Consider the following 64,019-nt stretch of genomic DNA (forward strand, 5'->3'; position numbering starts at 1 on the left):
GTTGAAAACATGAATGAAAATTGTAAAATTAATGATATAAAAAATCTTTGGGAGGAAAACAATAATTTCTTTTATTCATATAAGTGAGAATTTCATGTATTTTCGTATAAATTCCCATTAAAATCAACAAACAAAATTTTTGGAAAAAGGAATTATTTTACTATGAATTACGAATCGTGCCGTATGAACGGGTTAATTCGTGTACCTAATTCTGAGAGCGAACAACGTTGTTAGGTTTCCAATGGAAACATGCTATAAAATACCAGCTATGTTTCAAAACCTGCAGTAATCAACTAGTTTATTTCGATACTATAGAGGAAAAATCCGTTATGTGGCGTTTCCACTGCACTTGATTCGCTCTCTATTCGTTGTTTGACCCTTAACTATGAAAAAACTACCTAATTCTTCACACAAAATTTCCTGAGCGAACACTCATATTTGTACGTTGTTCAAATCAAATCACTCTCAGAACAAGAAAAAAATATGTCCCATCCCTAACAAATGAGAGAATTTATCGAAAAAATAAATTATGACATTTAAAAATTATAAAAAGAAAAATTTAATGAAATTTTAAAAATTTTTGGGAAGACTGAAAATTATGAATGAAAACTACAATGTTGAATGGCGTATGTACATTCAAACGAAAGTGAATTTTGTTTTCTCTCTCATTCGAGGTACGCATTTGGTCCACGAGTTAAAATTTCTACAGAAAACTGCAAACAAAATAATCAATATTTTCAAAATGTTTCTATCGGCAGAAAAAATGTTTGACAAGTGTCTCTCCAGCAGAATTTAAAAATGGAAAAACACAAAAATACGTTCAAAATGTCAACATTTACACAAAAAGCTGAAAACGTGAATGAAAATTGTAAAATTAATGATATAATAAATCTTTGGGAGAAAAACAATAATTTCTTATATTCATATTAGTGAGAATTTCATGTATTTTCGTATACATTCCCTTTAAAATCAACAAACAATTTTTTTGAAAAAAGGAATTATTTTACTATGAATTACGAATCGTGCCGTATGAACGGGTTTATTCGTGTACCTAATTCTGAGAGCGAACAACGTTGTTCGGTTTCCAATGGAAACATGCTATTATCGTGTTAAAAAGTTTTACATTCTTGAACCTTAATTTTATTTTAGCGCTTCGGAAATGTGGTAATTTTCTTTTTTTCACATCAGCCATGGCAAAACTATATAAGATAATCTCGTGCGAAACATATGATATACAACTTTCAAAATAAAAATTGTCTCCTTCGAAACGTACGCACAAATTGTGTTATATACTATAACAAATTTTACAATTGTACAAAAAAGATGCCAAGCGTAAATAGTTATGGAATAAATTTAAGATGTTTGTTTTTTTGTAAATGATAGATGATGAGATGAAGTTACCTTGTTAACAAACATGATGTACGCATTCGATCCAACGTGTCTGTCTAAAAGAAGATTTTTTCCGAAAAATGAGTCAAAATATTTTCCAACAGTTTCACTAAAAGTCGGTATAACATCAGGATAAAAAGAAACATTTAAAAATTAAAAGAAATCGTTGTCGTTGGAGCCGCATATTATGGCGGCTCCTTTTAATGTTCTTCCAAACATTTCCGCAAAAAAACAAATTTTAAAATTGTTCCCGGCTTTCCTACTAGTGCCATCTAGTACGCCATGTACTTATTAAAAGCACTTTTGTTTACGCTATCAACTTACAGATGACACTTTTATCGTAGGCGTCAATGCCCCACAAAAATATTCAGATATAATGCCACCCTGGAATGACAGATGGCGCGCACAACGTCGCCGAGAGGCAAAGAAATATATATCTACGCCTGAAACGTTCTAATTGGAATGGAATATTTGGTAATGAAACGTGTTTATTAGTGGGCTCAAATCGATAACTACATACATTCTAGTTCTAATTGTGTTGCAGTACCTCCAAATTATTACTAATTAATACAATTCAGTCGCTACTCAACCCTTGTTGATGCTAGACTGCGCCTTCTTATTATCGTTTTGTTTTTGCGTTGCAATAACACACATACATACAAACATAATCACAAACTAAGTTTTTGTTTTGTTTTTCGAGACATTTTGTTTTTCTTGTTTTTTTTTTCAATAAAAAGAAAATAAATCAGAAAAACTTCTAATTTTTTAAAATGGATGCCGACGGGGAACCTCCCCCAACACCTCTCTGGGACCCAATAAACGCCGGGCACATTTAATGTCAAACCAAAAGAAAATATTTATAAATAATAATGGTGAACCAATCAAAAATACAAATATTTCACAGACTTCTTCAAATGAATCTGATTTGTCAGGAAAAATTGAATACAATTATAATGCTCTACAATCGAACATTCTTTATCCACAAAATCATCCGGGCCCATTCTATGTCATTGTCACTTCGGAAACCCCAATTAGCTCCAGGAGGAAGAATTGCGAGTTGCATTTATATGCACTTTTTCAAAAGATTAACATTCCCACCACATACGTGTGTAAAAACATTGGGTACAATACCTTCCGCCTTACATTCAACAACCTTGCTATGGCAAACTCTTTCGTTCAAAACCAACAGCTAAAAGAAATTAAATTGAAAGCGGAGATTCCAGAGCGTTTTATACAAAAGTTTTACGTTATTAAAAATGTTCCAAAATCCATTGATGGTATTACAATAAAAAATTCTATCGAAGACAACAACGATATTGATGTTAGATCTGTATACAGATTTACAAGGAAAAACGAAAACAACAAAATAGAAGAGACTGAAACTGTTAAGGTAGGAATAATATGTAATGGAGTTCCTCATTCGATTTTTATGTGCGGTACTAGGGTCAAACCTGACCTATATGTACCCCCAGTACGCCTATGTAAAAACTGCGGCCGTCTTGGTCACATTGCTATACGCTGTAGATCAACTAGACTGTGGTAAATTTATAATATGTCCAAACCAATGCAAGGAACAAAAATGCAATGATTGCCTTACTAATACAAAATGTAAAGAACAATGTGACACTCCAAAATGTATTTTGTGCAACGGGAATGATCACAATGCCACAGAACAAGGAAAATGTTCAAGGTGGAAATCGGAAAAAGAGATCAAATCGCTTATGACACTGTCAAATCTAAGCAGGAAAGAAGTTATAAAGTCATACCCTGAATCCCAAAATTATTATAACATCTTAGCTGATGGAAGCTACGACTCTCATTTTCCAACAAATAACAAATCTTCTAATCAAAATATAAGAAATTTTAATGATGAAATAAACAGAAGAATTACAAAAATAAAATATAGCAAAATAGCAGCTCCTCATACTAAAATCAAACATCCAGTAGCTAGCCCCATCACTGTTGCGCCTTCAATTCCTGTTTTTGAACATCCATCTTTTGCCAAGGTATCAGATCTGGAAAAAACCATGTCAATGTTTACAAAACAAATGTCCCAGTTACTTACCTCTCTGAACTGCACGGAAGGTTTAGACATATTGGAAAACTTCAGAAAATCCCTCCTACCAGGTCCTGCAAAAAATACAAAATATAAAATTAATTCAAATGAAAATTCTCAAACTCCAAAATCAAATTCTTATACAAACAATCAAAACTAATCATCTTTTATCATGAACATTTTACAACATAACATTCAAAGCATAAACAAGAATAAGAATTATCTTGAATTTTATTTGAATAAATTCAACATCGACATCTGCATGTTAAGTGAAATTTTTAATATCGACGAATCGCAAAACAACACATCTATATCCAACTATAATATTGTTTCAAAAAAGAGAAAAGACAACTACGGTGGAGTTGCCATACTCTTTAAAAAGAATATAAAGTTCAGAAAAGTACACTTCCAAACACCATTGGACATACTCATTTGCCAAACTACAAATATTTCAAACAACATAACCATAGTATCTGTCTATTTCCCTCATTCTATCAGAGCCACTGAAATAAAACACGAACTCGATAAATTACTATCCTTTCTGGAATCACGTCCTGACGTACTGATCTGCGGCGATTTTAATGCAAGACATTCCTGCTATGGAGACACCTTTGATTCACATAGAGGCAATATTGTCAAATCCTTTTTCGATCCATCTAATTTTTATTCACTTAATGATGGAAATTTCACTTTTAAAAAAAGATCTATTGACATCACTGGTTCTGTTCTTGATCTCTCTTTTACGAATACGGCGTTAACCACTTCGTGGAAAGTACAACCATACACAATTGGAGGAAGCCATCACTACCCTATAATAATTAATATTGGTATCAGCAATATCAGAAACAAACGGTTCTTAGCTAAGAAAAAGCTATTAAAATCATTAAATAGTGCAAATATTGTTCCATGCTTTGAGAAAATTAATGAAACTTTCAAAAATGAAATTAAAAAATCCACTTATCTCTTAAAAGATAACCAATGCCCAAAAGTTTGGTGGGACTCTGTGGTAGATAAAACCCACAGACTTCAGCTAGCAGCTCAAAAAACATATAACATGTGCAATAATAACATCAATGCTTTAAAACTTATTGAGGCTAACAAAGCCTTTAACAACGCTGTAAAATTTGCCAAAAGAAAAGCTTTCAAAACAAAACTTCATGATCTTAACAACGAACCAAATTCCAAGGCACTTTTTAAATTTGTTCGGGGATGTAAAAATTCTTCGATGCCAATATATAAAACTCAATGGTCGTCTGAAAACGATAAACAATTTTTAATTCATCTTAGGGATCAAGTTCCTAATAATTCCCCAATTCAACACATGCATTTAAAGCCACAATCGTCTTCAAGTTTTTCATATGAAGAATTTGAAAATGTGCTGCAGAAAAAGAAGAAACCATCAGCAGCTGGTGCAGATGGTGTTACTTACGAAATGGTCAACCATTTGTCACATATGGCCAAGCAGAACTTACTAAGAGCTATGAATGATACTTGGAAAGATGGCAATTTCATCACAGAATGGAGAAAAATTAAGATTGTTCCCATCCCGAAGATCGGCAAAGATTTGGACATATTTACTAATTACAGACCAATCGCGTTGATATCTGTTTTTGCGAAAATTATAAACTTAATGGTAAAGGAAAGGCTTCAGACCTACCTTGATCAAAATAATATCCTCCCCCAAAACACATATGCTTATAGGAAAAATCTATCTGCATCTATGTGCATAAATGATTTGCTACATACAATAAACTACCATAAAGAGAAAGGTGATAAAGTCATAATTGTATCTTTGGATGTGGAAAAAGCATACGATTGTGTTAACATTGAACTACTCGTCAAAATTTTAATTGAGCTCTCTTGTCCCAGCGATATAACTACGTGGATTGCAAATTTTTTAAAGAAACGGATTTTAATGATGGGCAACGAAAGTTTAGAGATCTATAATGGCCTACCACAAGGAAGCTGTCTAAGTCCTACTCTGTTTAACATTTATACTCTCGGCTTACATGGTATAAATAACCAATCCATCAAAACTTTTCAGTTTGCGGACGATTTCATTATACTATCAGCAGAAAAGGATTTTGACGCTGCTAACAATATTCTTCAGAACAAGATGAATGAATTCATTAGGATATTAAAATCCCTTAATCTCTCTGCAAACACTGAAAAAACTGTAGTTATGTATGTAGCAAAAGGTGCCAGAAAAATACCACAAATCAGAATTGAAGGAATTCCAATAAACTCTGTGGACAAAATAAAATTTCTGGGAAGACACATAAAAAACAGCTTAACTATAAAAAATCATTATGATGAAGTAATTAAGACTTCCAGCTACACCCTAAATGCCTTGAAAATGGTAAATTCGCTTAAAGGTGGAATTCACCCCAATATATCTGTGAACCTTTCCCGATCGCTTCTTTTTTCAAAATTTGAGTACTCCATTTCTTCAATGGCTCACATGCCCAACTACGTCAATAAAAAACTAACAACGTGTCAAAACCAAATTCTACGAAAGAACTTGGGATTAACACCTTCAACGCCTGTTCACATAATTTACGCCTTAGCAATCGTTTTGCCTCCGGAACTAAGGTCGCAGTATCTAGCTGCGAAAGAGCTGTTAAAATTCAAAATGTTTCACTGGGACACTTATGAAAAATTCACGTCTTACCCAACTAATAAAACAAGTCTTGGATTGGTATACAACAAATTCAAACACATCTTCGACAAAACCAAAATATGTCCGTCTGAAATTCCAAGCAACAAAATTTCATACGCTATGAACATCTTTAATGCTGGAAAAAACTCAGAATCAAAAGAATTCTTTTATAGTATATATCTTGAAAAACTAAACGAGTTCAAATCTACAGGTTGCGGAGTTTGCAACATATCATCAAATCAAAACTTTCTATTCAAAATTAACGCCAAATGTTCATCACTCATGGGAGAACTCAATGCTATTAACAAGGCCGTTGACCTCATTTTAGAAGATGGTATTCAAAGGGCAGTAATCCTGACGGATAGTAAAAATGCCTGTTTGCTCCTAAGAAACAACACATCACACAACTATTTAGTCAACATAATAATCAACAAAATAAACAATTCAACTTTAAGTCACCTTACCTTCCTGTGGGTTCCATCCCACATTGGAATCCCATCTAACGAACGTGCCGACTATTTTGCCAGACAAGCCGTGGAAGCTGGCTGTGTAATTTCGTCCAATTTAGCCGTAAAGGATGCTCGTGCGGAAATATATGAAGCCCTATGGGATGAATGGGTTAGAAAATATAGACTATTGTCGTTATCAAAAGGCACATACTTCTCTAATTTCTTTCCATCTCCACCAAAAAAACACTGGCATGCCGAAATGTCTTTAGAACCTGTAGAAATTAAAATTATCAATAGACTCCTAGCGGGTCACTCATACTGCAAAACGTACCTGCATAAAATGAACCTGATAGACACTAATTTGTGTGCTGTTTGTAATCTACCTGAAACGGAAAATCATTTGATATTTGAGTGCAATAAATTTCACCACCTAAGATGTAACTTCAATATTTTCAACGATTTTACCAACTTACCTGATTTATTGAAATACCGAACAAACACCGTCCTCAAGGAACTCTGTAATTTCATTACTTCAGCCAAAATTGAATTGTAAACAAAAATGATGTCATATGTCATATTCACCATGGAACTAGTTCAATTATTTAGTTACTTAAGTATTCACTAATATGTAAGCAAAACTAGTCTTGGTATATAGGTACTACGGGTACCTATCCAACAATTACTTTCAATAAACCAAAAAAAAAATTAATACAATTTGTATCGATATCATGATGAAACAATCGGTTGTGTTCATAGAGTGTACCGTCTATTAATGCATTTTAAAAATGTATAGCAATATTCAAAAATGTCGCACAATCGCTAAAACTAATGTTCTATTCTAGAACCTGAAGAAAACAAGTAAAAAAGCTGTAAGTTCGGCCGGGCCGAACTTTAAATACCCTCCACCATTTGGTACAAATTTGGCAATTTAAAAAAAAAATAAATCCGTTAAAAATGCTGTTAAAATCTTAAAAACACCGAAAGTAGCCGTATATTAGGGTCTATACGACGACATGGACCTGCATAGGCAACAATTACAATATTCAAATGCGAAACTTAAATAAAACAATTTGGCGAATAATGTCGCTAAAATCATCAAAATACCGAATATCTGGGGTACCGTTATATGGGGGCTATACGAAGACGTGAACCTGCACAGACAATTTTCTGTCATAGGCTGTAATATTTATTACGAACTTCAAATACCAAATTTGAAATGGTTCCGGTAAATAATGTCGCTAAAATCATCAAAATACCACATATCGGGGGGTACCGTTATATGGGGGCTATACGAAGACGTAGACCTACATGGCACATTTTCTGTCTTAGGCTGTAGTATCCATTACGAAATTCAAATACCAAATTTGAAATAGTTCCGGTAAATAATGTCCCTAAAATCATCAAAATACCACATATCGGGGGGTACCGTTATATGGGGGCTATACGAAGACGTAGACCTACATGGCACATTTTCTGTCTTAGGCTGTAGTATCCATTACGAAATTCAAATACCAAATTTGAAATAGTTCCGGTAAATAATGTCGCTAAAATCATCAAAATACCACATATCGGGGAGTACCGTTATATGGGGGCTATACGATGACGTAGACCTACATGGCACATTTTCTGTCTTAAGGTGCAAGTACATAACAGGCTTGAAGTCAAGGCTAGGCATATTAATGTCAAGTTATAATGGATAATGACGGCAGGATTTTAGTGCGGCTCTGTACTCCCTTTATAAAATGTTACAAAATATGCCTAGCCATGACTTCAAGCTTCTTATGTACTTGCAGCTTTAGACTGTAGTATCCATTACGAACTTCAAATACCAAATTTGTAACAATTCCGGTAAATATTGTCGCTAAAATCATCAAAACACCGAATGTCGGGAGGTACCGTTATATGGGGGCTATACGAAGACGTGGACCTGTATGGCCCATTTTCTGTCTTAGGCTGTAGTATCCATTAGAACTTCAAATACCAAATTTGAAACAATTCCTAAAATCATCAAAATACCGAATATCGGGAGGTGCCTGGGGGCTATACCAAAACATGGACCTAGATGGCCTATTTTCAATACCAAAAGTCCTGCGGACATAACATACATTTGAGTAAAATTTTATCAATCTAGTTCAATTCGTTCGAGGTGTTACAAACGGAATGACAAACTTAATATACCCTCCATACTATGGTGGAGGGTATAAAAAGCGATTATCGCAATAGCATTCTTACATTCTTTTTCTGGAACTAAGCAAAGTTTTGCAGTGCAGTGCCAAGTAAGTGTTTAAAATATTTCTATTTGTTTAACTCAGGGGAGTGGGGGAAAGGCTTCGACAGCGGCAACAACAACGATAACTCCCCAGAGTTATTATGTGATGTGCGAATGAGGTATGCGATGTGTAGGTGAGAGGTTTGGTGCGGGTGATTCGAGCGTGTGGTGTAGGATAAAAGAAAAAAAAAAAATAACGAGAAATAAAACAAAGATAAATTAGTATTAATTCTTAATATAATTTATGTTTTATTAGGTTTCTTTCTTTTCAAACGACAGAATTACCTCTTTTCAATATGGATTGTGTTGGCGACAGTGGCCGTGATGGGTATTCGTTCAAAGACTAAAGACAAGTGAACGCAATGGTTCTGAGTGACCGCTGAGGGTCCCATGTCTGTTTACTAATACAACTACAACTACTTCCAATGAGAGCTAGGTGAGCCTACCGACAACAACCAATGCCCAGCGACGATCCGCTCACTACGGTCTCCGCCAGGGGAGTTGTAGAGGAGATGCCTGTGCGCCAATCAGCATCCGTGATTGATCGAGCATTGGAAAGTTGTGGTGGAACGTATCGAACTTATACATTCCGGCCCCCTTGCTAGAACTACGAGTCTAGCAATTAATATCACTTTATTATAAGGTAGGAGAGAACGTAAATTCAGATTCCTAAGTGAGCTATAGTTGCAGATTTTCGTATTTTCATCTAAGCGATTACTGAATTACCGATAGATTCGTTCTACAATTTCAATATTTAGCGCAAATAATTCATGTTTTCAGCAAATTTCGGTTATGATACGATTCTTTTTTTAAATTGGTCGATTTCAATTCTTGATGCAAGATTAGGTTGCAGTCGCGGGAGGTACTGAACCGGTAAGGATATACCCGAAAATAGACTTTTGGGCCAGCAAAGAATCCAAAACTATTTTTGGAGGTTCAGTTTCTAAAATTTTAGGATACAAGTCAGCGCCAAGTAGCAAATCTATTGAGCTATTATCGAAAGAATCCGCTAAATCTAAGTTAGGAATCCGAGTCTTCAAATTGCTAATAGATGGTGACGAAAACAACTTCCCCTTAACGTTTGGTAAGACTAACGCATTCGTTTCTACAGTCTTAGACGCATTTTTAGGGGAGGACAACTTCAGAGAGCAAACTTCCTTTTTAGATTTAGATTTTTCTAAAACACGAGTTGTAATGCTAAGTGCATTTTTGAGTTTCTTGCTAACAGTTGATACCTTAGAAGAGGGGTCTACTATAGCACGGGCAGTGTACGACTTACCATCATGAACAATATTTACCAGTGCAGTTCCCAAGAGCACATGATCTTCAATGGTGTTGGGGGACTGGCTGTTTGAATTATTTTCAGCAGAGGGTGGGTGCGTTTTAGAGGACTTTGGACCTCGACTTTTGACCTTCGTTAAAGCCTGAGGGGACTTTGAACCTCGGCGTTTGACTTTGGTAAAAGCCGGAGGTATTTTTTTAGAATCCGAAACTATATTTTGAGCAGAATTAGAGAACCGCAAAGATTTTGGACTTTTAATATTGGTGGAAACCAGAGATGGTTTTGAGCATAATGCTGCAACAACTCTACTAGTTTGTGGCCGGTGAAGAAGGCTGTGATGCCTTTGCTTGCAAGATTTGCAACTATTTGTGCTATGAAAATTTTTAACTCCATGGCCACGCGAAAGACAATTTATACAACACTTATTCTTTTTCACAATTAAGAATTTGTCCTCAAACGAAAGTTTTATAAACTTGGGGCAGAGTCGAAGAACATGACTCTCGATAGGACAAATGGGGCAATAAGTGTTTGGCCGAGGAGAAGGAGCAACACATTTTGACTCATGTACCAATGGCTTCTTATTGGTGGAACTAGATGTACAAGCATGCTTAGATGCTAACGAGCTAGAGGAGGAGCGATGAGGTGAAACATTTTGTGATGATAACGATTTAGGCAAGAAAGTAGGAGAAACAATGTTTGTTTGCAGATTTCTACGCATGTGTTGAATACATTGCAAAGTTTGTATTCTTTCGGTGAGGAAAGCATCTAAGTCTGGCCAGGAAGGCAACAACGACTTATTTTTGATACTTTGCTCCCACAAGGTCACAGTGGTTAAAGGCAACCGCTGCAAACAAATATGTACAATAATTGGATCCCACTGATCCGTGGCGACGTCATAGACGGCCATTGCAGCGAGACAACTATTAATTCCACGTTGGACATTTTTCAAACCAGAACAAGTTTCAATATTTAGTGGAGGAATATCAAACAAGGTTTTGATGTGGCTATTTACTAGAATGCGCTTATTATCGTACGCATCCGTCAAAGCTTTCCATGCCAATGGGAAACTGCTATTGATGAGTGAAAATCTGCAAACGATTTCTCGAGCCTCACCGGTAGTCTTCTGCTTCAGATGACAAAGACGTTCTACATTTGAAAGACGTGCATTTTTAACAAAGAAGGTGGTAAATAGATCGCGAAAGGTAGGCCAAGAAATAAAATCTCCAGCAAAGATTTCGATATCAATAGGTGGCATTACAAGAGAATGACTATGGTAGGGTAGATTGGAGCAACTATTATTGACAGAAGATGTGGAGCAAGCATTAACGGGCGGAGAAACAGACTGCACAGAAACTGGTTCGACGAGACTGGCCAAAATTTGCTCGGAAGGCGGTGTTCTATTAGAAATATCAGGCGAAGATCTGTTTTGCACACTTGAACTGGAAGCAGGTGAGGAAAGAGAAGCCACAGCAGAAGAACAATGATCATTCTTTGGAGATTTGAGGCGATCAAGGTGCTTGTTTATGGTGGTCAAACACCAATGGTAAGCAATAAACGAATTATTGTATTTATCCTCAACGACATCAATAGTTTCAACCTGTGCAGTCTCGGATGCCGTGAGGTAGTTTTTACACTCAGTATAAGTGTTCTGAACCTTTTCCCATAATTCTCGGATTTCAGAAAGACGAATTTCGAGGCTGTAAATAGTGAACTGTGTGACATCAATTTTTTCAAAATAGTCTACACTCTTCAGAACAATGTCAGCGGCTCTAGTAAAACGTGTGAGCGGAGTGATCGACATTTTGTTACTAAATGTATGACAAAAAATACAAACGGTATGCAAAGGGAAGGGAAATGAGAAATTTCCAAAACTAAAACCTCCAAATACTTCAAAAAGTTATAAATATTGTTCAATAGGAGAGAAATTAAGAAAATCTTTTCCTATGTGACAAATGTTACTAAAATTGCTCCAATATCAATAAATTAAGAAAATTAATACTTTAGTAATGCCAGCTGTGGAAGGGTTTGTACAACATATGTCCCAATTCCAAAAATCTTACAACCAACACGAGATTTTTATCAAAGTTTTAACAAGAGTCCTGCAAAATTGAGTAGTTTTACAGAATATATTATGCAAAATTTGACAAATTTTTCAAGATTATGCCGAAAGTAGGGTGTATTCTTCCAAAAAATACCAAAAACCCTACAGAGAGTCACAAATAGTGTAAACAACCGTGATTTATTTACCCAAACAATTACGAAATAGCCACAAAAACAAACATTTTCAACTAATAAATGTTTCTCGTACATGTGCAAAGAATGCCGCCTGTAGGGTGAATTTGTCCAAAAATTCAAAAAATCCTACAACCACTTGATAATATTTCAACAGTTTATCAAAAAATAGATTCTAAAATAAATTACAAAAATTCACAATTTTTACTGTTTTACCCCACTTGCCGAACCATCAACGGATATCGCACAAAGAGGAATAAAACACAAGCGACGTCGGCAGAGAAATGACTATGCGTAAGCAGCTACGCACCTACACAACAAGCGACGCCACAAACGATCCAACAGTGAGAGTTGGAGATCAAAACAATTTGTTGTTATTTTTACTGTATATCAAACCGACGCTAAAAAGGGCGCGTGGAATGATGAAGTATTTTTGTTGCAATTTTTGGCAATGCAAATTCTCAAGTGAGAATTGATCGATGGTTAGAAACAAACGAAGAATAATTGCAACAACAATAAATGCACGTTGTGACGACGACAAAGTAACCAATCGACAGAGATGTGGACTGCTATTATATGTGCGTTGTTTTTGTAAATTAGAAACAAATAATTCTCGATAAAGGGCTCAACCTTTGAAACGTGAAGGGGGATAACAACAGCGAACGTTTGGTTGGTGAGAAATTGAACAACAAATAAACCAAACGACCAAATATAAAAGAATTTGAATGTATTCTGTTATTACCTATGTGGTGATGCAAATTGTTCTTCAACTAAGGCGAAGGAGTAGGGCAACAACGAGGGGAACAATTTTTTGTCAAATGAGACTTTCTTTTCTCACAAAGTGTTCATTTGAAGTGAGAGTTAGAAAACGAAACAAATGAACGAAGCGGAACAAGAGCACCAAATATTTTTGTATGATCAACGCGACGACGGATGATCAGTACAAAGAAAGCTAATTATTTTTACAACGACAGAACTACTTGTTGTAGGGGAATGCACTTAATTAACACAAGAAGTGTTAATATAAGTCGACCAACTGACTTGTTGGATGATCAACGCGATGTTGGATGATCAGTACAACGAGTAATATTTTATGCAAAGACGAGAGTGGACTGTATATCATATGTAACACACGCGTAGAGCAATTGCGATTCGACCAAACCGAAAAAATTAAATATTCACTAAGAAACCGGGGGTAGCTCACTTCAAATGGTAATCTGAATTTACGTACCTGTTTCTTAGTGTTGATTATAGTGATGAAAGAGAATCCAGTGATTTCTTCATGCAATACAGGGAGCATCGACAAGGGGATGGCTTCTATCCGGCTCGAAGGACCAATGTTTAACTCAGGGGAGTGGGGGAAAGGCTTCGACAGCGGCAACAACAACGATAACTCCCCAGAGTTATTATGTGATGTGCGAATGAGGTATGCGATGTGTAGGTGAGAGGTTTGGTGCGGGTGATTCGAGCGTGTGGTGTAGGATAAAAGAAAAAAAAAATAACGAGAAATGAAACAAAGATAAATTAGTATTAATTCTTAATATAATTTATGCTTTATTAGGTTTCTTTCTTTTCAAACGACAGAATTACCTCTTTTCAATATGGATTGTGTTGGCGACAGTGGCCGTGATGGGTATTCGTTCAAAGACTAAAGACAAGTGAACGCAATGGTTCTGAGTGACCGCTGAGGGTCCCATGTCTGTTTACTAATACAACTACAACTACTTCCAATGAGAGCAAGGTGAGCCTACCGACAACAACCAATGCCCAGCGACGATCCGCTCACTACGGTCTCCGCCAGGGGAGTTGTAGAGGAGATGCCTGTGCGCCAATCAGCATCCGTGATTGATCGAGCATTGGAAAGTTGTGGTGGAACGTATCGAACTTATACACTATTAATATATGCTTTGTTCCAGATCCTGCAAAAATCTACTAGTTTTGAATTTTTTTCGATATCATTCGATATCCTATTAAAAAAGTTTTACACGAGAGAGGCTCTAGATCAGGAAATCTATCATGCAGATCTGAGTGGCATTTATATTGATGCAGTGGCCGATGTAGTTAACCATTACAGTGTGAATACAATCCTCCAAGTCCACCCCGTCCATTGCAGTCGAAGAACATCGGCTGCCTGGATAAACCAGGGTAGTTTTGGCTTATCTACGATCAGGATGGTGTAGCCGTCTCAATTCGTATTGGCCGCGATTGGATGCAGATGTGCGCAACGTCTGCCCAGAATGTGATACAGGCCCGCACAATACGCTGCATCCTTTTAATTATCCTGCCAAACCTACCCAACTCACTCCAAAGCATCCATGGCTGCAGCCCATACGAGTAGCTGACTTCCTAAACCTTGTCATTGCTACAAAACAACAACAACAAATCCTAAGGAGGCTGGATCAAATCTCTTGTCCAGCAAACAAATTGAAATACACAAGTTAAAAAATATCAGTCGGTTTTGCCGACAGATATATATCATATGCCAATATCTTTTTGTTGCATATATATTGACATGCGTTGTAATTATTCAAGCATTTGACAGAAGTATTTAGAAAAACCAAGTTTGAAAAGAATCACTTTGTTCACTTGTTTCACAACAGATCTTAAGTTGATATAAATATTGGAGTGTGACGAGTTTGAAAGGAATCTGATGATCATTTCTTGTTTTATTAGCTTCATGCCTATTCGTTATAGTTAGAGTTATAATTATTCCAAATTTTGACACTTTGTGGGGGTAGAAGTGTAACTGATGGAGCAAGCCGATATTGTCCATTTTCGTACCTGATCGAAGGATCCTTTCTCTTTCAATGAGGTAAATTATTTGCTTTTAAAATTTTGACCTTTAGTAGGGGAGGTACCACAAGGAGTGGACCGATGCTACCCATCTCCGAACTCGATCTAAGTTTGAAAATAATATTGCGATGTACCAAGTTTGGACTAAATCGGATACTCCCTTCGAGAGGTATCGTGCATATCAACCAGCCAGACAAACGGACACCCCTAGATCGACTCCAAATGCCTGAAACGGATTTGGTCCAAAAAGATCTAGTGTCTAAAACCATTATTTCGTTGAGGCACGTTTTAGCCATACGAAAAAATGTAAAAAATTTTAAATATTTTGAAATGTTAATTAACGTTTTAATCATTTATGTGGCGTTTCCACTGCACTTGATTCGCTCTCTATTCGTTGTTTGTCCCTTGACTATGAAAAAACTACCTAATTCTTCACACAAAATTTCCTGAGCGAACACTCATATTTGTACGTTGTTCAAATCAAATCACTCTCAGAACAACGAAAAAATATGTCCCATCCCAAACAAATGAGAGCATTTATCGAAAAAATAAATTATGACATTTAAAAATTAAAAATAGAAAAATTTGATGAAATTTTAAAAATTTTTGGGAAGACTGAAAATTATGAATGAAAACTACAATGTTGAATGGCGTATGTACATTCAAACGAAAGTAAATTTTGTTTTCTCTCTCATTCGAGGTACGCATTTTGTCCACGAGTTAAAATTTCCACAGAAAACTGCAAACAAAAGAGGCAACATTTTCAAAATGTTTCTATCGGCAGAAAAAATGTTTGACAAGTGTCTCTCCAGCAGAATTTAAAAATGGAAAAACACAAAAATGTGTTCAAAATGTAAACATTTACACAAAAAGTTGAAATCGTGAATGAAAATTATAAAATTAATGATATAATAAATTTTTGGGAGGAAAACAATAATTTCTTCTATTCATATTAGTGAGAATTTCATGTATTTTCGTATAAATTCCCATTAGAATCAACAAGCAAAATTTTTGAAAAAAGGAATTACTTTACTATGAATTACAAATCGTGCCGTATGAACGGGTTAATTCGTGTACCTAATTCTGAGAGCGAACAACGTTGTTCGGTTTCCAATGGAAACATGCTATTAGGAAATTTAGCACAGGAATTTATTTATAAGTTAAAACTTGTTATTAAAAAGCTCACACTGCACTGGAGAAGGACAACGGGTCCCAAGCATCTAAAGAGTGATTTGTTAAGAGCTTGAAAACTTTAAAAAAAAAAAACGCATAAAATTTGCAAAATCTCATCGGTTCTTTATTTGAAACGTTAGATTGGTCCATGACATTTACTTTTTGAAGATAATTTCATTTAAATGTTGACCGCGGCTGCGTCTTAGGTGGTCCATTCGGAAAGTCCAATTTTGGGCAACTTTTTCGAGCATTTCGGCCGGAATAGCCCGAATTTCTTCGGAAATGTTGTCTTCCAAAGCTGGAATAGTTGCTGGCTTATTTCTGTAGACTTTAGACTTGACGTAGCCCCACAAAAAATAGTCTAAAGGCGTCAAATCGCATGATCTTGGTGGCCAACTTACCGGTCCATTTCTTGAGATGAATTGTTCTCCGAAGTTTTCCCTCAAAATGGCCATAGAATCGCGAGCTGTGTGGCATGTAGCGCCATCTTGTTGAAACCACATGTCAACCAAGTTCAGTTCTTCCATTTTTGGCAACAAAAAGTTTGTTAGCATCGATCGATAGCGATCGCCATTCACCGTAACGTTGCGTCCAACAGCATCTTTGAAAAAATACGGTCCAATGATTCCACCAGCGTACAAACCACACCAAACAGTGCATTTTTCGGGATGCATGGACAGTTCTTGAACGGCTTCTGGTTGCTCTTAACTCCAAATGCGGCAATTTTGCTTATTTACGTAGCCATTCAACCAGAAATGAGCCTCATCGCTGAACAAAATTTGTCGATAAAAAAGCGGATTTTCTGCCAACTTTTCTAGGGCCCATTCACTGAAAATTCGACGTTGTGGCAGATCGTTCGGCTTCAGTTCTTGCACGAGCTGTATTTTATACGGTTTTACACCAAGATCTTTGCGTAAAATCTTCCATGTGGTCGAATAACACAAACCCAATTGCTGCGAATGGCGACGAATCGACATTTCACGGTCTTCAGCAACACTCTCAGAAACAGACGCAATATTCTCTTCTGTACGCACTGTACGCATTCGTGTGGTTGGTTTAATGTCCAATAAAGTAAACTGAGTGCGAAACTTGGTCACAATCGCATTAATTGTTTGCTCACTTGGTCGATTATGTAGACCATAAATCGGACGTAAAGCGCGAAACACATTTCGAACCGAACACTGATTTTGGTAATAAAATTCAATGATTTGCAAGCGTTGCTCGTTAGTAAGTCTATTCATGATGAAATGTCAAAGCATACTGAGCATCTTTCTCTTTGACACCATGTCTGAAATCCCACGTGATCTGTCAAATACTAATGCATGAAAATCCTAACCTCAAAAAAATCACCCTTTATTACTTTGCGCCTCAATTGCAGAAACAATTGAAAACCCCGGCATTGTATAATACTTAACAAAATTAACTTTATTTCCGCACAAAAAAAACGTTATTTTAAACAGAATACTTTTCACAAATTTCTTAGTGCTCCGACTGCGGTGCAGTACGATTCTTGTTGTGCTCCGGTACAGTATCACTAAAATATTTTTTAAGGGTTGTGCTCCGGTACGGTACATTATCTTAGTGTACCACTCCGCCTCGGAACGGCACAGAACACTACGGTACAGTACTATACTGTTTATTTTCGAACGCTGGATTTAAATTATCAAAATTCTGATTATAACTAATGACATTAAAACATGATGACTGAAAAAATATGAAATCTTTACCTTCCATTCAGTTTTCATATACCATGGCACAGTAGTTTTCGATTTACCAAATTATATATAATGACAGCCCTGTTCGTTAACTTGAAATTGTACTTGTAAAGAAAGACTTAACTAAACAAATTCATTTTAAATCCTACAACAAAGTAATAACTTTTAAAGTATTAACAACAATTCTATTTTAATGATGAGTAAGTAAGTTTTTCTTTGAACTTTATGTATGTTTTTTTTCTTGCACTCAACGCAATATGTACCACAGACAATGATAGGGAAATTCTGTAATAGTTTTAAGTAAAACTTGACACTTTTATGGATGTTTTACATATCTCTCTGAAGATGCAATAAAGACGATTTTAATAAAGAAAAAACCAAGACCTTAAGACTTACTTATTGAAATTATATTGGACAATAATAATATATATTTATATATATTAAATGAATTATTCGAATGGAAAATTTCCTAAATTTTCACTATTATTACTAAGGGTTAATTACGTTAAACCATCAGGTTACGTTAATATAAGAATAATTTACACATTTTGCCAATGATTTGTAAAATCGTTCATGCATTGGAGAATTTTTAATAAGTATTTGCCGACGGCAATAAATCATTACAAAGTTTTAATGCGAAACTACATTTTGGGAATATAAAAAAAAGTCCTGAATGATGTCACCATTCCCATTTCCGCTAGTTGTTCTCCACATGCGGAAATGCGCCACAATTCACGATGGAGGTAATATCAGAAAAATAGCAAGGTGTCTCCAAAGTAGATGAATTAATTTTCCCCAAAGGTTGAAAACTTGTATACTTCCTTTTTCTTGTCGATTTAGCGAGGTCTGTCCGTCCATCCGTCTGTGGACTAGCTTCCGAACGAAATGAAGTAGGTTGATAAAATGTTACTCAAATGTGTATTATGTCTGCAGGTCTTTTGGTATTGAAAATAGGTGCTGTAGGTCCACGTTTTGGTATAGCCCCCCACATAATGGTACCTCCCTTTTTTCGGTATTTTGGTGAGTTAAGCGACATTATTTACCGAAAATGTTTCAAATTTGGTATTTGAAGTTCGTAATGGGTACTACAGCCTATGACAGAATATTGTATGTGCAGGTCAACGTCTTCGTATAGCCCCCATATAACGGTACCTCCCGATAGTCGGTATTTTGATAATTTTAGCGACATTATTCACCGGAATTGTTTCAAATTTGGTATTTGGAGTTCGTAACGGATGCTGCAGCCTACGGCAGATAATTGTCTGTGCAGGTCAACATCTTCATATAGCCCCCATATAACGGTACCTCCCGATAGTCGGTATTTTGATAATTTTAGCGACATTATTCACCGGAATTGTTTCAAATTTAGTATTTGGAGTTCGTAACGGATGCTGCAGCCTACGGCAGATAATTGTCTGTGCAGGTCAACATCTTCATATAGCCCCCATATAACGGTACCTCCTAATATTCGGTATTTTGATAATTTTTGGCGACATTTCTCACCGAAATTGTTTCAAATTTGGAATTTTGATGATTTTAGCTACATTATTCACCAATTTTTTTATTCAAGTTTCGCATTTGATTATTTTAATGTTTTATGACAAAAGTTGCCTATGTAGGTCTACGCATGGTACAATGAAGAGAAGGTAGGTCAACTTTGAAAAAATTGCAAGTATAGAGGTCTACCTGTTTGGCTTGTAATGTCAGAATTAGTATCAAAACAATAAAAAATCAAACAACTTGTTGCATTTATTTTGAATAAATAATTGAAAATCGCGATAACTGAATGAAAGGTCAACACTTCTTTTCAAAATCATGTACTATATGTCTCTAAAGGATTATTTCGCTACAAAACTCTAGATTTTGTCGATGCATGCGTTGAAATGAACATTTTGAAAACACCCGAATTTGAATGTTTTCTGAACAATTTTTTTGTTATTAAAAAGAAAACACATACATAAACAAAAAAAGATGACGTATTAGGCCAAGAAATTAAAAAAATTGAAATCATATGGTAGTTCTGCCCTACCTTGATATCATTGTACCATGGGTCTACGCATATCTTCGACAAAAAATCGGATCAGCAGATGTCGTTTATATCGTTTCAGGGGTTTGAGTAGGAATATTGAAGTCACTCAATTCTAAAATGTTAAAAATATCATAAATTGTAGGATATTTGCCATTTAAAAATTGTTGCATAATAAAAGATAAATGAAAACTACGTGATGACATCAAAAAATTCCGGAATAATCAAGTGAAATTCTTGATAAACGATAAAATGTGTTTTCGAATTCGAGTGGGTTGAACGCGTAAATCAGCATGTTGACTATGCAAAACATGTTGAGAGCCACCTGGATAAAAAGACAAAACTTAAAAAAAAACTTTGAATAACCATGAAGCTCGTAAAATGCGAAAGTAGCATTCGATTCTTTTCAAATTTTACACATCCCTATACTTCTACTTAAGCAAAATCTAGTGTGAAGATGGCTGACTTCGGTTCACCCCTTCTAGTACCTCTCCTACAAAGGGTAACAACTTATACAATTTACTTATACAACTCATAACTTTGCGAAACAATCAGCGATTTTTTACAATTTGGTATATCTTAATATTTGTCTCAACCAGAGATCTGATGTTGCATATTGTGTAAGTTTTAATAAAACCACTCTAGTTTAGTAAAAACTCTTCGATTTTTTTTCAGAGGTAGGTATTTTCATATTTACCCTGTTTCCGAGAAACTATTTTTTCTTGGGGGATGGGCCCCAGATTCGTGACCCGAATGTTCGGGTTCAAGACCAGGATCCACTTATCCGATATAGATCCGGACCCGGTTCAAATTTATGGTACAACTGTTACTAACTACGCGAACTAAAGTTTGACACTTTTGTAAGTAGCCGATTCGGCCGGTATGCACAAAGTTTTCTAAATTTGATACTTTTGTAGGTCCAACACCGCCAAAGCGAAATAAAACTTTTTTGTTGAAAACATAATTTAAATGAACTAGAGTTAAGCCGCCTGTGCTTCCGTTTATGTACATAACAACAACAGCTATTTATGGTTATGGCTACGGCAAGGTTGTCTATTGCACAGTTGAAAAGTCATACACAACTCACAAAATCAAATCACGATATGACAAGCTAGCCCCACAGCTCATTTAAAGAATGTGTTCAGTCTGATTGCATATTCCTCATGTCCTAATTCGTAAACCATAGAGTCTCGGCGATATGCATTGCACCCATTCGTAGACAAGAGAGTACACAGGGATTTTGTTTTTTATCTTTTATCAGGTATTCCTTTTTGGCTTATATATTCGTTTCGTTGGGGACGTCTTTCATTTTGATAGCAGCTAGTGCCTGACGCGAATACTAGTCCCGCAGCTCATTTGAAGAATGTGTTCAGTCTGATTGAGTATTCCTCATATCCTCACTCGTAAACCACAGAGTACTTAGCGATATGCATTACACTTCATTCGTAAACAACGGAGTACACCGGGATTTTGCTTTCTGTTTATCTTTTATCACGTATTCCTTTTTGACCTAAATATTCGTTTCGTTGGGGACGTCGCATTCGCCTCGTGTTTGTTTGTTCTGCAACGTGTTTGTTAAAAAAAAAAATAAAATGGTGGTTTCAAAACGGTGTAAAATCTGTACGATAATCGAGGCGGATAATTTTCCCATCTCGGTAGAATATTTTGGGAGGCCTATACCGGAAATAATAGAGAAAATATCTGGAATAGAGGTAGGAATAACAAAAAGATTATTTTATCCACTCACTGTACTTGATTTACATACACTTCACTTTATTACTGTAGTTGGACTCCCGCAAATTGGTTGATGTGCTGATATGTAATCAGTGCGCCATCCAGTTGGTGCACATCGAAAGTGTCGTCAACAAGTTGCGTAAGTCTATGCTTCGTCTCTCACGACCAGCGGCCAAAGCAACCAAAACTCCATCAAAAACCACACCTGCAGCAAAATCGAAAGAAGTAAGCCCGACTAAAAAGAAGAAAGACATATCCAAATTGTTTTCTCCAACAAAAGTAAATGGAGTCCAGGAATCTGCTTTTAAGAAATTTACCGATGATAATGCCGCCTTAAATGATGAATGTCTTTTAAAACCTGGTGCCGATTCCGCCAAGAAGAAGAAAAGTGTAAAACGTAAGTTGGAGGACTCATTAACAAATGGAACAGATGAAAAAGATCATAGCACAACAACGAAGGCAGATATAGATAATGAAAATGGAGAATGTAACGAAACTGCCCTTGGCGACAAAGAGGACAAGCGTGTTAAATTGGATTCTTCGTCCATCGCTGAAAGTAGTACATTGAATGAAACTATTGTCGATGTCGATGTGAGCGAACAAAGCTTTACGAAGGTACTAAATTGTGTTCTCTGTGGGAAGAAATTCAACCAAAAGAGTTTACTACGAGAGCATATAGAAAGTAATCACATGGGGGAGAAGTTAAAAGAATGCCCCAATTGTTTCATGGAGTTCCGGTCTGTACAAAAGTACGAGTCGCACGTTTTCAGCGAAAAATGTAAAGCAACGCTACTTCCATGCCAGTTCCGAAATTGCCATAGACGCTTTAAGAATGTCCATAAAATGGAAGCACATATGAGAGAAAAACACTTATCAGCGAACGATATATAGATGTCGAATAGAACAGTACGCAGTCTGCAAAATATCCAATTTTTGCATGTTTTTATTAATTTTTATTCACGAATAAATCATTGAGACTTGCAAAGAAATATTGATTTCCATTGTTCAAAGCAGGTTTGGGCATATTGCACTAAATTTTTAGTGCACTAAGAATTAAATAATTAGTGGTAGTGGAATTTTTTATTCCATTACCACTCAAGGGTTAGTGGTAGTGAAAAATAAATTGCACTACACTAAATTTTAGTGGTAGTGAAATTTTAATAGCACTAAAAAAATCGTAGTGTACCACATGACGGAACATTAAAAAAATAATATACCGGTAGTGTACCACATATTTGTTGTTTACGATTTGTGAGAAAAATTAGATGTCTGAAGTTTTTGATAATGCAAATATTACTAATACGATTCAATATTATTAAAATAAAAGCTGGATTTATTTTAATTGTCATGTATGTTTAGAGTGGTTGCGAAACTGAAGATAGTAAAAAATACGAGAATAGGTAGAAAGAATAAAAAAGGACCAAATCTGAAGTGGTAATAATTTTTATTTATCCATTAAATTTAAATTTTTAATTTCTCGCGAAAAAGGGTGTCTGTTATTTTGTGGTATCGAAAAATCAATGAATGTAGCCGTAAAAACCCATGGTACAAAAAAGGAAAGGTACAAGCTATTTTTTTTTTTCTAAGTAAAGCTTTTCGCCAGGTTTGCCATGGAATTGAAACATAGAACTGTTTAGATCATATTTTTGAAAGAAAATCCAGACATTTCAGTTATTTTCATCGCTGTTTAACTGATTTTAAAAATGAGGAAAATATTGAATAAATTAAAACAACCTGTTGCATGCAAATTTGACAGGAAGTGGGCATAGCCTCAGGGCTGTATGTCTGTAGTTTTACGAAGCTGTTCTACCTCTTTATTGTACAATGTTAAATTTCGTGTTGCTTAGACGAACGAAACAATGGTGTTGCATCTTTGAAAATAAACCAAAAATGAAATTGTATGTATATCAAAAAATGTTGATTTTTTGTACAACCGAGACACAACTTCGTACAACCGGGCCACAATCGATACAATCTTGAATACAACCTCTCCAAGTTGTACAACCAGTTGCTTCGTGTGTGGCTTGCATTACAATGAAAATATAAAAAATAAAAATAATATAAAACGGAATTTCAAAAATTAATAATAAATAAAGGCTATTAAGTAAATTATAGAGCACGAAATTATTTCCGGTGTCATCTTAACTCAAATGAACTCTTCGAAAAGTGAAGTTGTACAAAGGGTTGTATACAAAGTTGTATTGTTTGTGGCCGAAGCATATAACTTGACAACCCTCCAGGTTGTACCAACGGTTGTATCGTGTGTGGCTTGCATGAGAATAATGATTATAAAAATATCGACCATTTGTGGAAGAGGTACTAGACAAAGTGAAGCGATACATCACCACTTCATATGAGATCTAATATTGGTTAAATATGATCTGCGAAATTTGATACATGTGTCTTAAAACGGCGAAGAACATGCCAAAATGGCCAAAATCTTATATTAAAAACCACGTCTATAACTAGGTAGATCCAGCCAGGCAGAGAGGTAAAAAGCAAGAAGAATCAACATGCCACAGCGCTAATCATCACTCGTTTTCAATCCAGCGAAAGCAGCAAATTCAAGCTACGCTAATGAGAAAAATAAATGACAATAAATAAATAACTCCAAGAGAGAAGAAGAGAAAAAAATAAATAAAGTTATGCCATTATTACGTTATAACTTTTTGCAGGGTTTACCTACTGTAACAGGATTTATTTGAAGTATGAGCAATGGATATGACAATTTTAATCCAAATTCATTTATATGTAAACGTGAAAAACAAACATCCATAAAAATGGCTCCCTAGCCAATAACTAAAAATAAATAGCAAATAATAACCCACAAGCACCAACTCAATGAACAGGCACCACACGAGCAACCTTCCACGCACGGAAAAAGGTTGACGTCATAAAAGATCAATTACAAAATGCAGAAAGTGACGACAAATATTTAAATTACTTAACGCCTGATGAGAATATTTTGATTATCTAACTTCTTTGCCGACAAAAATTATAATTGGGTGAATTTTATAAGTGATACATTTTTACAACGTTATCATTTGTTGGATTTTTAGATATGGACCTGCCGTATTTTAGTAATACGGATGTACGAAACATTTAACCATAGTGGACAAGTTGTGTATTCTACATGAAAAAAGTGAAGGAAAATTTAGAACATTATTTCCATTGGTAGGTCTTAGCGACTACTTTGTTTTCGTCGCTATCTTACCGACAAACTTCCTTAATTACCAAAATTGGAAGCAATTTAAAAATTGCTGTAATCGATAATTCTCGTTAATTGTTGTTTTGTTCCAGAAAAAAATGTTCAAATTCATATCTTCATTTTTTATTTACTTTAAAATTCGATAGAAATTTTGCTATGTGTGTCAACGTTTAAACAGGAAATTTAACAAAATCGCTTGTTAGCTCAATCAAGTTTCACTATATAAATACAAAAAAAAAAAACTTTTGATTCCATTATGGTTTCATAAAATAATGCCGCTCCTTTATTACATTTACTACAACTTTTTTTATATTTGATTAATGGTGTAACAATTTGTAAATAAAAATTAATGGTACGTTTCTATATTGCGTCTTTTAAAGAAATTTTAACAACATTTGGACACATCAATCGATATTCTTACATATATAACTATGTAAAGTGAAAAAATACAACAAACCAACAAATGTGCCTGAACACTATTTTGAAACAAAGCCAGAAACAAAACGCAATATCAGAGTCCGTTTATTAAGATTTGCTATGTATCTCTGCCTGAGCTAATCTCATTACTTCTAAAGCACCTTTTTTGATCAACTCCTCGGCCAACTGTTCTCCAAGTTTGTTACTCTTGATGTACAATTGACGATCATAGCATTCATGCTGATAAAGACCACAAAATAGATTGTCAACATCTTCTATAAGTATATTAGCATTGGAATGTGCCGTCTCGTCCTCAGAGTAGTCAAACATTTTAATAGTCTTTTGTAGGAAAGGACATTTCCCCACAGTGTCTTCGTGACTCCTTTTAGGAGCTTTGGCACTGAGTGTCATACCGCTTCTGCTGTGCATTGCTGCAAAAGGACATTTTGATGTGGAAGGAGTTGGAGCACAGTCTACTTTATCATCGCTCTCAACGCTATTGTTGTTCAGTTTATTGCCAGACATGGGACATTTTCCGGTTGCAGCCAGAAATACTTTTGTATCGTTACCCACAAATGGACACTGACCCATAACATCCTGACCAATATCTATTGGCAGTGGACATGCCTTGCCGCTTTCGGCGTCACCAACTCTATCTTCGTCAATATTATTCCCGTTTTGCGCTTCTTTTTTAATATCCGTGCCCACAACAGGACATTTATTAGCTAAATTTATATGTTTCTCTACCAATTCATTAATGTTGTATGAACCGGCAATAGCTTCTATCTCAGAATCATCATTAATGACTGGAGGACTGTTTTGGTTCCGTAATTCTGGGCTGCTGCTTTCATTGGCTCTTGTACGCTTTTGAGGAGGCTCGTCATTACTATTTTCTTCGGCGATTGTAGGGTCGGCAAGTAAGCAGGCCATATCTCTTCGTATTTCATTAGAACCATCAAGGCTCCATACAGCTCCGTCCAGATGTAAATTAACTGTGTTAGAACAATTGCCATCATTAGCCAAGTTTCCTTTCAAGTTACTGAATACGGCTACGGGCGCGCTACAGCCACCACCAAGAGTTTTAAGGAAACTTCGTTCAGCCAAAATACGGCACGTTGTTGAAATGCACGAGAGACTACGAAGCATTGTCAAAATGTCTGTGTCATTGACACGACATTCCACAGCTAAAGCTCCTTGTCCAACGGCATATAGGAGCTCGGTAGGCTCAAGAACTTGACTGATACGATCGTGCCATCCCATACGAACCAATCCAGCTTGAGCTAAAATTATTCCTGCAAACTTGGAATCTGCAGCATCCAATTTTGCCAATCGAGTATTCAAGTTGCCACGGATATCACAAACAACGAGATGGGGGTATTGTCTCCGCAATTGGGCAGTCCTTCTTAGGGATGATGTACCTAGAAGATTCATTTAAAATAACCTACTTAAATTATATTTTTCCATCTTACCAATAACGCTGCCATGAGGTAACGTGTCTATTGTATAATCCTTGTAGTCCTTTCGAAGCACAAGAGCATCTCTGGCATCTTCTCGTTCAAGAACGGCTCCTATTGCCATGCCTGTTGGTAAGGCCGTTGGTAAGTCCTTCAGAGAATGAACAACAAAGTCAACACCACCATTGCGTAAAGCATCCTCAAGATCTCTGGTAAAAAGACTTTTTTCTCCAATTTTTGGCAGTGATATATTTAAAACTCGGTCACCTATTGTTGTCATTGTATCTGCAATCAGAAGAATAATATGGTTTATTCAATAAGGACTACATTCAAATATGGATGGATATCAACAAGGCTTAGCAACTACTTTATTTTCGTCGCCAACATTGAAAAATTCATGTTTTTATATTTGTAATTAATCCTGTGATTAAATAGTTGTTTAGTTTAATGAATACACCGTTAGAAATATTGATGTACATAAATTTAACTTCCAATATATTTCTGCTCTCCCCAAAAAAATTAGTTTAATTTCGATAGTGAGTGAGAAAGAATCTAAATATATTTTTGTGTCACACATATCTATAAAAAATTACATCGGCGGGCCACTTATTTATAATTTTTCGTTATTCATGTTATCTCTTCTCTTCCAAAATAAATTATAGCTTACTAAATTGTGTAAATATAACAGCGATATTTTTTTATCAAAAGCTTCTTAAAAAAATATTCTTTAAAAACTCGCGTCTAATAGCCTATTCAAAATATATTCTTTAAAAACCCGCGGCTAATAGGTTCTTCAAAAAATATTCTTTAAAAATCCGCGGCTAATAGGCTCCTCAAAAAATACTCTTTAAAAAGCCACGTCTTGCAGACTCTTTAAAAAATCCACGTCTCGAAAATTTTTAAAAATTTAAAAACAGATATAAACAAGTTAAAAAGCAGTAAGTTCGTCCGGGCCGAACTATGAATACCCTCCACCATTTGGAACAAATTTGGAAATTTTCAAAAAATAAAATCCTAAAAAAATTCTGTTAAAATTTTAAAAATATCGAATATACCCATTATATTGGGGCCTATACGACGTAGACCTACACAGGCATTGTTTGCCATTTCCATATTCAAATTCGAAACTTGAAATAAACGGTGAATAATGTAGCAAAAATCATCAAAATATCGTATATAGGGAGGTACCGTTATATCGGAGCTGTGCGAAGACCTGGAACAGCATAGACAATTTTCTGTCACAGGCTATAGCATCCATTACTAACGTCAAATACGATATATCAAACAATTTCGGTGGGTATTGTAACTAAAATAACGCTAAAATAATCACAATACCGAATATCGGGAGGTACCGTTGTATGGGGGCTATACGAAGACGTGGACCTGCCCAAAATCGCTGATCAAGAATATATATACTTTGTTGGGTCTGATATGAGTATTTCGAGGAGTTACAAACGGAATGACAAAGTTAATATACCCTCCATAGTATGGTGGAGGGTATAAAAAGAAACAAAGTATTTCCCACTGTGTACAGAGAGGTAAAGAGGCACCTTCAATTATTTTTATTTTAAAACACATACAATCACAAAATAATTTTGAGTTTCTCTGCCTACCCCTGATATAAAGCAGGAGTAGGCAAAGAGAATCCCTTCTATTTGGAAGAAATCGCATTTGGTAGCTCTACATAAACAAGTTAGTGGATGTTTCCAATTATAGATGAATTGCAAAGTTGAGTGCTATTCCAAAGTTGTTTGAAACATTATTTATTGATGTATTTTCCCATCAAGTCAAATCTATCCTAAATCAATTTCAACATGGTTTCCGCACTGGATTAATTATCCAATTTTTATTAGAGGTCATTAAAGGGTTTGTTCGCAACATTCCAACTGACACAATTTGATAAAGTCAATCATAAGTTACTTTTATTCCAAGTTGAACGTATAGGATTTAATAGAAACGTGGTTTTATGCATTTCATCCTAATTGCGCGATAGGTCGCAGATATTTTTGTTTGAAGTTTGTCATTCTAAATCTATCGATATTCCATCTGGTGCAGATTATGATTTGTACGTGATCCCTACGTTTGGGGATGGTCGCCCCTCGGTCGGCGGGGGTAGGAAATGAGTGGCGTTGGGAACTTTCGAAAAAATAAAAACAATAATTGTCCGCACATTTCTTGGCTTAATGGCATATTTGGTATAGAACAAGTTATTAGGTGTGTCTGGTTACCCTAAAATTTGTAACAATTGTTACAAATTTTTACTGGAAATCGTCTGTTAACCCAAAATTTCTGCAAAAGAGAGCGGTTGGAGAGAGAAATTTTGACAGTTCTTTCAGTGAGAGTTTGCAAATTCTTGCTGGACAAATTTCTTCTTGCAATCACTTGCAACTCTTCTTCTTCTCATTCATCGACTTTCAATCTGATGTTTTCTAATGATTGTTTGTTTCTTTTTGAAATTAACAAGACTAATTGTTTTTGGAGAACAACTATACAAATAATAAGAAAATAAAAGACTATTTCCAACATTTTTAGACAAACGTCATTAGCAACACGTTTAAATTATTATTATGAGTTCCTTATCAAATATATCTTTATTTTATTGCTCATATTTTTATTTTATTGCTAATTTCCTTTTTATTTATAAAACTTGTAAAATTGGATGTGCATCCTTTCTTTTAATTCTTGTAATGGGGGATAAATTGGTCTGTTTTGACAAATTTGTTGCAAGCTTCTGCAGGAATACTGTCTGTTTACTTTTCGTATTTTTAATTAATTGACAAAAAAGTATAGTTTTTTTTGTGTTTTTAAGACTCCGTCTAAAATCCTCTGGACAATACTTTTACAATATAGCTGTGTCGATAATGTCAACAATATACCTAAAAGAAGTATTAAAGCAGCTAAGTTCGGCCGTGCCTTTTAATACCCTCCACCATGTGGAAGGAACTTGAAAAATGTTAAAAAAATTCGGTCGAAAAATACCGCTCAAAAAAAAAAAACCGTTATACGAAGATGTGGTCCTGCATAAGTAATTGTTTGTGATATGCTGTAGTACCGATTCGGAACTTCAAATACGTCAAATCAAATAATATTATCAAAGTACCGTTATATGTGGGCTATACAAAGAAATGAAAATCCAACTGGGGTAGGAGGAAAAGAAGGGAAATCGCATCTGTATGCTATGGGCAACATGTGATGGATTGCTGGTTAGAAAGTAATCAATCCAAGAAGTGCGATTAGTGGGAACATTATAATGCGTAGGCAAAATATTATGTATACAGCTAAGACCACATCTAGCGACAAGAGAATAAATAGAATGTTCGTTGGCAATGGAATCAGTTGAGAACGGCTGGACCGATTTGCATATTTTTTTGTACACACGTTCGTCATACCCCGAGTAAGGTTTTTAAAGAAAAAATTTTGACCACGCCTACTTTTGCGCCCACTATTTCGATTTACCTAAAATTCTTATATTTGCCAAATAATGAAGATATCGGTTTGAAAATTGTTACACGAGATTAGTTGGGGGCTGAAGAACTGACCACGCCTGCTTTTTAATCTGTGTTCGCGCCAATATGGCAACACTGTTTTCTATGTTTTATTTTGTTCTCCTATGCCTATTGTATGTTGTGACAATGATTGACATTGTAAGTTATAGTTCGTTACAACTCTCTATCTTTTCTCTCTCCTTTTGTCTGTTTTTTTTTGATACCAAAACACGTTGTCCGAGTTAGTGTGTTTTTTACAGAAAGTACGCGTGTAACATAACTTGATTAATAAAACACATTAAAACTAATTTAAAACCAAAGTTTTTATTTTCGCTGCAACATTTTTTGGTCCGTTCGAGCCGGATGTTAAAATATTGGGGTTAAAATATTTAACAAAAATATACCCCGCGTAAGTGAAAAACATAACCACAATGGCTATGAATGAGGTTAAGGTACGCGACTCAGCATCCAGAGCCATAAAGAGGTATATGGAGGCTAGTAAGAAGGATGAGATGGCTATTAATTTGGAAATGGCCCAAAATTATAGTCTGCTTCTGGAAGAGCAGTGGCGACGCTTTAACCAAGCGCAGGAAAAGGTGGAGATATCTTGTGGCGTGGAATACCAGGTGGAAGAAGAAGCACGTATTCAAGCTGAGGAATGGTATCTGCTCGCAAAAAGCAATTTTGACAAATTGCTAGCCGCGCATCCTTCAGTAGTTCAAAATGAAGTCGCCTACAACCCACAACTTTCGCCCACGGATGCCCCTGTTGCAACTGCATCCATACAATTGCCGAAAATACAGTTAACAACATTTGACGGCAGATCAGCGGACTGGGTATCTTTCCACGATACATTTTGTTCCTTGATACACACAAACACCAGCATCACAGATGGTCAAAAGATGCATTATTTACGCAGTTGCCTTAAAGGGGAAGCTTTACAAGCTATCAGCGGACTTAAAGTAGGTGACGCAAATTACTCCGAGGCCTGGAACATTTTAATAGATCGCTATAAGGTTATGCGATTATTAGTGGATACGCATTTACATGCAATTTTCACAATAGAGAAGTCTACAAAAGACACTGCCGCATCAATAAAGTCAATACATGGCTTAGTATTGCAACATATTGCTGCTTTACGTGCACTTGGCCGCCCCGTAGACCTGTATGACGATTGGTTGGTTTACTGGACAGTATCAAAGCTTGCATATGAAACCCGAAAACAATGGGAATTGTCATTAACGGATGACTCGCCTCCAACATTTGAGGAATTATCGGAATTCCTTCTCATAAGAGCCCGTTCACTGGAAATGCTTGGAAATTCCGATCCGCCCAGACAATCAAAACCCATAACTAGACAATTGAAAGGGAGTATGAGTGCATTTCATAGCAGCGCCCCGAGTCAGAGTAAGTGCACATATTGCAACAAGGATCACAAGATCTATCATTGTGATGACTATGACAAGCTGAGTGCAAAAAGAAAGTTCGATGCGATTCGACAAAAGAACGCATGCTTTAATTGCCTCAGTTTAGGACACACAACAACAAGCTGTAAAAGCTCGTCGAAATGCCGAATATGTCACCGCAGTCATCACACCTCAATCCACGAAGCATTCACCGCAAATTATCAATGCAGTTCGCCCGCAAGTCAATCAGCAGTTATTGCTACCCCGCTACCCGCTCAACATACTACGAATACGCATTTGGCTACACCAAACAACGGCATAGCAGCCACCGCACAGTATGTTAACAGCTTTAACACAGCTTTTGCCCCTAAATCAAAATCCGTAAAAATCATCGCACTATTGGGTACTGCCCTAGTCCGTATCAAGGACGAGTCCGGCAGACTCCAACCTGCAAGAGCCCTGTTTGATAGTGGATCGCACGCAACATTTATAACAGAGGCTTGTGCTCAGCGCCTCCGCATACCCCGCAAACCCGCATCGCTAACGGTAACTGGCATTGGAACATCACAAGGAGGTGGTGTAAAAGGTGAAGTAGATTTAATACTTTGTCCTAAAACATCCACTAACCTCTTCAATATCATTGCTCTTGTTTTACCAAAATTGACAAACGATTTACCATCTGTGGAAATTCCTACCGTGTCCTGGCCACACATCGAGAATCTACGCCTCGCAGACCCACATTTTTATCACCCTGGTCCTATTGATTTACTAATTGGTGTCGATGAAATGGACAAATTTATCATTGAAGGGTTTAAACGGGGACCACCGGGAACACCAATGGCATTTAACACACATTTAGGCTGGATTTTATACGGAAATGTTCTCGCGACCTCTCCTAACCTTCATGTTGCGAATCTGCATTGTGACCTGCAACTCGCCAGAGCCGTTAGTAAGTTTTGGGAAATCGAAGAGCCTTGTGCTAAGAGGCATTACACTGCTGAAGAGTTGGCATGTGAAAAGCATTTTAAGAAGACGCACGGCAGAGCTGACGATGGGCGATTTGTCATTCAATTGCCTTTCAGAGATTCTATGGTATTGGGAGAATCTCGCGGGATAGCACTGCGTAGCTTGAAACGTTTAGAAGCCAGACTAGCCAACGACGCTAGTTTAAGGGTCCAATACAACGCATTCATGGATGAGCTTCTTTCAATGGGGCATATGGAACTGGTTCCTACAACATCTGTACCGACGGAGCACTGTTACTACATGCCGCACCATGCAGTGTTAAAGGAAACCAGCTCCACGACAAAACTGCGCGTTGTATTTAATGCGTCGATGAAGACGTCTACAGGTCTATCGCTCAACGACACCCTCATGGTGGGGCCGCAACTACAAGATGATATGTTTTCGATTCTGCTACGATTTCGCCAACATCGCTTTGCCATGATGGCAGATGTGGAAAAAATGTATAGGCAGGTGTATGTAGCAGAAAAGGATACGGATTTTCAACGCATCGTTTGGCGTCGATCTCCCGCAGAGCCTATCATGGACTACCGCTTACTAAGAGTTACATATGGTGTAGCTTCCGCATCTTATTGTGCTGTAAAATGCATGCAGCAAACTGCTAACAACGCTAACGAAAGCGTTGCCCGCATTATCACTCGCGATTTTTACATGGACGACATGCTCAGTGGGGCCTCCAGTGAGGAGGAGCTACTTTCACTACAATATGAAGTGTCCCAACATTTATCACAAGGTGGATTTGAACTACGAAAATGGGCAACAAATTCCACAAAGCTCATTGAACGCATTCCACAGACGTCTATGCAAACAACGCATCTCCTTGTGGCTGATAAGGAAGTTCGAACATTAGGTAACATATGGAACACTACAGATGACAGTATCTCATTAGCCGTCAACTTAAAGGAGTTACCGCATAGAATAACTAAACGAGTATTCCTGTCGGACACTAGTACGCTTTTCGATCCATTGGGATTAATCGCTCCATGCACGATTCGATCAAAATTATGGATGCAAGAACTGTGGAGCGCTAATGTCAACTGGGACGAAGAAGTGCCTAAGTCTATACTGCGTGAGTGGATAAAACACCGAAATGGTCTTCAAAAGTTATCAACGTTAAGACTCTGCCGCTGGATTAATACATCAGATACCACAAATACCGAATTTCACGTATTCGCTGATGCTTCAAATCGAGCTTACGCAGCCGCTCTATACGCACGCACTGTTCACCCTGACGGAAAGGTAAATGTTTCATTGGTAACTGCCCGCGCTAAAGTAGCACCGCTAAAAACTAAAACGCTACCCCGCCTCGAGCTATGTGGAGCTTCACTAGCAGCAAAGCTTATTCGGAAGGTAAGAGAAAGCATTGGCAGTGGATTTCGAATGTATGCCTGGACAGATTCAACTGTGGTACTCGCGTGGTTGCACAGCCATCCTAGCCGATGGTCAACTTATGTTGCAAACCGCGTGGCAGAGGTCCAAGATGTTCTTCCCCCTGAAATATGGAATCATGTACGCTCAGAACACAATCCAGCAGATTGTGCTTCTAGAGGCGTCAACGCCAGTCATTTGCTACAACATAATCTTTGGTGGAATGGACCCGATTGGCTACGAAGCATCATACCTACATGGCACCGAAGCAATTCCAGTGAACATTCAACTTGTCTTGAAGCGCGCAAGATAGCAGTAGCAACGGCTCAAATCGCCAATGATATTGAGTATTGGGATTTTCTTTTCCGGTACTCATCCTTCGACAAACTAGTTCGAATCACATCTTATTTGAGACGCTTTATATACAACATCAAGTGCAGGCTACAAAATTCAACGCCCCGCTGCGGATCTTTTACGATTGCTGAATTGCACGAATCCGAGTCTCTATTGGTTAAGTATGATCAACATTTTGTATTTAATCAAGAAGTTATTGCTTGCAGAGATAAAAGGATTGTACCGAAGCGTAGCAGTTTACTTCGTTTAAACCCCTTTCTGGACGAACAAGGCATTCTCCGTGTAGGAGGTCGGCTACGCTATTCGAATTTGCATTATGAAGCCCGCCATCAAATTATTTTGCCCAAGAAGTCGCCGCTAGCCAAGGCCATCGTATCCGATATTCATTTATACACTTTGCATGCTGGCCCTCGTATTATGCAAGCTACGCTCGAAAGGCGTTTTTGGGTAGTCGGCGCTCGCAATCTTATACGCAGGATATATGCCAGCTGTGTGAAATGTACAGAATTGAATCATCGACCAGTTCAACAAATGATGGCAGACCTTCCTGCTAGTCGTTTTACCTTCAGGCGATGCTTCCTACATACGGCTGTAGATTTCGCAGGACCATTTACGCTAAAATATACTCACGGAAGAGGAAGCAGATCAACAAAGGGTTATATTTCTTCGTTCATTTGCATGAGCACAGGCGCTATGCACCTCGAGTTGGTCGGCAGTTTATCTTCGGAAGATTTCATCGCAGCCTTTAAACGTATAATTAATCGAAGAGGTTTCATCGCACACGTTTACTCCGACATCGGAACACATTTCGTTGGTGCCAATAAGGAGATACAAATGATGTTTAATAAATGCATGGCCGATCCCGCAGTAAAGGCATACTTTGAGAAGTCCCGAATAACGTGGCACTTCAATGCTCCTAGTGCCCCTCATATGGGAGGTTATTGGGAGGCAGGCGTAAAACGCGTAAAGTACCACCTCAAAAGAGCTCTTGGAGATGTCCTGCTGACATATGAAGAATTCAACACTCTTCTGACAGAAGTGGAAGCATGTGTGAATTCTCGCCCACTTGTTGCGCTTTCATCACATCCGGGAGAAGAAGAAACATTAACGCCGGGTCACTTTATCATCGGCGAGCCATTAAAATCATTGCCCGAGCCTGACACCACCGACCTCCGAGGTTCGCTTTCGCAACGATGGCAAACTATCAGTGCCATGAGACAACATTTTTGGCGCCGCTGGAAGAGTGAGTATATCACGAGCCTTCAGAAACGCAGTAAGTGGTTCCGTCCAACTCCTAACTTTACCGTTGGTGACATCGTCATAATTCACGACCAACTTGCTCCGCCTACAAAATGGAAGCTCGGACGTGTAATCGAGTGCCGACCTGGCCAAGATGGTCTAGTAAGAGTCGTTCGACTTCAAACCAGGGATGGCCAACTACTTCGCCCTACCGCTAAATTGACTTTGCTGCCCACAAATCTTACGACATATACCTAACAATTTTTCTATTATTATACCGTTTCTTATATTACTATTGTTGAACTTAGCCCCGTAGTTCAAGGCGGCCGGCATGTTCGCGCCAATATGGCAACACTGTTTTCTATGTTTTATTTTGTTCTCCTATGCCTATTGTATGTTGTGACAATGACTGACATTGTAAGTTATAGTTCGTTACAACTCTCTATCTTTTCTCTCTCCTTTTGTCTGTTTTTTTTTGATACCAAAACACGTTGTCCGAGTTAGTGTGTTTTTTACAGAAAGTACGCGTGTAACATAACTTGATTAATAAAACACATTAAAACTAATTTAAAACCAAAGTTTTTATTTTCGCTGCAACAATCTGTATATATATAAAAACCGATTCTTGTTCGTTGGTAAATGAATCAGTTGAGAACGGCTGGAACGATTTGGATAATATTAATTTACCAACGAACAAGAATCGGTTTTTATATATATACAGATTAAAAAGCATGCGTTTTAAATAGCGTTCGAAAATAACATAGTGTTCTGTATCGTACCCAGGTTGAGTGGTACACCAAATTTTATTACCCATATTTTGTAGTGCTCCGACTGGGGAACACTACGTTTTTTAGTGCTCCGACTGCGGTACAGTACGATTACCGTTGTGTTCCGGTACAGTATCACTAAAATATTTTTTTGTGGTAGTGTACCGGTACTATATCAGAAATATCTTTGCAAATTTTATCGAGATCGGTTCAGATTTGTATATAGCTCCCATATATATTGTTACGAATATAACTTTAGATTTAAGTTAATTTAGATGAATTCCGTTAATTTAAGAATTTGAATTGTAACGTAAATTTCTACTACGCAGTTTATTTGAATAACTTCACAACAACAACTACTGTATAGATTTTTCTACATCCTTCCATTTTCTCTTTCATTTTCTATTTTGTTGCTGACGTACAATTCTTGTTAAACGTCATCATTGATGATCGCTTAATTCCTCTTTCTTTGTTACCCCCTCGCCTGTGTATGTGTTGTTGTTATTGTTCACTCAATGTAAGTTTGTATGTGTTGTTGTTATTGTTCACTCAATGTAAGTTTGTATGTGTTCGTTGCATTGGTAGATTGTTCGTAATCTAGGCGTTACCAGATCGTCTAGAAACTTCTGTAGCGACAGGCGAGGCTCATATAAATAGGGGAAATGGAAAGGCAGTTAGTCAGTTGTGAATCAGATCGCGAATTGAAACCGTCGAGTAAAGTAAAGTGCAAAGTAAAGTTGTGTGAATAAAATCATTGTAATAATCGTAATCCGAAAGAACCCGCGTTTTATTTGGTACGAGCTGTATTGGGAAATAAAACAACGTCTACACGGGATTAAGTAAAATCCAAGAACGTAACAATTGGTGTCAGAAGTGGGATTACGATAATACTACGATGAAGTTTAAGGATCTACGAGTGGAAGACTTGAAGAAGGAACTTAATAAATTGGAATTGTCCTCTACTGGCAACAAGGCTGAACTACAGAAACGTCTGTTGGATGAGTTCGAGCGCCGTGGTATGAACATCGATACATATGAGTTTGACAGTAAGGATGAAGTGGATTTATCGGAAATGGGCGAATCCAACGGTGGGGAAGTCTCGTCAGTAGCTGCCAGGGGTGACGATTTCAGAGAAATGCTAGCCAAAATGTTTGAGGAAAATTTCAGAAGAGTCGAAGAAAATTCGAGAATAACTAACGAGAAACTCGAGTACATTGCAGAAGTTATTGGAAGGAGAGTGGAAACCGTGGAGGTCCAAATTAAAGAGTTGGATAAGAAAGTGCAGTCGGTTGACGAGAAATTTCTGTCCCACGACCATAGGGTTACAAATCTGGAGAAGAAAATTTCGGAACTGGAAATCAAAGGTGGTCCGGTGCGAGTTCCTGATAACACACTAAAAATCAAACCTCCTGTATTCGACGGCTCTACGTCATTCAATGTTTTCAAGTTACAGTTCGAGACAGTGGCTTCTAGAAATTCGTGGAACGACAGCGACAAAGCGGTTGCACTACTTCTGGCATTGAAGGGCACAAGATTCGCCAACTGGAGACCGAAGGTTGCGAACCCAAATCTCTCGTTAACTCGATCGAAGACGCCATGAGGCGGGTAATAGAAGAGACAAAGTTAGTTGGGATGACTAAGCCCAGGGTTAGATGCTACAACTGCGATAAAGCAGGTCATATTGCGCGCGAATGCAGAGCTAAGCGCAAACGATCCAGGTCATCGTCACCACCTCCAACGGAAGATGGTAGAAGAATGGCCCAACAGTCCACCAATGAGTCACAGTTAAACTAAATCGAGCCAGTCCAGCGGGGCATGGACTGGCTCCCATCGACGATGGCCCCACAATCTCCATAGCAATAGTACAACAGGAAAGTCACAACCTAACAACAACTGGGTACATCAATGGTGATAAGCGAGTTCAGACGTTAGATACTGGCGCATCAAAGTCCATCGTAAGATCAGATCTGGTAAAGGGAAAAATAACGCAACTTAATGGAGTCAGACTGCGCACAGCAACGGGGGAGCCCGCGGCAGTACACGGCAAGATTACCCTGAGACTAACTATTGCCAATAAATCGGAGAATTACGAGTTTATAGTTGCCGATATCGTAGACGAAGTGATAATAGGCGCAGATTTTATGATTGCCTTTGGTATCAATCTGGATATGAAAGAACGTGTGATGACCTGGTCTAACGTCGAAATTCCGTTAAACGTGGGCTACGATGAAAGTACACCCATTAGACGTCTGACCACGGACCATCCAGAGATAATACCGCCTTGTGCCGAAGCAATAATATGGGTACCAATGAATGGAGATTGTGGAGCCGAGAAGTTGTGGGTGGTGGAACCAGCAGAAAACAGAAACAGTAACATCCTAATAGCGAATGCCCTGGTGAAAAGCAACAAGGACGGATTAATTCCTGTTAGAGTTTTGAACCTGTCAAACAAGCAAGAGCAAATTTGCCAATTTTCCGATGTTGGACAATGCACACCAGCTGAAGCTGTAGTTAATTTGGAAACTAGCACCGAAAAGCCAGCTGCCATGGAGAAGAAGCACCTCGACGGCTACATAAAAGAGTGGACACACCAATTATCACCTTCCGAGAGGAACAAGGCTAAGCAGCTATTATGGAAATATGCCTCTACCTTTGCGTTGACAAAAGAGCACCAAGGAAGAACATCAGTGGTGAAGCATGAAATCAATACAGCAGACGCGAGACCCATTAAACAGCCTCCAAGAAGTGTTCTCCTGGCAAAAAGAGACGAGGTTCAGAAGCTGATAAGTGAAATGGAAAAGAGTGGTGTAATAGAACCATCGTCAAGTCCATGGTGCTCCCCAGTGGTCTTGGTCAAGAAGAAAGGCGGAAGCACCCGATTTTGTGTGGACTACAGAAAGCTGAATGATGTCACCAAGAAAGACAGCTATCCGCTCCCAAGAATCGACGACACATTGGACACATTAGCCGTGACGTCATGGTTCTCCACCCTCGACCTGCAGAGTGGGTACTGGCAAGTAGAGATCGCCGAGAAAGATAAGGGGAAAACAGCGTTTGGCGTAAATGGGGGTCTCTGGCAGTTCAATGTCATGCCATTCGGACTCTGCAACGCCCCGGCTACATTTAAAAGGCTGATGGAGCGTGTGTTAAAAGGGCTGCAGTGGAAGTCGTGCCTCATATACCTGGATGACATCATAGTCATGGGACGCAACTTCGACGAACACATCAAGAACTTAAAGGATGTTCTACAGCAGCTTTCGTCTTCAGGCCTCAAGCTGAACCCAAAGAAGTGCAGTCTCTTCCAACGAGAGGTGAAGTTCCTGGGGCACCACGTGACGCCGGAGGGCATATCGACGGATAAGGAGAAAATTCAAGCCGTCAGAGATTGGCCGCAGCCCCGAAATCTCCATGAGCTGCGAAGCTTTCTGGGTCTCTGCACATACTACCGTCGATTTGTCCAAAATTTTGCCAACATCGCCGCCTGTCTACACCGTTTGACGCAAAAAGGCCAGAGGTTTCAGTGGGGCAACGACCAGGAGGAGGCATTCAGAAAGCTCAAAGACATGCTATGCAGAGCCCCCATTTTGGCATACCCTACACCTGGCGGCAAGTTTGTCCTGGACACAGACGCAAGTGCGTGCGGCATCGGTGGCGTCCTTTCCCAGGAAATCGACGGACAGGAAAAAGTCATCGGGTACTACAGCCGGACATTGTCGAAACCTGAGAGGAATTACTGTGTGACGAGGAGAGAGCTGCTTGCTGTCCTTGAGTGCGTTAAACACTTCCACAAATACCTATATGGCCAGAATTTCCTGCTGAGGACCGACCACGCTGCTCTCCAATGGTTGCTGCAGTTTAAGAATCCGGAAGGTCAACTAGCCCGTTGGATCGAGAGGCTCCAGAGTTATGACTTCAGAATCGAGCACAGAAAAGGCGGAAAACACGGTAATGCTGATGCCCTGTCTCGTCGGCCATGCAAAGTAGAATGCAAGCACTGCTCAAAGGCTGAGAATAAAGAGAATATCGTTGATGTCCGACTATTGCAGTTTGAGTCGGGTGAAGATTGGTCGACGGAACAACGAAGAGATCCCATTCTGGGCAAAGTAATTTCGGCCATAGAAACGGGCAAACGACCTAGTCGCAAAGAAATTACCTCCGAAAGCCCTCTTTTAAAATCCTATTGGGCCCAGTGGGACAGTCTACTTATAATAGATGGTTGCCTATATCGCAAATGGGAAAGTGAGGACGGTAAATCTCACCAGAACTTGATCGTCGTCCCAGACTCCAAAATAAGAGATGTCTTGTCGGAGTTTCACGATGGGCCAAGTGGAGGACATCTTGGCATAGCAAAAACCGCTGAAAAGGTAAAGCAGAGATTCTACTGGGTCGGCTGTCAAAAATCCATTGCCGACTGGATCGCCAATTGTGAAAGGTGCATAAGAGCTAAAGGTCCAACACGGAAGAGTCGAGGCTACATGCAGCAGTATAATTCAGGAGCCCCTTTTGAAAGAATCGCAATGGATGTAGCTGGACCGTTCCCAACAAGCGACTCTGGGAACCGGTATGTCTTAGTGGTCATGGATTACTTCAGTAAATGGCCAGAGGTTTATGCTATCCCAAATCAAGAAGCCAGGACAATTGTGGATGTGTTCAGCAGAAATTGGATTTGTCGCTATGGTGTTCCATCTGAGGTTCATTCCGATCAAGGGAGGAATTTTGAATCAGCGATCTTCAAGGAAATGTGTGACTCCTACGGAATCAAGAAAACCAGAACGACGCCCCTACATCCACAATCAGATGGCATGGTGGAAAGATTCAATCGCACCCTGGAAGAACATCTACGGAAAGTGGTGGACAGTGGCCAACGAGACTGGGATGAGCATATTCCCAAGTTTTTACTGGCTTATAGATCGGCCATTCATGATTCCACATCCCGGACCCCAGCCAAAGTTCTGTTCGGAAATGAATTAAAGCTACCTGGCGATTTGATATTCGGTGCTACCCCAAACGACGATGTGAACCAAGATGAAGACAGTCAAAACTCTTTTAGTAAAGTCCACGATGCAGTCCGACATCGAATTAAAATGGTTAGCAACCGCATGAAGGCAAGGTACGATCGAGTGGCAAATACCGATGGGTTTCAAGAAGGGCAACTTGTACTATTGTTCAACCCACAACGAAAGAAAGGACTATGCCCCAAATTACAAACGCACTGGGAAGGACCCTACAAGATTGTCACGAAAATAAATGACGTCGTTTATCGCATCCAGAGGAGCGACAGTCCCAGGTCGAAGATGAAAGTTGTACATTTGGAGCGACTGACCCCCTACGGAACGGGAACTGTGCCTATTCGGGACGAACAGGCTTAAGCGGGGGGCAATGTTACGAATATAACTTTAGATTTAAGTTAATTTAGATGAATTCCGTTAATTTAAGAATTTGAATTGTAACGTAAATTTCTACTACGCAGTTTATTTGAATAACTTCACAACAACAACTACTGTATAGATTTTTCTACATCCTTCCATTTCCTCTTTCATTTTCTATTTTGTTGCTGACGTACAATTCTTGTTAAACGTCATCATTGATGATCGCTTAATTCCTCTTTCTTTGTTACCCCCACGCCTGTGTATGTGTTGTTGTTATTGTTCACTCAATGTAAGTTTGTATGTGTTGTTGTTATTGTTCACTCAATGTAAGTTTGTATGTGTTCGTTGCATTGGTAGATTGTTCGTAATCTAGGCGTTACCAGATCGTCTAGAAACTTCTGTAGCGACAGGCGAGGCTCATATAAATAGGGGAAATGGAAAGGCAGTTAGTCAGTTGTGAATCAGATCGCGAATTGAAACCGTCGAGTAAAGTAAAGTGCAAAGTAAAGTTGTGTGAATAAAATCATTGTAATAATCGTAATCCGAAAGAACCCGCGTTTTATTTGGTACGAGCTGTATTGGGAAATAAAACAACGTCTACACGGGATTAAGTAAAATCCAAGAACGTAACAATATCTTTATCCGATTTCAAATTAATTGTGCACCAAATATTCAATACAAGTCCGAATTTAAAAGATACAAATGCTTCGGCAAATTTATTCCCTTGAACTTTAAATTATAATCATAGCGTGTATGATTGAATTCTCCCATAACAATTTTTAATTGTTATGTGGAACTCTACTAAATTAGCAAAGTGGTGTAGGGTGTCATAAAGTCGGCCCTGCCCGAACAATCCGATTGACTGCCAATTGAATTAGATGCATATGACTCAAATTTGTGCCGGAATACACCTACAAACAATAATGAAACGGTGGCACGACTAAATCATCGACCAAACGCTTCTTAACAGAAAAAGGTAGAGCCATGTCTGTAGTGCACAAACCACGCAAGGAAGAATTCATCTGGGATACCACGATACTAATGTGACTTCCAAAACCCAAGGAGATCCCCCAAACACATCATCTTAGAAACACACTTAATATTTATATTGTTATACACAACAGATACGTCTCTATTATTAAACGTGGCGAACAAATGCGCTTTAGTCTTTGCCGGGTTAACACACAGATTATTGTTCATCCAACCTAACAAAACATTCATGGTGCAGTCAATCTTTGATTGAATTACAGATTCGAAGCGAGTATCTTCTTTGAATAACCACTGAACATCAGCAAACGCAAAAGGCTCACACAAAAAATGCATACCAGAAAAAAGGTCATCAAGAAACAATATGAATAGAAGAGGCCCCAACACCCACTACAGAGGAACCCCACTCCTCACTGGCAAAATAGAGCTAATACTATTATTAGCATAAACCAACTGTAACTTACCAGACAAGTAGGAAGATAACAGTGAGCACGCAGTGACCGAAAAACTATACAGCAAATGCAATTTACGCACCAGCCTCATATGATCCACATGGTCGAAGGCCTTCTCCAAGTCAAGCCGCAGAAGGAGAAAGGACCAGGAATTACCGAAATTGGCCCCAAGTAAAAGAGAAGAAGTACTTCTATTTCTTCTAAAGCAATACTGCGCATCATTTGGCAATTTGCTGCTATGCAAATGAAACAAAATTTGCAACTTCAAAATGTGCTCAACAACTTTAGAATATATGGGTAGCATAGATATCGGACGAAATTCTTGCAATCCACCAACAACATTTTTCTTCTTGACTGGAATAATTTTTGCTAATTTCCAGGCTTCAGGAAAAGCAGAAGTTGTTAATATGGAGTTAATCAAGCTAAGATATTGAGAGGAAATCAAGGGAAAACTACTTTTAAATACTTTCAAAGAAAACTCATCCAAACCCGCTGCATTGGACTTTATTGCAGCACTCGATCCCTGCAATTCCGCAGCATCAACACAGCGAAAACGAAAACCACCAACATCATCATCAATATATCATGCATAGTATAACGACTATCAAGTTGATTCTGAGCAAACTGTTCATTCAAATCATTAACATTGTCACAATAATCATAGGATTTATTAGAGGAATGCCCCTTAGACTTAAGAACACTCCAGAGCTCTTTACTGCTTCGAAGATCTTCAAACAAAGACGCATGAGCAACACTTTTAGCCTTTCGTACAACAGCTTTCGCTTAATTTCTGGCTTTACAGGATTTTTCCCCATCATCTTACTTCCTGTTGCTGCTTAAAGGCAGTGCCTCTAATTGAGGCATAGTAAGAAATGTCTGAGGACAAATACCATTCATTATCCATATTTCTGATATAGAAAGTAACAGATTGAAACATGAAAATAAATATGCCCACTGCTCATTGACATTATTCTAGTTTATTGGAGAAAAATCAAAAGCGATATAGCATCGTTCAAATCATTTTGATCAACAGTATTATAATCAATAAATTCATGAAACCGATCCACACATGTCACGGAAATACCCACTGAAATAAAAATAAATGCATGGTCCGTGATGCCTGTTCAAATAAACTGATTAGAAAAAACAACAGATGCAACATTACTGAGGGCAAAAAAGTCCAAGAGTGATGTAGAGCTGTGAGCACCACTTAAATTAGTTGGGTGCATATTGTGCCTTATTGTCACACCGAGTCTACCGAAGTATTCAATGAGGAGAGATCATTATTGAAGTCACCCATAATAATGACATCAGAATACCGAACCACCAAACCACGCTCAAAAGCCTCAACATTTTGAATAGGGCGATCATTTCGACAACATTTATAGCCCGATAACTCAACCCATTTTGAGAGAACCCATGGCTTAAGCCATGTTTCGCTTACCCCTATCACGTGTAAAAGACTATTTTCACAAATATTTATCACTTCAGACATCTGAGCAGATCTTGAAGTGAGAATAAAACTACGACAATTTAAATGGCCAACATTCTATTTTTCACTTAGTGTAGCCAAAAATGAACGTAGCAAAATATTATCATGAACAATCTGTCCAAAATTACTAGAGACCACTAAAAAAAAGTAAGTCGCAAAAAACAAGTATCTTGGAAAAGAAATTAATGACATATGGAATGATAATAATGTCCACGTGCAAAAGCAACAATTGCAAAAAAATAAAATTATAATGAGTACTGAAAATAACAGACAAAAATGACATACGTATGTTATGTTTGTAAAATTAGTAAATATACTATACTTTGGTATAGTATATATGAACCAGCAACATTGACTTCCCCATTAAGCTGACGAGCAACAGGAGAAAGGACTTCGACCGACATACTCTGACTCAGCGAACGAAAACAAACGAAACGATCAACGTAAACATCTCGCAAAGACACATACTTTTAAAATGTTTTCAAACGTTTTGTACTCCAAACAATACAAAACCACAAACATCTCAATGCTAGAAGTACACAAACAATACGATTGCCTTAATGTACTTCGGCGGTGAGTTGCCGAGTTGTATCGTTTGTGAACGAATCGCCGGGAAACATTTGCTGTACGAAATGTTTACTGGTACATTAAGAGTTGTTATTCCTAATATTGCTATTTGCACTTTTTATATTGTATGATAATCAAATAAATTAATAAAAAGCAATAAATTTAACTTTTAATTAGTTTTTACATTATTTGTTTTGAGTTAATATACACAGAAACGTTTGCAATGAATATTGTACTGTTTCGTTTCCAAAGTTGCGTCATCCAGCCAAGTAAATTTAAGTTTTGTTATTGTTTCCACTCATCTACACAAACAGTACAAAATAAGAAACTAGTCCCGTTATCTTAATATCGGTTTTGTTTCGCTTCGTACTTCGAAAAATACAAAACGAAACTATTGCAAACGTTTCCAAAAAAGTACTCAGCAGAAACTCCTTGTGTGGATTTTCAGACAATTCCACAAAAAATATGGCTAAAAAAATCATAAAAATACCGAATTCGAACTTGACCTTCTTGCAGACAAGACTGATCTGAGCAAAATATTAGATTCGTATCTTAATTCGTTCTGACTCTAACGTGATTACAACAGACGGGCGGGTCTGAATCGCTTTAGAATTTGGTTTGACTTAAAATTATTATTTTTATGAGTTACAAACGTATGCCCTCCATACAATGTATGGCAGAACGTTAAAAACGAAGTGTGCATTGAAATTATTAAATAAAAAGGACAAAATGTTCTTAAAAACGCGTTACAATAGCATCTCATATATTATAGACCACAATCGCAAAATTCATCACGCATAAGGCGTAAACTTCATTAGGGCACAAAAGAAACAAGGTAATATTTTTATAAAAGCAAATGAGAGCATATTTTCTACGTTTAATATTCTATTATTGTTACTATCATATAGTCTGTTATCTCGTTTTCATACTGACCATCTGTTATCAACATTGCTTTCAAAATTTCTACCACGAAAGTGGATTTTTGCGTGAGTAATCCATTTTTAGATCAAGGTGCACACGTAAACATAAATAAAAAGTTTATGCAAATACATAAAAGTGTTGTTATTTAATTGGTCTTCGCAAACTTTATTAAAACAAAAAACTATGACAATCAATAACAATGGATTATTGCGTGAGACTTGTCATTTGTATTTAATCTTTTTTGGTCTAATTAGTACATTCAAACGTCCTTTTCATGTGACACCTTCCAATGGTTGTGCGTAATTCATTATCAAAATATAGTATAAATATTGAAATGTTTATCATTACTTACGTATTTCAAATTTCTTATTCGGGTAAAGTTTCTGTAATCGTGAGATGACATGTTTAGTTTGGATGAGAGCCAACTGCAAGAAAAAGACCAACATTATTGTTATTAAAAGACAAACTAATAGCTTATATTTTTCTATAGAAAAGCAGTTGTGTATACCATATTTTAATTTGAAATAGATCTAACTTATTCTTCCACATATGCGCACATTTCATTTATGCTTAATTAAAGGGACTTTTATAGATTTATTTAAAACATATTTTTTGGGGGAATTGTAAGGTAAAGGAGTGATTTGAGCTTCGAAGCACGAACTTGATGAAAAGACAAAATTATTGTGGGATAACTTGATTACATTTGAAACGATTAAAAACTGGAATAAATCCATTTTCCCTGGCATTCTCTTTAAATAGGAGCTAGGTATACATCAAAATAGCAAAAACTGTAATTAATAACCACAAATTAAAGACAAATGTGGCTAGATAAAAACTATTATACAATAAATAAGGTAAAAAATCGCAAACATAGTTGTCAGATGGGCTTACTGGCCGACCTTATATTAACCATGGTGTAGCTATTCATAATTTTAATGATTTTTCGTCTCAGTACCAAGTACTGGGAAAAAATTTCCATTTAGCATACAAATATTAGTACAAATTATCGTACATCGTCAAAATCCAGGAAGAAAGTGGCAGTTTTTTTTTTAAAAACACAATACTCAAATCCACCGCACATGCAAAAGATATTTAAGTTTTTGTGTAGTCGGTACCATACTTTATATAAAGGTACTATAGTCATTTTTCTTATTGGAACAACTGTTTTTAGATATAAAATTATTTGGTAGATAAGGTCAGGGTATGTTGTAGAGGAGTTTAAGCTGTTCGCTTTATGGCATTGAATTGTTGTTTTCTTTATTATGAATTATAATTTAACTATTTTTCAAAACAGCTTTAATTTGTTGTATTGCTATACTTTTGATCATCCGTTGGGTGAGCGAACCAAATTTTTTTCACATCGTAAGATTGGAGTAACTGCCGTCGTAAATCCCGACGAAAATTTTCTTTTAAAAGCAAATTTTCTTTAGAAGCATTAAACCAAATCAATACAATTCCGAAATTTTCAAAACTCATATCTCAGGCGGTATAACTTGCCTGCAGCTAACACTACCTATGGTAAAAATGTCAATTCTGCACATAAGGTTCCCCTAAAAAAAGCTCGTTTGATATCAACGGAAGATAGTTTGATTGCGACAGAAAGACAGATTTCATGGACGATTGAGCTAGTGGAATACCTCCATTATCAAATATATAATTAATTTCATCGATCCTGCTCATCCCTTCAAAAGAAATTGGAAGGTTCTCTTTACACCTTGTCAGCCGTCTTTATAGAGAGGGTGATTTTAACAATATCATATGTTGGAGCATCCGTAGGACTCTTACAAAACTGTGTATTTCCACGTTGTTAATGGGGTAGATAGCTTAGCAGGGAAAACATTGGATTGGATTCTTTTCGGATACCTCCGACCGCCAACCCAAATTATAGTTATAAAAGTAAACAAAATGACCAGTATCCGACCGTTTTTGTGCACAAAATGCGAAACTGTGTCGCATGAACAGCAATATTCCTTGATTTAATTTTGAACCAATTCGATCCAAAATTTTAAGAATTTCGGAAATGCCTTGGGTAAACATTGTAAACCCCAGATGCTACACAGTCTTCCTTTAATTTATTTTAATTCATTATTATTATTTCATTTTACATTATCCACTGGATTGCCAACCTGTTACTCTTTGAACTCAGCCGGATTTTGATTCAACAGTTGTACCACTCAACAAACGCACATTCACATTTACACATGCCAAGACAGATACATGTATGCAAAGCAATTCAACAATGTAGGTACGTCGTGATCTAAAACTTCAAAACCTTGATTGAAACTGCGTGTGACTTTCGAAGTCAGTGGACTGTTGGAAACCTGCATTATATGTTAGACATTCTCTCTGATAAATCATACAGCTTAACACAACAAATACTGAAATTTTGGTTACATTTCGGGTATGGTTGATTGTGTAACACAATAGCCACAATAGCACTTGAAGCTTAGTATGGTCTAAGAAATGGAAAAATGTACCTAAGAAACGGAAAGCGTATCGGGTTGTGTGTGTATGCATAATTGAAGCACTTTTTAATTAATGAAGTGAATTCAAATGATGAATTGCAAATTGTTTTAACTTACCTCGCTCTTTCGGGAACCAACTCTTATTGGTTTGTCGTCACCAGTCATGTCGGCTTTAATTAAAAAATATTTCCGGATGTAATTTCAAATACAAGTGTTTGTTTCTTCTACGTAGAGTTGATGTGTGTATGGATCTTAAAGATTCCCGTTGATAAGACGTTTGTCATTTATAGGATAAATGTTGAAGGTTTTGAATTTGTCGTCTTTCCGAAAATAAACAGCAGCAACTGAACCCCACAGCCACCCAATCAAAAAACTGACTGACAGACAACAAGCCCCAAGTTAAAAACGCCCCCTTTCCCCTTGCTTTTCACTGTTGACAACGTTGCCAACGTTATCCCCTTGCCCACGTTGCCAACTTGTCATTCTCAATCATAATTCTGACAATAGGTTGGGTTTCATTACTTGCAAAAGAAAATATTTAAATGAGATGTATTATTCTATAAGTATAAAAATAATAATAATAATAAGCTTACGAAAGTAAAGCTATATTGCACTTCCTCTTGTTTGTGATGTAACAAATACCCGTGGCAAATCTTAATCGACGCACTTATGTCCGGGAGGAATCTCAATGGCTACTTGTACAGATCGATTTCTTCACTTTAGTTCAAAATTAGAGAACGTTGCGATTTGACGATCTTCAATAAAAGCACTGCACGCCATATCCTCATAAGCTAGTCGAGGGCTTTACCAGAAAGTATTTGTCATATAACAGTGTTAGCGACTCTAGACTTGTATGAAGACTTTTGATACAGTCAACGTCAGCAAGGTGTTTGTGAAAAATATTTTTACGATCATGGCGTCGGGTCATATCGATATATGTTTTACCGATTTAGTTATAATATGAACACATTGATTAATAATATACTACAAAGTATTTCTTTTTAGTTAAATACGAATGCTAAATATAAATGTGGAACTTTACATATGACACCAACTTGATGTGTAATCTGATATTAACAAGAAAATATAGTCTAAGTCATATTTGAAAAAAAAAAAATAGTTTATACATCTTCTGCATGGTAAAACTAAGAAGAATTTTTGTTATTTACTTTGTAAAATTTTACTGCTGGTTCCCATATAAATAAATATTTTGAAAATGAGATGTTGTGAAATGAATAATTTTGAAAAAAATTGTAAACATATGATTGCATGACTTTACCTTCTTTATTGTGCCATGATCTTCCACTATATTTTGTGGTGTTCCAGAACTGCAAGAATGTGAAACCTTTTATTATGATAATCGATTTTTCCTTGATGATATCGAAAAAATTGCATAACTAGTAGATTCTTGTTCTGGAACAGATCATTTGATTATTTCTACATTCTTCAAGTCCACATTTGATAAAGTAAAAAATTGTAACAATTTGTACAATCCAGTGAAAATCTTGAAAAACAATAAAATGTGTTTTCGGAGTCGAGTGGGTTAAACGCATAAATCATCATGTTAACTACGCAAAACATGATGAGAGCCACCTGGATTAGAAGACAAAACTAAGTTTTCGTTGTCTACTATTTCATTTGAATTGGTCTATATCAAATTTTATGGCTATGGCTATCTCTTTTCCTCTAATGTACTTTTGTCTGTGGTGAAAACCGTAGTCAACTTATTGTAATCGACTTTCGATTTTGAGATGATAGATTTTTTATCGGCTTTTTAAATGCGCCGTACACGGTCAAAATGAATAGCATGCAATTATGTAGTTTAGTGAAAATTTGAATGTATGCGTCACACCTACGATTCATGAAGCAAAATCAGAATTTTTTAATTTTTCTCGTGCATGACCTTTGTATTTGACGTGTGTGCGGTGGAGATTTCATGCCTATTTGAGACTTTTTTTTTTTCAAAGCGAATGGTTGAATAGAGTTGTCGGATACTGAAAAAAAAAAACAAAAATGTTTTTGTGTTGTTGGAAGTTTACGGGTCGTTGGCAGCATTTTGGGATGTTAAATGTGAAAAATATAACAATCAGGTCATTAAAGCAAACTAGTGCGAAGTATTGATGTCGAAATACCGAAAAATTAATTAGAGACTCAGTTAGGCTTAGTAATTCCCCGTAAGTGGAACTATCCATTCTTAAAAAAAAAAAATTGAAATAACTTGCCGATGACACTCTTAATTCAACAAAGAAATTTTCATGAGTGAATTGATTTCTTTTTTTGGGAACAAATCTAGTTTAGTAAAAACTCTTCAATTTTTCGAATTTTTTTCCAGTGGTAACCAGATTCTTTTATTTCTCTTACAATTTTCATTTTCTTTCTTTTTTAAGCACACTGCCAATATCGCCAAAAAGTATCGTCCGTTATCGACATTGTCTGCACAGCACGAAATCAAATTTATGCTTCATGCACACGTACACGATTTTGATGTAATTCATTTTGACCGTGTACGGTGCACTTTAGACAACAATTTCCACTCAAAAACACAGACAACAAGACAACAATAGGTGTGTCTGGTTACTTTTCCTGCAGGAATTGTCCAGCAACATCTTTCTGAGAGAGTAAGGTAGTTTTATTCTCTTTTGCAAGGAAAATGCGAAAAGTAAACAGACGGCATTATTGCAGCAGCTTGCAACTAATCAGCTGATTTGTCAAAACAAACCAATTTGTCCCCCATTAAAAGAATTAAAAGAAAGGGAGCACTACCAATTCTACAAGTTTTATAAATGGCGTTTGTCTAAAAATATTGGATATAGTCTTTTATTTTCTAATTACATTACAAAGCACAAAAAAATAAATAAACAAAAATAATAAACAACTGATTGAATGTCGATGAATGAGAAGAAGAAGAGTTGCAAGAGATTGCAAGAAAAAAATTGTATAAGAATTTTGTTTAAAAAAAAAAAATGAAAAATAAATAAACCAAAAATAATAAAACCAACTGTTGCATATTTAAAAGTCTATTTGACACTATAAATTCCAGCGCAGAGTTGCATTTTTCTAGTTTCTAAGCTAAGCAACGGTTCTTATTGAACCATGATTACAACTGAATTTGAATATTTTCTCAAAAATTTTAATATAATTGAAAAGGCCACATACACAAATTAGTTTGACATGTTAGCCATACAAATAAAAACAAGCAAAAAAGCAGCTAAGTTCGACCAGGCCTTACTTATACCCTCCACCATTCGGAAGGAAATTGAAGAATTAAAAAAAGAAAAATCGAAAAATACCGCTCAAATAATTTTTTTTTTTTGGGCTATACAAAGGCTCTAGTAATGATTCAAGTACGAAACTTCGAGTACGAAATTCGAAACAATTCCGGTGAAAATTGTCGCTAATATCATCCATTTTCAGACTATTCTATTGAAAAATGTGGCTAAAATCATCAAAATGCCGAATATCCGGGGCATCATTGTACGGGAGTTATACGATATCATGGACCTATATAGAAAACTCTCTTTCAGAAAGGTAAAGTACTCACATAAACACTTTGTGTAGAATTTCAAATAATTCCATTGAAAAATGTGACTTAAATCATCATAATACCGAATGTCGGAAGGTTCTGTTATATGGGGCATATACGATATCGTGGACCTACATAGACAATTCTCTTTTAGGTGGTAAAGTACTCAAAAGGAACTCCTTGTGTGGATTTTAGCCAATTCCATTGAAAATGTGGCTAAAATCATCAAAATACCCAATGTCGATATCGTGGACCGATATAGCCCATCTTCGAACTTGAGCTGCCTGCACATAAAAACTGATCTGTGCAAAATTTTGGCTTCCTATCTCGGTTATAAAAATTAAAATCGATTGGTTTTAGCATGGAAGAATCAAGAAGGTAAAGTCATGTAATCATATGTTTACTATTTTTTTTAAATTGTCCATTTGACAACATCTCATTGTCAGACATAAATTTAAATTCAAAATTAAAACATAAATAGAAATATGAGATGTGCGAAACTTTAAAAATAATGACACTCTTATTCCACATTTTATATGATAAATGATTATTTAAAATGTAGAGCCTTTATAGGGAAGGAATCATGTCATAGGATGTATGGGTTCCTCTGAAAATATATGTTGTTTTAATTGGGACAAAAAGGCCGACTTTCGGTAAAAACTCTCAATTAAAAAACACAGTTCAATGTAACACAGTTCAACAATGTAGTTTTGAGTAAGGTTAAGGTTTAGTTTATTGAGCTTTTTTTTAAAAAATTATAATGATTAAAACATACCTTCAATAATATTATGTAAAACTTATGATTATAATGTATGATCGTAATTTACAATAAATGTATGCAGCATCAAGCTTTTGATTAAAAATGGAAATTAAGTAATTAAATCATTAAGTGTTATTACAATTCCTTGCTGCCGGGAATACGTTTATTTTGAGTGTGAAACTCGATTAAACTTACAAACTAAAATAAATAAAAAAAAAAAAAAAACAAACGAAAGGAAACGTTATTGCAAGCAAACAACCTGCATGTTAACCCCGGTATGTAATAGGTAGAACTTTTGTATAAAATGAATGGTGAATATTAGTATGAATGTCAAAATTCGGGGGCATTTCATTAATATATCCGATTGGAGACAAGTAATTAGTATTCGCCCAGCTATAAAATCTTTGATCATCATATATTTTATAAACATAGTTATTTTCATGATCGTTTGTTGCTAGATTCATAGTATTTGCCAATGCAATGTCTAAGAAATTTCCTCTCAAAAATTTCTATTTCACTAATGATGACAGGGGATATGCTAAACCATATTGGGAACGCATACAGAAATACCGGTTTTATATAAAAGTAATTTAGTCTTAATTGGAAGATCCCTATTTGTCAAAATTCTAGTAAAGTTCTAAGAATTCCGTACGCCTTTCCCAAAACTTGCCTAGCGTGTTTGTTAAATTTTAATAAATTCTTGAATGTAACACCTAAATATTTCATAGAATTACCTAAAGAAATATCTACACTATTTAGTGCTATCTTTAAAGTTTTACTTTCGGGAACCACATACTTCTTGCATTTCTTATTTTCTTTTAATGCCCCAGCTATCATAAAAACGCGAAACCTTATCTAAGTGATGCTTAACTTTGCACATTACCATATGTGGCGATTCGACATGAGCATATAGTAGGGCATCGTCTGCATATAGGATCCCACAAAAATCTCTTTCTAAGTGGGGAAAATCATACATAAATATATTATATACATGTGGAGCCAGTATAGATCCATGGGGAACTCCGCATTTAATAACATCCAAATCTGATATATTTTGACGAAACTGGACACAAATCTTTCTATTTGAAAAGAAACTATAAAATAATTTGATAACAATTGGATCAAAGTGAAGTTGCCCCATTTTAAACAAAATTCCTATGTGTGATGCGTGATCAAAAGCTTTTTTTACATCTAATGGAAGAGCTACTGTATATTTCCGTTCTCGAAGTTTACATACAATATCATTTTGGAATTTAAGAAGGACATCTGTTGTAGAATGTCCTTTCTTAAAGCAAAACTGTAGTTCGGGAATATACGACGTAGTCATCCCATGATTGATTTTAATTTGAACAGTTCTTTCGAGAAATTTTCCTAAGTCTGAAAGCAGAGAAATGGGTCTTAAATTATTAATTTCAAAATTGTATGGTTTTTTAACAACGGGTATAATTTTAGACTCTGTCCATTTTTTAGGAAAGTATGCGTTATTTAAACAATTATTAAAAATTATCGTTAAATATTCTATAGCTTTGGCAGGAAGCCTTTTAATTATATGATTGGATATGTTGTCCAAACCACATGACTTTTTATTATTCATTGCTTTGCAAATATTGCTAATTTCATCCATTGTGGTTAGTTAAGCGATTCCCATTTTATTGATTGAAGATTCTGCATCAGTAAAAGTAAGCAAGTGGGATACACTAGCTATTGCATTATTGACAATATTTTCCATTTCCTGTATGTTGTCATTTGTAGGTGAGTGGTTGAAAATATTGCCAAAATATTGTTTTAATTTCTGGCATGCAGCTAAATCGTCTTCAATAATAACCCCATTTTCAGATAATATATTTATGTTTCCTTTTCGTATATAACGTATAATGTTATAAACTTGTTTATGTGCCTTTGGCCCCGGTTATATTTTCCTAATCCTTTCAGAGAAAATTCTAGCCTGTTCAATCTCTACTTGTCGTTTAATGATAACATTTAACAATTGAATTTGTTTTGATAACAAACGATAATTTTCATCTAATCTATTGCGATTTCTATTAAACATTCTCGTCAAGTTCTTCTGCTAAGTATATTTTACTTTAAAAAGCTCCTTTATTGCGTCTAAAACTACGACCTTCTTGTTAATATTTATGCGGTTCGAGTGTCTAAGCTGTATATTACAGATCACCTCTGAAAAGTTGTCGATATCAATTTCAATCAATTTCAGAGTCAGATAAATTCCTGTTTGAATGTGGTAAGTTTTTAGTAATGCATCTCTTACTTCCTCTTGAAAATTATTCCAGCTCGTGTTTTTGTATGATGCGAAAGATTTTGGTGTATTTAAAAGAATTGAAAGTGAGGATAATTTTAAATGTAATTTTAGTGGAAAATGGTCTGAAAAGGTTGGTAATGTATTTTTTTGGAAATTTCTTGATATGGGATCAGCTAAATTGGTGCTTACTATAAAGTGGTCCAAAAATGAGGCTCCATTCGGAAAAGACCGAATTTCGTCAGAAATTCTCATGAAATCTAAATATTGTTGAAGCCATGTATGTAATAAACCTCCATTGAGTAGTTTTGAGTAAAAATGGCAGGATGCGCAGTTATGACTAAATCGGACACTCTCTTAAAGTATTACCGTCTTCACTGCACAAATTGGAAAGACGGAGAGATCACATGTTTTAATCGACGAAAATGAACTTAAACCATTATTTCAATGGGAAACATTTCGGGCGAATCAATTCATATATACCCTCAGCAGTCGTAAGGCTATGGAGAACCCTGGAGAAAGAAATGAATGGAGCCGACTTCGTTATACCTTTAACCATTCTGGATATTTGCTATATGCTTTTCGCGTAAAATTTAATTGCCTTGATTCTAGATACTCAGATATTTGCATATGTTAACTCGACAGATCTCCACTTTTAGTTGAAGCATGATTTTTGCCAATTGATTGCATATTTGATCCGTTTATAAATGTAAATAAACAAGTCTTGTTTTTGTTGTGACAGTTCATATGAACGCATGGTAGAAGAATATAGGTAGACGCATCGACACAGCTGCTGGGACAATGAACTGTCAAACCAATTTTTGAACTTGAAAATGTTGAATGAAAAATTATTTAAATTTGTAAAACTTAATGAAAAAACACGAATTATAATAATCTCCGAATGTCGTCGTATAAGAAAACGTAAAAAAATCTACTTATATTTGAAAAGACATTTAAAATTTTATGACATATCAATGTTCCCAAGCGTTGATGCATATACCTGTATTCTTCTACCATGTATGAACGATTGTATTTGACAAGCTTAGTTACAGAAAATGCAAAGATGGGAATGTGTATATTACCATGGGTTTTATCTCCGCATTTTCTATAATTTACCTTTTCAAATTTCAGTAAATTAAAAACAGGTTCTCATCTCTGATCTTTGTGTATACAATGGATTTATCTTCTTTCTTCTTCTATATCTATAAAAAAGGAAAATGTTTGTACGTTTGTTTGTATGTTTGTTTGTAATTTATGGACTCGAAAACCGCTTAACAGATTTTCCTGAAAATTTCCAAGTAAACTACAACATCGCCTGAAAGTAACATTGGCTATATATATTTTTGAAATTCCATTCGGAACTGGAAATATAGCATCAGAATCGGAGGTACCTCTTTAAAAATTGGATTTAATATGCACATATCTATTGATCGATTTGATTTGATGAGATTTGATCAGAAAATATATTTGCCATTTTATATCGAAATTGGTTCAGATTTGGATATAGCTCTCATATATATTTTCGCCCGATTTCATGTATTTGATGCACCAAACACGATGTGTATGTCCGATTCCAATCAAATTCAGCATGAGTGACTAAATTTGGTCCAGAAATAAATTTGCCAAATTATATTGTAATCGGTTACATCTCCCATACATATTTTTCGGCCGATCTCATGAATGTTATGTACCAAACACCATATGCATGTCCTATTCCAAGGAAATTCAGAATGTGTGGCTGAATTTGGATACAATAATAAATTTGACAAATTAATTAGAAATCGGTTAAAATTTGGATATAGCTCCCATATATATTCTCGGCTGATTTCACATATTTTTGAAACCGTTTCAGTGGGAATATGATTTTATTAAGAAGCATTGACCCACAAAGCCTTTGCAGTGGTATAAGGGTAACAGTAAACAAGTAAAAAAGTAAGTTCGGCCGGGCTGAACGTTAAATGCCCTCCACCATTTGGAATGAATTTGGCAATTTTCAAAAAAAAAAAAAAAAAAAAAAAAAAAAAAAAAAAATAAATAAATAAATAAAATCCGTTAAAAATTTTTTTAGGCTGTAGTATGTTTTACGAACCTCAAATGCCAAATTTGAACCAATTCCGGCGAATAATGTAAATGTATATTTCGAGGTGTTACAAACGGAATGACAAACATAATATATATATATATATATATATATATATATATATATATATATATATATATATATATATATATATATATATATATATATATATATATATATATATATATATATATATAGCTATATATATCTATATATATATATATATATATATATATATATATATATATATATATATATTTCATGTTTTTTACTTGTTTATTTTTTGGCTGTTAGAATTGGAAATGTAACATTTGGTATTAGGATCACTTTTCTGTATAACTGCTAGTGACAGGCATTACTATATTGAACTAATGTCATGTTCATGTTAAGTTTGAAATACCCTCAATCATGAGGTAGGCTTAGCTTATTCCAATCGCTTATAACTCAAGATCCGCTGGTCTGATTTTAACGATTCAGACAAATTCGGAATTGTCTCACGCAAAAATTATAGATTTGAAAATTTTCATTTTGACTTTTAGAATGTACAATAGTAATGTTTTATTTTGCATGATTTTTTTCACTTTGATTTACTAGTTTTGAATATACATTTGTAGTGTTTTTATACCCTACAACACTATGTGTTGGGGGTATTATAGGTTTGATTGGGCCAAAAATTATGTAACACCTCGAAATATTGGTTTCCCACATAGGAAAGTATATATGGATCTTCCTAGCTCGCCGAGCTGAGTCGATCTAGCTATGTATGTCCGTCCGTCCGTCTGTCCATGTTAATTTGTAATCACTCTACAGGTCAAAATTATGGTCCATTCTTCACGAAATTTAGAATGGAGGTGGGGCTAGGGTCAGAATAGAACCCTATTTCTTTTGGAGATGATTGCATGATATTTAGGGGTTGAAATGGACCAAAAACTGAAAAAATCCTAATTTTGCAGTTGCTCTACAGGTCGCAATTATAGACCAATCAGAGAAGTTAGCATGGGGCTAGAGCTTAGGGCTGGGCAGTAGCCTTCCAATTTTGATGGTCATCGGGTAATATTTAGTGGGTGAAATAGGCCACAACATATGTGTTAAATAAAAGTGAAATTTTCCATTAAACCGCGAATATTTTTAATCCCGGCGAAATCACAAATAAACGAACAGGTCAATTCTGACCGTTAAGTAGATGCCGATAGCAAATATATCGGTTATATATAGCGAAATATATACAATGTGCATATACAAAGGAAGGGGATGTTAGTTAGAATGCTTATACCTCAAGAATGGCTGGACCGATTTTGACAAATTTTGTCAATTCAGAATGCCCTCTTGGCATAAAAGAAATAAATCTAAAAAAATCGCGTAAAAAGATGCCAATAATGGTGTTAATATAGATTTTGTAGTATTTTGTGACATTTTTTTCATATTTCATATTTTTCATATTTTTTTGTCGCATGCGATTTTTTTAATTTGACTTATAATATTGAAAAGAATATTTTGTAATATTTTTTCAGCTTACAACACAGGTTGTACAGATTGCAATATTCTCACGAAAATTTTCACGAGGGTAGGGTTAGGCTCAGAAGTGCTAGGCCTATTGTTTTCAAAGATGCTCGCAATATATTTAGCGGTTGAAATGGCCCAACAATTAAAAATGTTTCTGATTTTGCAGCCGTTATAAAGGTCATGAATAGAAACCAAGCCAAGGCGATATCTTCTGAAATACACAAAAGGCGAACTTCTGGCTTATTTATGCTGATTTCGTTGACGAATAGAGCCAAATATTGTAGATAAGCAAATCATATAGATAGTCTAAATTTGGAGGTACAGATGGACCTTTTGCTTTTGTGTATTTTGTATCCTTTTTGTTAAGGACAGCGAAGAAGTCTAGCATTCTGGATGACCATTGGATTATATTTAGCTGTAAGATGGATTAAAACAACTAAAAACACGACGGAGTGGTCAAATTTCTAAGGGTTTTATCTGGACAGTGCTCCGTGACACAATTTCAAAAGCGAAAGGGATTTGGACATAATGGAGCTTCTAATATATTGTAGTGTTGTAGGGTATCACATGGTCGGCCCCGCATGACTATAGCCTTTGCTTACTTGTTTCAATTTGACTTATAATATTAAAGTATATATTTTTTAAATATTTTTTCACCTTACAACACAGATTGGGGTTATTATATACAGATTGCAATTATCGTCCGATCCTCACGAAAAGGGTAGGATTAGGCTCAGAAGGGCTAGGCCTATTGTTTTCAAAGATGTCCGCAAAATATTTAGGGGTTGAAATCGACCAACAACTAAAAAAGTTCCTGATGTTGCAGCCGTTATAAAGGTGACATCTCGTATGAAGTAAGAGTTAAGGACAGCTGGTAGAATGGACCACTACTTTTGTGTGAAAAAATTCCACTGTTTCCATATTACCGAATTGCTGAATATAACTTACGGGCGATATCCAAAATATGGATTCAAATGAACTAGAAACAGGAAAAAATGCCTGAGAAGAGACTTAAGGACAGGGAAGAATTCTAGCATTTTGGATGACGATTGGACTATATATAGCTGTAAAGTGGACCGCAACAACTAAAACCACTACGGAGTTCGTAAATATAGGGTTAATATCTGGGCAGTGATCCGTGACATATTAAAAGCGAAATCTTCCAAAATGGATTTGGACATAAAGGGGCTTCTAGCATATTGTAGCAAAGACATAGAAGTGTAAAGATGGAACAAGACAGAGTCAAGATATGGCAACCCTGTGAAAATACCTCTGTTGTTATGATATCGTAACAACATAGTTAGCAATGTTAGGCGATTTAAACCGCTTAGGCAATATGCAATTAACTGGGAAAGTCTATGGAATAGAATTTTGAAGCCACATTTTTGGATTTTTCAAACTCTTATTTCTCATTCGTGTTTGTAATTGTGTTTTTTTATATTAACATTCCTCTGTCATGAGCCGTATTGTAGACACAAACCATTTGCTCAAAATGCATTTTGTCTAGTCTTTACCATTTTAGGTCTTTGATTGTAGTGTTGTAGGGTATCACATGTTCGGCCCCGCACGACTATAGCCTTTGCTTACTTGTTTTTTTTTTCTTTTTGAATTCTAATATGATGTGCAGTATTTTTCGGGAAGTATAAAGCACCATCGGACAAAAGTGTTGTTTGTAAATTTTATGTATTTATTGGGTAAGTGGAAATATACGTGTTATTCAGAAGAGGATGAGATATGAAAAAAATAATAGCGTGTTCCATGGCAGAAGAATACAGGTAAATGCATCAACGCTTGGAAGCATTGATATGTCAAAAAAATTTAAATGTTTTTTCAAATATAAGTAGATTTTTATATGTTTTCTTATACTTCGTCATTCGGAGGCTATTATAGTTTTTCAACATTTTTTTAAATACTTTACATAATTTTTCATTCAACATTTTCAATTCCAAAATTGGTTTGACAGTTCATTGTCCCAGCAGCTGAGTCGACGCGTCTACCTATATTCTTCTACCATGGCGTGTTCAAACGGTTTTTTCAATTTGATTCACTTTATTGACGACATTTTAAGAATGGAAATTGCATTGTAGTACTGAATTTTGTAGTGGCGAACTGAATAGATTATGTTGAAATAATTTAACGCGGTCACACCTAAGTGATAGAATAATTACTATTTTAAAATCGATGAGAAATAAGGAAAATGACAAGGCAAAATTGTCAATGGAATCGAATGATAGCCCAGTCTATTGACTAACTTCGTAAGGACCTTAAACATTTTCTGTAACAAATCCGCGAACAAATTCAAGAATAATATACGTTTTTCCATTTTGACTTATCATATTGAATTCAATCGTGTTTTTTATATGAACAAATTAAGTGATGGTTACCAAGCCTTTAACTCAAGAACGGCTGGCCTGATTTTGACAATTCACACTATTTCGGAATGGTCTCTTGCCCTGGAAAGGATAAAGTCCAAAATATCGCGTAAAGATACGCCAATAAAAATGTTAGTTAATTTTTTTTGTAATGTATATATTTTTGGCAGTAATATGCCTAATGAGAACTCGAAATTCAAATTCATTGGGACTACAATCAGTAAAATTACGAATAAAAAGAGGAATTCATTATGCGGACTATACAAAATGGTACATCGAATCGAAAATTTAGTAATAAAATAAATGAAATACTCCGAAAAATTCAAGTTATTTAAATCATAGGTACATTAAACGGGAGTGTTTGCGCAATAGCGAGTAATGGCATTGTGAAACACACAATCTGGGCGTTGGGAAATTCTAAGTGAATAGTATTCGCTTAGTAGATCAAAACCCTGAAAGGGTTTAGGGTTCCCAGGTCAAACTTTTTAAGGCCCATTATATAGCCCTAACCATATACAAGGGATCTCAAATATTTTTCTCTAAACTGCGCAAAATTTGTGATAGAAAAGAGAAAGTTTTAAATCGGTAAAAATTTTTCAAATGAATCGAATTTCAAAATGATAGCCAATTCGGAAGGACAGAAAAGGATAAAATCCAAAAAAAAAATCACGTAAAAAAGTTGTTATTTTTTAATTCTGAATGAAAGATATTGGAAAAGAAAATAGAGCACAATATAATGTTAAATACTGATCTTTCATGACAAGAATTAACATCTCAGGACCTACATCGCGCTTCTACTGTAAGATGCGAACTCCTAAACCTTTTTCTTTCATATAGTAATAATCCGTCCGTAAAAATGCAAAATTCTTTGGGACGGATGTCAATGAAATTCCGAATATAAAGCGTCACTGCAATATATGGACTAAACAAAATAGCAGATCAAATTGAAACTTTAGTAGGAAAAGTAATTATATCCTCCTGAAAATTCTTCCACAATCTTCAATATACTTTAAATCGCTGGTACCAATATACGGGGGACTATGCGCAATAGGGAGTAATTACACTGTGCAAGACCCAATATAGCGGTTTTTAAATTCTAAATGAATAGTAATCGGTTAGTAGATCACTAATATGATCTGATTTTAACAATTCAGACAAACTCGGAATTGTCTCTTGGCAAAAAAATCGCGTAGAAATGAAAGATTTCACATTTTTTATTATGTACAACAGTATTGTTTTCTTTTGCATGTTTTTTTTTCATTTTAACTTACTATTTCCGAATGTACATTTGTAGTGTTTTTTTTATTCTAATATGATGTGTAGTCTTTTTGGGAGTATAAAGCGACGACAATTATGGGTTGTCGGACTTGTATAGATGATGTCAAAATAATTTAACGTGGTCAAACCATAGTTAAAAGATAATTACTTTTTTAAAATCGAACAGTGTTAGCTTGTTTGTTCGGGATACCATAGTATTTTGTTGTTGCAAGATGGTCAGGCTTAATCCCGTTATTGTTGTTTTTTATAAAAACAACGTTTGTTTATTAGTGGAGAACGATGGTAATGTTTACCAGGGGGTAAGGCAGGGAATACCTAGTTTTCGGAAAGAGCCACCAACCCTCATCAGTTCTCTTGTTTTTGGTCTGGGATATTCTCCCCAGAAGTTATTTTAAAAATAACTTCTATGACAAAATCATTTTTTAATCAAGTGACGAGATCGTAAGCTCAATAGAAGAGAAACCAAAGAATTAAATAAAACTAAAATTATTTTGGAAATCGCTGAAAAAATCAAAAAATATATAAAAATATCGCATTGCAAATATTCTAAAATCGGGGGAAAAATAGAGAAAGTTTTTTCAATGGAATCAAATTTAAAAACAATATAGTAAGTACCAAACTTCGTAAAAAACAGCAAACAAGTTGAAGATTTTTTTTCAGTTTTTTTTTTATTAGATACTAGCTTATAACTCAAGAAAGTTTTGACGGATTTTCAAAATTCATACAATTTCGGAATAGTATCTTGGCAAAAAATGCGTAAACATATGCCAATAAAAATATGAATGAAAAAATCTTTTTGGCATGAAATTTTTTCAATTTAACAACTTTTTAGATGTGTACATTTTTTATTGTTTTGAATTCTGAATGAAATTGAAATTTAGCTTTCAACTCCAGGATCTACATCGTGCTTCAGCTAGAAGATGCGAACACATTTAAACAAACCATAATAATCAAAACGTGGACCTACCTACTTCTTTCACATGACAATGATTCGTCCAATGAGAACTCAAAATGCAAAATTCATTGGGACTGCAATTAGTGAAATATCGAATATAAAGGGCGCAAAATAGAAATAAGAAAAGGATATATATCCTTTCAGAAATTCTTCCTAAACTTTCACGATACCTTGAATCATGATATGGGTCATAACACCCGGATAAGGGTACAACCCGATTTCAAGTATATTTTAAATTTTAACCTTTTTTCATATTTATTTCGGCAAATATTGGTAATTTGGGAAGAAACCAATCTTGCAAAAACTGACCACGTTTTGTATAACCATCTTATGATGTAAGCTATTTTCGGGGTCTTTTTGGCATCTTTCTTTCTTTCTCTACAATTTTCGGAGTAGAGCCCATCATCGTTTTGACACATTCATCAGTTGATTTGCCTAAAAAATTGTATTTAGGCTATTCTGGGGTATAGAATCATCTTACAGATAATTGTCCACGTAGGCATTTATTTATGTATGATCCCCACATTAGTGTACACCCAAGTC

The 64,019-nt window shown here is 36.1% G+C and overlaps 2 protein-coding genes across 3 annotated transcripts; one reads left to right on the forward strand and one right to left on the reverse strand.

Moving 5' to 3' along the window:
- Positions 1-21,404: 21,404 nt before the first annotated feature.
- Positions 21,405-22,766, forward strand: LOC101899307 (zinc finger protein indra). The gene is made up of 2 exons (XM_005185382.4): positions 21,405-21,755; positions 21,829-22,766. Exons 1-2 carry the CDS (start codon positions 21,636-21,638, stop codon positions 22,666-22,668), a joined length of 960 nt encoding a protein of 319 aa, XP_005185439.1. The 5' UTR covers positions 21,405-21,635; the 3' UTR covers positions 22,669-22,766.
- Positions 22,767-25,480: 2,714 nt separating this feature from the next.
- LOC101899483 (porphobilinogen deaminase) lies at positions 25,481-49,140 on the reverse strand. Of its 2 annotated transcripts, XM_005185383.4 has the most exons (4): positions 48,869-49,140; positions 46,639-46,711; positions 26,872-27,141; positions 25,481-26,820 (listed from the first exon to the last, which is right to left on the reverse strand). In XM_005185383.4, exons 1-4 carry the CDS (start codon positions 48,914-48,916, stop codon positions 25,511-25,513), a joined length of 1,701 nt encoding a protein of 566 aa, XP_005185440.1. In that variant the 5' UTR covers positions 48,917-49,140; the 3' UTR covers positions 25,481-25,510. The 2 variants fall into 2 exon arrangements, with proteins under 2 accessions (XP_005185440.1, XP_058987557.1); XM_059131574.1 differs by lacking the exon at positions 46,639-46,711.
- Positions 49,141-64,019: the final 14,879 nt, after the last annotated feature.

Source organism: Musca domestica, unplaced genomic scaffold, assembly GCF_030504385.1.
Source record: "Musca domestica strain aabys unplaced genomic scaffold, Musca_domestica.polishedcontigs.V.1.1 9, whole genome shotgun sequence".
Classification (NCBI taxonomy): Eukaryota; Metazoa; Arthropoda; class Insecta; order Diptera; family Muscidae; genus Musca; species Musca domestica.

Excerpts from the sequence above, each read along its gene's own strand:
- LOC101899483 (XM_005185383.4), bottom strand. The coding sequence starts at position 48,916 with ATGACTGGTGACGACAAACCAATAAGAGTTGGTTCCCGAAAGAGCGAG. Across the intron at positions 46,712-48,868 it reads TTGGTTCCCGAAAGAGCGAG|TTGGCTCTCATCCAAACTAA; the intron begins GTAAGTTAAAAC and ends TTTTTCTTGCAG. Across the intron at positions 26,821-26,871 it reads ACCTCATGGCAGCGTTATTG|GTACATCATCCCTAAGAAGG; the intron begins GTAAGATGGAAA and ends TGAATCTTCTAG.
- LOC101899307 (XM_005185382.4), top strand. The coding sequence starts at position 21,636 with ATGGTGGTTTCAAAACGGTGTAAAATCTGTACGATAATCGAGGCGGAT. Across the intron at positions 21,756-21,828 it reads AGAAAATATCTGGAATAGAG|TTGGACTCCCGCAAATTGGT; the intron begins GTAGGAATAACA and ends TTATTACTGTAG.